Source organism: Lipophrys pholis (genome assembly GCF_963383615.2).
Source record: "Lipophrys pholis genome assembly, chromosome: 20".
Classification (NCBI taxonomy): domain Eukaryota; kingdom Metazoa; phylum Chordata; class Actinopteri; order Blenniiformes; family Blenniidae; genus Lipophrys; species Lipophrys pholis.
The window spans coordinates 5,738,684-5,810,772 of NC_137648.1; the positions used below are offsets into that span (position 1 = coordinate 5,738,684).

General features: G+C 41.5%; 2 protein-coding genes across 2 annotated transcripts; both read right to left on the bottom strand.

Annotated features, from left to right (window-relative positions):
- Positions 1-30,205: 30,205 nt before the first annotated feature.
- msc (musculin (activated B-cell factor-1)) lies at positions 30,206-31,549 on the bottom strand. Its single transcript, XM_080489752.1, has 2 exons — positions 30,966-31,549; positions 30,206-30,753 (listed from the first exon to the last, which is right to left on the bottom strand). The coding sequence occupies exons 1-2, from the start codon at positions 31,371-31,373 to the stop codon at positions 30,676-30,678; spliced, it is 486 nt and encodes a 161-aa protein (XP_080345878.1). The 5' UTR covers positions 31,374-31,549; the 3' UTR covers positions 30,206-30,675.
- Positions 31,550-34,107: 2,558 nt separating this feature from the next.
- Positions 34,108-54,186, bottom strand: trpa1b (transient receptor potential cation channel, subfamily A, member 1b; the record flags this gene model as incomplete). Its single annotated transcript, XM_080488994.1, has 27 exons — positions 34,108-35,616; positions 36,005-36,123; positions 36,238-36,339; positions 36,523-36,591; positions 36,773-36,955; positions 38,853-38,982; positions 39,060-39,229; positions 39,582-39,671; positions 40,209-40,365; positions 40,494-40,564; positions 42,678-42,770; positions 42,850-42,909; positions 43,057-43,147; positions 44,005-44,171; positions 44,415-44,529; positions 45,387-45,551; positions 46,412-46,587; positions 48,026-48,126; positions 48,235-48,334; positions 49,546-49,594; positions 50,542-50,678; positions 51,417-51,562; positions 52,035-52,143; positions 52,321-52,428; positions 52,999-53,174; positions 53,522-53,684; positions 54,091-54,186. 27 exons carry the CDS (start codon positions 54,184-54,186, stop codon positions 35,400-35,402), a joined length of 3,360 nt encoding a protein of 1,119 aa, XP_080345120.1. The 3' UTR covers positions 34,108-35,399.
- Positions 54,187-72,089: the final 17,903 nt, after the last annotated feature.

The window sequence follows — 72,089 nt, forward strand, 5'->3', positions numbered from 1 at the left end:
ATCGTCTCATGGAAGGAGGCACTGTGTTTTGGCAAATTGCACCAGATTCATCTGGCTATAGGCGTCCCCTTTCCTGCTCCCTCCTCGGGTTTCCTCCGGCCCATCACAGTGCGGGGGCCTTATCGTGCTGCCCACTCTCAATAGGCAGGGCCCACGCTAAGATTTCAGATGCTGGCCAGCCTCTCGGAGGGAACAGGTGTCCCCTCTGTCTGCCTGTGGTCCGGGTCCTGCAGTGGAAGCATGGGAAAGGGCAGCCACCGCAGAGGTTCTACCCCAGCGGACAGGTAACAGTGCGCCTTTCAACTCGGCCTGAATTCAGCTAAATTGGCATCCTTTTAGGAACCCTCGGGAAGCAGTTGGAAGCAGAAAATAAAGAGCGGAAATTCGCCCAACGATTCCCAGCTGACTCGAGGAGTATGGTGTTCCAACAATGGGAAAGAAGAGAAACTATTTTGATGTGTAAATGAGATAAGGGAAAGAAGATTTAGTCAGGGCTGCTAATTAGAAAGAGTGGGATCTGTATCAAAAGCATTCAAATAAATTAATAGAATCAGACAAATGTAAAAATTTGTTCTTGGACTTGTCCCTTTCTTTTTGATAATCACAACAAAGCCTTTTTTCCAGAGCGGGGGGGGGGGGGGGGGGGGGGGGGGGGGGGGGTTGTGATGAGAGATCAAAAGAGCAGCAGTGTCAGCCCTGGAGCATCCAGCTCATCGGCGTGACCTGTGATCAATGGTGCAGGTGTGGGTGAGACAACAGTCAAGCATTTAAACATATCTAGACCAGGGGTGTCAAACACATTTCAGTTCAGGGGCCGCATGCAGCCCAATTTAATCTCGAATGGGCCGGACTAGTAAAGTAGTGCCATAATAACCTTTAAACTTAAACTTTAGAGTTTTTCTTTGTTGTGCAGAGTACATATGATGAAAATATGTATATTTTTCACAAATCCAAACAACTACTACCAAAAATTACTAAGATGTCAGCATAAAGCTAATTTGAATGAAACCTTCAGGTGCAAAAGATTATGGTGCATTATGGGTATTTTTACAAACTCCCCCTGACAGCATGGCTTTGAGGCTCGTTTGATAGCAATGATGTAGCTATATTTCATGGCAGCATGACCGATATCTCAGCTTGTGTCTCGATGTTGTGTTGTGTCCACCACTCTTTGTAAAAATTGCTAATAAAACACTGATCTTTTTCGAACACATTTCCTATTTGCTGGTTTTGGATTCAGTATAAATCTATAAATACGAATTTAAAGCCATACGTTGGTTAGTGACGATGTGTCCTTTAACAATATATTCACTTACTTTGGCTCTGTCTCTGTGTAGATGCTACTTTTTGATACCGCTCACAATCCATCTGCATTTAGATTGCTGAAACACTGCTACTGCACAGGTACACCAAGGTTGTAGTAAATAGTTCTTCATGCATGAGTAGATGGACAATAACAACAATGTTTGCCTCCAGAGTGTCATGACTCCCAGTCCATATTCTCTTGGGACTTGGTCGTTTTAGAGTTGACGGTCACCCATAATCGTGGCCCAGCTTCGTCTGTCCATACGTTTATAGCATATTGTCAATTGCGGGTGTGTGTGTTGTTTCGTTGCAAAAACAAACGGCACCCATTAGTGGCCAAAGATGAAAACTATTCAGTCTTCAGCTTTTCTGTCGTTTCCGTGTAAATGTGCATCGTTTTCAAAACCTTGCCACGTTAACGCAAAACTTTTCTGAAATTAAAACACATTTTTACTTGAAACATCACGTAAACATGTCAAGATACTTCTGGTAACAAGTAAAAAAAAAAAAAACATCATAAAACACTGGCTCCCTACCACAGCCCTCTTTATCAGCTGCAAACTCTGGAACAAACATTTTACTCTATAAGAAAACAACAAGATCAAGGAGAAACGATGGAGAAAATGGTGTATATACTGTACCTAGTCACTGAAACAACTATTGCGCAGCCTTAATTCTTTTCATTCAGATAGTTTATCACAAACTAAAAGAAAGAAAAATAAATCCTGCTGGGACAAAGCTTGCCCCTGACCACACATTTATCGATTTTATTTATTTAACAACTGCCCCAAGCCCCTCTACATACATACAGTTTTGATCGATTTGACGTTTTACTTTGTGAAGCTTTCATACTTGATCGTTGGTCTGAGAAAGATGCTCAGAACATTTCATGCAATCAAGTTGAATCCTGCTGTTGGCAGTGCAATTAGATAATTTTCAGAACACGACTTTCACTTGTATCAGAGTACAACTGAAGCAATGCTGCAGTAGTTGTACACGTGTACTAACGTTCAGTACTTTTTCTACCTCTGCTGACAACGCGACTCACCCGCCATTCATAAAAGTAGGCTAACATAAACAGCTACATCATCAAAGTCAACCATAGCCTCCAGCAAACTCCGGGGTCGGAGGGAAAAATAAAAGACATTTGCAAATGTCATTTGACGACCTCTAGACTCGAATTCTGCAGGAGTGATAATATATCGATGGGAATGCCATTAAAAACAGTTTGAGGCTCCTCCTGGATTCATTTGCGCTGACCCAGAATGCAGTATTTTCTTAACACAAGCAGCAGGCTGCTTTGATGTTATCTCCCTGAGCAAACAGTGGAGGGCCGGCTGCCCCTGCCCCGCCTGTGGCCGCGGAGGACTTTGTCGATTAATCACAGTGAAGCCTGCAAGAGCGCGCTCATAAATCGCCCCGGTGCTCCTTAAACAGGAGAGTCCCTGGGCGCAGCGCCGTCATTTATCAACACTCTCCCCTCCGGATGAGGGGTAAATAAAACTCTGAATATGTAACGGATGGGGAGGGGGGGTTGGAGGTACCCTGGGATGTTGAGTATATTCAACATCTCAGTGGTGTGATGGTAAATAAAAAAAAAATGCCTAAAACCAGAGCTTTGAGCAGTCATCAGTTTATTTGGTTTCTTTATTGAAAGTATTCTCTTAATCATGCACATTGGGGTGCTTTAGTGTTGACTCTGTTAACTTTGCTCCATAAAGAGGGATAAACAGAGACTAATTGAGTCCCTACAGTCTGTTCCTTCTGGGATGAGATAAATAAAAAAACACTAATGAGACTGTGCCACTTTTAATGACTTTCTCGGGACTATTTAAAAGCTTCTTTTTTTTTTTTTTTAACCCAGACCTTGATTATAAACTCATATAGTATTCTGTGGCTGTAACATTTCACTTAAACTATGATATTTACTCAAATTCAATGCAGTAGATATGATTTAATTTACTCAACTAGATTGTGGGAGAAAATCTTAGAAATAGTATAAATTACCAACATTTCATCTTTTCAGTACAGTGATTTATAATCCCTGAAAGTTTTACATTTAGTGGTGCGTTGACATGATGTATTACTGAAGCTTTCGGTAGGTTTTTTGGTCATCAGATGGTATTTTATTCCATGCAGCCATGCAGAGAAACACATGACAGGCATAGCTGAATGATATTTCCTTGGAGTGGGTATTAAGATAAATGCATTTTTCTTCTGAAAGAGTACCTCACAGTATGTGTGTCTGCTGGACAATCACTTTAAGAGTTCATCATCTCAGTACAAGATAAATAGAACTTAGGTGATGATAATTGCAGCTATTTTAAAATTGTTTTCTAAAAACGTTAGAGAGCCATTCTGAAACAAAGGACTTGGGTTTTTAGGTTTTTTTTTGTTTCGGTAGGATACCAGGGCAAATCAGAAATACACTCACCCAATTCTGCAACCAACCCTGTAGCAGTAAAGGCAATTAAACCAATTATATTTTTTCCATTGTTACAATTAAAGTTCAACCACCATCTTTGGGACGAGTAGACGATCCTACTGAAGTGGCTCACTTGTTGTAGTCTGATTGTTCATTTTTCAATGACGATTCCATTTTTCACCTGGTCGTCTTACAGCATGACATCTTGTTCGAGTTGCAGGTTTGGGTGAACGGACACTTTATCTTCAGTAAAAGTTTTTGTACTAATCAAGCACGATGTGTCAGTTTTCCTTTGGTAGCCGACATTTTTGGTAAATATAACTGTTATACCAGTCATTTAAAAAAATAAATATATCCTGTAAACATTAGAAAGATGCTTTCAAGCACAATGCGGTGGTGACGGTGATTATCAAACCTGCTGACTCCACATTATATCAGTAAAGGCTCCATTTACACAACCTTTCACGTGAAAACATTTTGTTTTTGTGTGTTTGTTTTCAGGAAAGTTTTCAAGTTTAGATAGCAACATTTTGAAAACGATGTCCGTTTACATAAAAAAGGCCTAAATGCTGAAAACGGTGTCGTTTTCTTGTAGGGCCCCTCCCAAGTGTTGTTTTTATGAAATAAAAGCACCTATATATGCACGCACAGAATGGTACACTGTTAATGTTGAAGTTTTTTTAGTTGTCTTCAGTTGTTTTGGCTCATTAAAATGTTGATGATGGTGTTGTAAATGTACACTTCATTGGAGAAGTGCATTCATTGTTATGAATGAACGCCTGCTATTGATGCTCAAGCTGAATCTTTTCTGTTGAGAGAATAAGACATCCCCAAAGAGGCCCCAATGTATTTTAACTTACAGAAATGCTTTATTGACCAGTTTGTGCGGTAACTTTGGTTTTAGAAGGAACTGCTGGATTCAGGTAAAGGATCTATTCCTGACTGAAATGTAGCGTTTTTGTCCAGTTGCCCTATATGTGCATTACATAAATAAAACAAAAAACAATATGGTCCCATTATGTGCCTGCCTTTCGGGTGGCTCTATACTGTAGTGGTTATGGCATAATACTATTGGTACTGTAGAAGACTCCTGGAAGTGGTTTAATTCCCATCTACTAGGTTGATTTTCTATTTTGTAAACGGTACAAATGAAAAGAAACCCAAAAAAACAGGTTAAGTTAGTGTCACTTTAGACAAGTTCTTAGAACACATTTTCGGTAAATTCAGAGATAAACAGTGTAATTTGAAATTCCCTGAGCACAGGTAAATTAACACAGATGGTTACATAACCTAATTTCTACAAGTTTACTTAAATAAGTTAGGAATGAAAACTTGAATTAGGGCCTTTGGTTGCCTTGAATAGTTTTAGTTGAACAAACTCATCAGGTTTGAAGTGTTTAATCCAGAATGGTTAGAAAAATTACTTCACCACAACTTCTACTACATGAAGACAGATTTAGTATAATTGCAACTGTGTCCCACAACATTTCCATTCATTATTCAGCAGCCCCAGACAGCGGTTTGAAAAAGTGGACAAAAAAAAAAAGAAAAAAAAGAAGTTTTGAAGCCATGCACGAACAGCCCATTTGAGCTCGTTACAACACAAACATTTGGACTGGAAGACAACGACTGAAGCATTTTCCCAGGATTTTGTCTTTGGGACCGACTGGGGGTGTAAACATTGCTCCTTGTGTCCAGCAACACTGCGGTCCTGTGAGAGAAGCAGCAGAAAGCACTACCTCCATCATCGGTGCTCGCCGGGCCTGTCCTCGCACTGGCAACCCCACAAAGCCTGCCCGGAGACAGATGACAGCGCCACAAAGACAACACAGGTGGCTGGCTGCAGACCACCTGGAACAGAAAAGCCCTGCCACACTAAGTCCTCTGGGAGGGAGACACCATGGCCTGAGGATGGAGGGAGTGGGGAAAGAGCAGGAGACAAATAGGAAGACGGTGAGCAGACAGAGTGAACATGAAGAAACTGACAAAGGAGAGGAAGTTTCAACTGGTTCCTAGTCCAAAGTGTTTTGTGACAAAATGTGCCTACTCACTCAATCAAAGCCCACAATCATATATGTGAAATCTTGTTTTGTTTTAATTGTTTTATTTGTATTAAAACTGGATGATTAAAAAGTGAAAGTAGAATTTTCATGACAGCTGTGGCTCAAATACTCTTAAAGTTAAATCTTAAATCATTTCCATGTACTGTGCACCATTTACACGACAACTTTTTATTGTGTTTTTGGGATCTGTTCACATGACAAAGGTGCTCAGAGCCATTGAAAAGGCAACATTCTGAAAATGGCTCCCAGGGTGGAACTCAGTCGCTGCGTAACCGAGGAAAAACGCAGCCAATTAACTAAAAGTTACCTATATTGTTGTAACCTCTTGGAACCATAACTTCTCCTAAAGGTATAAGCTTGTTTATAGATGGAGGTGGAAGTTTGAACCCAGTGGGCAGATCCTATTTTCAAATGTTTTTATTTGAGTATCTGTGCTGAACTCAGGTAACCGAGCAAATGTTTTAGATTCAGCAGAGATAAGTGTGGATTCTGTTGGCCTATAATATCAGAGGAGGTCTATTAATATTCCAGCAAGACCAAATGAAAAACTAGGACTGCAGAGGGATACTTCACTTTTGCTCAGTATAAATGTCTCTCATAATAGAGACCAGTTTCTCACATGGTTTTTATAGGCTACTGTTTTAAAAGTTCTGCTTCTATTGTAATTCATCTGCTTTGTCGTTCAATGATGATTCATATGTTAATACCTCATTGGTCTGTTTCCCACAAGCTAAGCACAAGATTACCTTTGAGCATGATAAAACAAGTACTCAAATGTTGAGCTTGATACAAACTCCACATTGTGTATTACTCCACGTTTTTCACTATTAGCTCGCATCTTGTTGTTGGTTGTAGCCATCAATGACTTTTACAGGCACAAACTTTATACACTAAAAACAATCAAGCAGACCTGTGTTATCACATAGAGTAATTACCCTTTGATTCATTATTTCAGAATGACTTTCTGTGCCCAGGCCTTGCCTATATAACCAACCTCGAGAAATTGCACGTCTGCTTTTGGGAAATTTTTATATGACCCATAGTTCTGATTCAGTTTCTGATCATTGATAATGGCAGAAATAAACAATTTTAGAAACTCTATTGAAATAGTGCTGCTTTGGAAAAAGTGGTAGAAAGTAATATCAAGGGACGTAATTCTTAAAAAACCTCATTCCTATAACTGGCATCTACCACCATGCTATTATTCATATTGATGGATAAGCGCATCAAAGCTAAGCCCCGATCTATCACCAGCGGCAGCAAAGCACCCGTCTCGGATGTCACAATAAGGTGGCTTACATCAAATGTGACCCCTTTCTCCTATTTCCTTTAACAATACCATTTAATAACGATACGGTCCGTCACGCCCTATAGTGCAATTACATGCCCTGCTTTCAAGAGTTCTTTCTCCTAACCAAGATGAATCTCCGCTCAGGACTCACGTTCAGACGCACCTTTGAACTGGGGAAGATGCTTTAGTGGCACGACCTCGATTCATTCCCTTTTTCAGGAGAGCAGTGAACTTATATGCAGACACCACAATCCCCCCTCGGATCAAATTCTTCTGCAAGATGCAGAATTTCTGGAGCCACCAGGCCTTTAACTCAAAAATGGACTTCTGGAGAGCTGCTGTGACTTTTTCAGTTTGCCCAGACATATAGATCAAGTTTTCTGGCCAGTCTTTATGGAGATGAAAGAAAGGAGGAGAATAAAAAAGGGAAAGACGGTGTAAAAATAAGTCAGACAGAGCAGTGGTGCAGGACTGATTAGAAACCCAGAAGAAGCATGTACTCCCAGTATCCCAGCAGTGGGTAGGTTTCAGTTTTTGGCCTGCTGCTGTTGTCAGTGCTCCTAAATGGTGGTAATAACAGATATGACGTTACCTGCTGCTGGGAGAGGAGAATTGGAACATCATCACCTCAGAATAATAACTCAATTCTGCTCATGCATTGAAAGCCACCAGCAAGATTTCCTACTTATATACATGCCGTCAAAGGTTTGTTTTTCTTTTAGAATCCTTGTTAGCCTTGGAAAATAATTATTCCTTTTCAATTTGCCCTAATTCTTTCCACAATTCTTCTTTTTGCATGACCTCCCTTGTTTTCACCTTTCTTGTCAGCAGTTTTCTTCTCCACCTCTCGTCATCATTTCTCTTCCACCTCAGAGACTTCATTTCTCGACCACTTTATCCCTGCATTTCCCTTCCTTTAAGCCCCGGTCTCACCTCATCAGGAGTGCTTCCCTGTGTGCAGCCTCCTGTACATCTGCATGTCTTACATCTGGGTCCAGGCAGGCTTGGTGGGAGCCCTTCACCTCGAGTGCAAGGCCTGCCTGTCTGCAAGTCTCCTCAACAGCTGTCACGAAAACCAAACAGACACTCTTAATTGGTGTTCCAGACTCAAGGAAACTGGACTAAAATATTTGCATAATTTCACTGAGGACAGAGGAAATTGTTAAAACATGTGAACCAAGGCCCTGTTGCTGTAACCCTACCCCCCCCTAAGGCCAATGCGGCTCTTGGGTGCCACCCAGCGCCACCGGTGCCAGGAGTGAATGGAGGAGGGAATTGTCGGGGTGAGGGGAGGGCAGTAAAAGAAAGAGAGAAAAGGAGTGAAAAGGTCATTGAAGCTGATCCTATCAGGGCGTCTCGCCTTCTCACACTGCTCAGAGCCAGAGAGGACCTGACCCAGGCAGAGCCGAGCCAATAGTATCGTGTGAACGCAACACAGGGTGGTGTTCAAGAAAACTGCATTTGCCCCCCAAAACAGTTCTTGTTCCCATTGCAGGTATTTATGTGTGTTAATGTGCGTCTTTCTTTGACATTTTCCTCTTTTTCAAATCATTAAAGAAGGAGTTGGCGTGCCTTTGTTGTGCATTTGGTGGCAGTGTTGAGTCACTTCAGCTGCAGACTCTCCTTCTGGTTATCTAACAGTTGCTTCTTTGACTCCTCTTATTGATTGGTAAGTGACATATATGTGATTATCATATAGACTACACCACCATGTTGTATCCAAGAGCAGACATTGTTAATAACTACTGTTCCTGCTGATTCTTTGAGTGACTCACTGCACCATCTTGTGGGACAAACTTGTATTGCAGGACTAAACCTGAAATGAAGCCGGCTTCTAAATGATCTTTGAAATGATTTGTCCTTTCAATATTGTTGTGTGATAAATACGAATATTGCATTTTGTCCCTTTAAAGTAGCATATTTCTCTGTTGGCATTGTTGTTACCGCACATTCATAGACCAAGATGCACAACAAGTGTGTTCCCATTTATACTCAACACAATACAAGTATTCACCTGGTCAATCCAAACATCTGAATTTATCATTTAATATACTGAGAATACCTGCAGGGTGCATACCAGAGCTTTGAAAAAACTGATGCTGATAATTGATTAACTGAGGAAAACCAAAGTAATTATCAGAAAGTTTAAAATATAAAGGTTTAATAAATATATGATGAATATAATAACTTTTGTGGGAATTTTAACATTATATTAAGTTGGATGCACCCTGGAAAGGTCACTATTCCATTACAGGACAAACACACAGAGACAGACAACCAAACTCACTCACATTCACACTTGCAATTAATCTCACTACCCACACACACACGGGTAGAACATGCAACCTCCACACAAAAAGGATCTAATTCTAGTGAACCATGCTTCTTCAAAAATACATCTAAATCTCTTTATACAAACGTGTGTGCATTACTGTACGTGGATGAATATTCTGTCAGAAAAGCTTATAGCGTGTCATTGCTCTTAATTTTACAAGTCGGCACATTGATGTATTACTTACACTAATTCCAACATATTAGTTTTACACCGCTTTACCCCGGACCCTGTCCTCCTCCGTGCCGGTTCCCACATAGTGAGACAGAGTTGTGGGCGTTCAACAGTTCCAGCTGAGGCCGAGCAGGGTAATTAAACTAGTCTGGGCCATGTGGAAAAGACATAGAGATTTAAATGCCCTCGCTGGAGATAACATGAGCGCCATGCAGATAGATCACATGGGACCTCCCCATTTACTGGAGATGCCAGCTGCACTGAGACGCCGCGGCGGGCTTCGTCACCTTGTAAACCAAAGGGGACGGGGAGGGAAGTGCGATGTAGTCAGTGAGTGGAGCTCTCCTTTGTTGCTCGCCAGAGGCAGAAGGAGCAGGGAGGGGAACACAGGGTCTGAAATGGTAGGGTGCTTAATAAAAATGTGCAGGAGGTTAGTATGAGACGCATGAAGTAGCTCAAACAAGCATCAGGTGTCTCTGGGATTTCAAAGGAAATTTCATGCTGCAAAACTGTATTTTATGGTCCTCGGTGAGGAGAGATTGTGAAACTCAAGCCTATGATTGTTGACATTAGATATTATTTGGTTTTCTTTTCTTTTCTTTTTTTTTTTTTGCAATATAGATGCAAATGAGCCATCGCAGTTTCTACATTTCATCAGAGAGGAAAAGTCTCATTGGAAATTTCACTGGAGCGGCAACTAATTATTATCAAAAACAACTCTGCATCGCCGAGGTCTGATTAGATCTAATCAAGTGGAGATAAAGTGGATAAACAGATCATTAAACAGCTGCTTCTTATGAATACAACATAATTATTAAATGATTAGAGTGATTACACACCCACAAGGGTTTGTGGTGCGTCTTCATTATCATGCAGATTAATCAAAGCCACAGGCTGAAGGGCGCGCGCTGCTGGATGATTCACACGCTAAGAATCGGGTCAAAAACAATAGCGTGCACCACTGCCATCCCAACAGTCAAAAGAAACAGTGAGAAAAAATCTGGCATGGATGCTACGTATCCAATAATCCTCCAGGATGTTATGATATTTATATATATCTCAGGAGTATTTTCACTGTGAAGAGAGACTGCAAATCACAGCATGACCATGCAGCCCCACTTTCAGAAAATGTTCAACCATGGAAGGAACCCAAAGTACCCAGTAGAAGAAGAAAAAAAAACCAGCATGCTTGTGCAAAGAAAAGATGCAACCTGCATACAGTCAAAACTCAAACAGGGGGCATTCTCACTATGAGCCGCTAACATTTGCCATTAGTTCAGGTTTACTAAATGTAAATAATGCTTAGATTTTTCAGGATTAACAAAAGTTTACAAGTTAATGCCGCTCTCCTGCGGGAGAATGTATCTGCGAGTGCAGACCAGCTTCATTTTAATGCGTTTCCATTTTACAGTGTAGATTAATCAGTGTCAAGGACACAGACAGTGGGGAAAAAGAGATGATGGATGTAAAACGTCTGCATTGTAGCCGTGTGATGCAGGGAGAGGATGAGAGTCTGATGCAGTGTTAGAGGACGAGGGTGAGTTTCTCTTCTCTCTCTCTTTTTTTTTTTTTTTATGATATAAAAGTGATTCTGAAATTTGTGTCTGGAATAAATTAGGCTGCTTGTTCAGTATGCAACTTTATCCATACAACGAATGGTTATATTTTGTGGTGTTCAAATCTCCTATGCCTTCTAAACGCATCACAACAGAAACTGCATTGCGAACCTCTGACGGAAGCTGGACGTTGCTATTGGCTTAAAATGTTGAGTGACAGTATCATCAACCAATCATATTTTGATGTGTTATTGACGGAACGCCCGAGGGCAAGCGGAGTTTCTCGTGCTGTTCTTGTCGTGTCATTGAAATGAGCTTGACTGATTGGCCCATGAGCAGGTGCGTGATGACGCAGTCATTATCCGCTATTCTGGACGTGATGGCGGCTAATTTAACAGCAAAATCGGACGATATGATAGCTGACCTGCTTCGGAGACCTTTTTCAAGGCGCCTGTTTGCAGAAGAAATTGAAATTGTGAGTAGAGGAAGATCCAAAAGCTTTGTGCAGCATTTTACAGCGGGAAACTACCAACAGTAGGACTGTCTGACAGCTAGCTGGGAGCACAACAAGCTGTTCTGCCGGCCATGTCGACTCTTCAGTTCAGCTCCGGAACATGGAATAGCAGTGGTTTTAGCAGCCTCATAGAGCGAGTCATCAAAAAGGATCGCAGGACGGATTTCATCTACAAGTGATGGGTGAGTGCTGGTTTTTTTTCTTTCTTTCTGTCTCTGGATTGGATTGGCGTTGCTGTTGGCATTTGGTGCCGTTTTTGATTGTAAGGTGTTGTTTCCCATACTATCGTGGCGGCTGTCAAGATTAAATAAAAAAAAAAAAAAAGGTTCTGGTTTTGCTCTGTTCACGCATCTCCACTCTTTCTCCGTTATTGTCATTCACACAAGAGCACATGCATGACGTAGTGCGCGGGACTCGCATGGTCCGAACCCCCGGTCACACTTTACTCTTCACCCCTCCGGTGGAGTTATTTGAAGATACAGAGAATTTCAAAAGGGGTGTTGTGTCGATTTATTTTTTTTCTCTCAATAATCAAACACCGATCATCAAACATGTGAAAACTACAGAAGAAAAACAAAATGCCTTTCTGTAGTTCCACAAACAATACACTAATAATTGTTACACATATTACATGTACATATACACAACTAAATGATATTCTTAAATAAAATGGATAAATCAATTTAAAAAAATCCATCTGTAGCCGTTACCACGGCAACATCAACTGTTAGGCTCACTATTTACATAATCACTGTTCACTCCTTTGATGTTAATATATCAGGAACCAGTCATCATAGTCAACGATGTCACAAAGCAGAGTCTGCATATAAAACTGCTTGAACGAGCTCCATCGGTTTAAAGCGCTCCAGATTGTCTCACGGTCTGAACAGGAGTTACTTACTGTATGACCAAACCATTTCAATTACATTGGACAAGATATGGAGAGCACAAACGAACCAACTCAGCGCAAGCGCACCAGAGTGAGGAGACGGCGAAGGACTCACAATCCTTGTCCTGACATTGGTGAAGGGCAAGCTGTGAAAATGTCAGAGGTCCATCTGCCCCACACCAGTATGGGTGAGAAAAACAAGATGCTGGTGAATGAGAGGGAGGATTTAATGAGCCAGGTCAGAGCTCTGGAGCTCCAGACAGAACAACTGAACTCAGAGCTCCAACAGAAGGACCAGCGGCTGAGGGCCAAGGAGGTAGAGGTCCAGGCGCTTGAAAAACGTCTCCAGGAACAACAAGCAGACGCTGAGAGGAAGTCACAGGAGACGACCAACGAAATCCGTGAGCTGCAGCAGGTCTGGAGAAAACGTTGTGAAGAGTTCGAGGAGCGAGTTGCCGACTATGAGGCCAACAACAGCCTCCTCCGGGTCAATGTGAGGGACCTCACCAACGCTCTGGGCCTAAAGGAGGCAGAGACTGCAGGTCTCAAGATGGAACTCCAGGAAGTCTGCGTAGAGGCAACAACCCTCATGACTCACCTGCAGACTTCTAAGGCCGACCTGGAGAACGTGTTGGAGGAGGCATCCCATGAGAAAGCTGCAATGCAACAACAGAACAAGCAGAACCTCAGCCTGCTGGGTTCAGAGATCGCCACCCTAAAACAGGCTCTGCAGACCAGGGAGGCTGAGGTCAAACAACGCCAGACCCAGGCTGCTGATGAAAACAAAGTCCTTGGTGAGACTTTCACTTTTTCCCCCAAGTACATGTCCAGCAAAGTATCTGTACGTTTTACTCGAATATGACTTTCAACTACGACTAAACTGCTCCCATTGGAGAGACGGTGCCTCGCATGGCTGCAGCCTCCATTAGTGTATGAAAATGTGTGTGGGTGAATGTGATGAACCATGTAAGGCGCTATATAAGTGAAGTCCATTGACCATTTACTATTTACCTTTTCCAGTGCTAGAATGCAGCGCTCTGAAAAAGCAGCTGGAGAGCGAGACCATTGCAAAGGAGACCGCAGAGGAGCTTCTCACAAAGTCCCGACGGTCGGAGGAGGCCTGGATCGCACATGTGGGCGAATGGATGGAGGACAGGCACAAGGCAAACATGGACATCCAGCTACTTCTGGGGAGGATCAACACACTGGGCAGGGTCGCCTCCATGACCGACAAAGAAAAGGCCAAGATCAAGAAAGTGGAGAAGAAAGCCCGAAAGGAGGAGAAAAAGAGGGAGAGACAGAAAAAGTAATACACACAGAAAGAGGTGGAAGAGCGTCAAAGTGGAAATATGGACAGAGATGGAGCTCATGGGGAAAAAAAACCAAATCCCCCCATTTCTTATACTTTGAGACTTTAGTTTTCGAGTCCAGTATATGACCCTCGATCCATGTCCATATCCAGGTTTCCCATTTCCACATGAGCCTATGAATGCAGCGCAGTATTGCAGAGTACAGTGGCGTCCTGGCCAGCCAACCAGCTGGCGCCATTGTACTCGGCAATACTGCGCTGCTTTCATAGGCTTATGTGGAAATGGGAAACATGGTTTCTTTAAGTATGGATGTTAATTTTAACATCCATATTTAAAGAAGCCATGTTTTCCATTTCCACAAAGACTGTGAATGCAGCGCAGTATTGCAGAGTACAGTGGCGTCCTGGCCAGCCAACCAGCTGGCGCCATTGTACTCGGCAATACTGCGCTGCATTCACAGTCTTATGTGGAAATGGGAAACATGGCTTCTTTAAGCATGGATGTTAGAATTAACAATCTGTAATTTTTAACTGTTTTTCATATATTGACGCTTTTTCATTTCAAGTGTGTCAATAAAATGAACTTAAAGACCCAAAACTGAATGTTTGTGTGACTCAAGTGTTGTTGAGAACTTATGGGTAAGGTATATCCTTGAGACACATACACACACACACACACACACACACACACACACACACACACACACACACACACACACACATACATACATACATACATACATACATACATACATACATACATACATACATACATACATACATACATACATACATACATACATACACACACTCCGCTCTCAGCCAATCACAGGCCCACTCACTCTTCCGGTGAGGTTCCAGTAACAGAAAAGAACAGCAACCAACAGAACATTATTTAACCTAAACACTGAAACATGAAGGAATTCAAGCAATCATGACCGATGATGGAAGCAGCGGTGTGGTGGATCAATAACCTTGTAATCCACTGGTTTCCATGGTGACAAATGTGACGTTGGTGAAAATGTTGCTCCCTAGAAGAAGTTTCTAAAAAGTTCAGCGAGCATGAAGGAGTCTTTTGTCTGCATCTGAGGAAATTTCAGACCGTTTTCAACAACATCTTGCATTTGGCAGTTTTAACACCAATCCAATAAAAAGTAAAACGACAGATGATTGAAATATTTTCAGGAACGGGTTCAAACAAGTATGTTAATGGAATAGTTTTGAATATAAATAAATGGGAGTTCATGACAAATGCAAATCATTGCAGACCAACCGTTTAATGAAAATACATATTTTATTTCATAGTTCTACTACTTATAATACGTGGATCTTTTTTCCAGATAAATAAATACTGTTGGTAAAATGCAGTCCTTTCAATAAATCCTCAGATAAACAACAAACATTAAAAATTTTAGGAGATTGAGAGTTCCGGGAGATTGAGAGTTCCGACATGCGCAGTGAGTAATTCGAGTGTGACGTCATCGAGTGCAATCCAACATGGCGGCACCCTGCTTGTAGTACAAACTTTTCCGTCAGACAGAAGGAAAAAACAAAACAAAACAAAATAAAAGGAAAATTAAGATCACCCACAACGCTGGAAGAAGAAACCATCGAAGATCTTCAAGCTTACTTGGACGAGTGCTACAACCGTCTCGTCATGCCGAAGACACCTCAAGCTGCTTCATCTAAAAGAAGCCGTCCGGAGAGTTCTCCACCCATGAGTTCCTCGCCGTCCAACCAGTTCGAGGACATCCTGGACAGCATTAACACCAAGCTGTCCAGCTTCGATGCCCGGCTCGCCCTGGTCGAGGTGCTCCACCGCGAGATTCAGGCTCTCCGGGACTCGCTGGAATTCAGCCAGCGGCAGGTGGTGGAACTGACCACTGAGAACCAGGGACTTCGGGACGAGGTGAAGTCACTTAATAAAGGACTGACCGGGCTGACGCAGGACAACAAGAAGATGAAGGAGTCCATCCTCGATCTCCAGAGTCGGAGCATGCGGGACAACCTCGTCTTCGCGGGACTGCCTGAGCGGGCGGAAGAGGACGCCGAGACGTTGCTGCGGGACTTAATGCAGGTGAGCCTGAAGCTGCCAGCCGACACCGTGAGCAAGATCACCTTCGCCCGCGTCCACCGGCTGGGAGCAAGACGACAGGACAACCAGCACCCGCGGCCCATCGTCGCCAAGTTTGACCATTTCAAACAAAAAGAGCTGGTGAAGAGTCGCGGCAGGGAACTACGAGGGACGGACTACAGCGTCAACGACCAGTTCCCGAAGGAGATCCTGGACCGCCGCGCCTGCTTTTTCCGGTAAGAAAGAAGTTAATCGCTGAGGGATCCCGAGCCGTCATCACCGTGGACAGGCTCTATGTCAACGGCCAGCTGTTCCGAGACCCCACCGTCACTCCCTGGCTGTACTGATGGTCCTCACAAGCTGAGTATAACCACTCTAACACACACACTTCACAGGTTTACTCAGGTCCAGGTAAGTGTTTAACAGTAACTTCAGTGAACATCATGAACAACGTATATTAAAGCGAAGCTAATTAATATTACATCATTAATGTACACGATGTTTGCTATATTGCTGTAGTAATAATTATTATGGACTTGCACTGTCAGCACTGGGATATTAAAAAAAAAAAAAAAAAGGCACTGGGATATTAAAAAAAAAAAAGCACTCGTTACGTCACCGCTAAATGTCACCTATGGGTTTGAATTGGTTCTTTTTCTGTTTTTGGTTTCTCACTTTTCTTTTCTATTTCCACACCCCCTCCCTTGTTTTGATAACAATACATTTCCACTGTTTTCACCACATTAAAACCTCAACATCACAATCCAACTGTCACGATATCACACATTCATATATTGGCAGACACACACTCCTATGTTTGAATAGCCAGTCAGACTTAGGGATCCTAAGTACACACGCACAGATATATGCATCCACACACACTCACACACACACACACACACACACACACACACACACACACACACACACACACACACACACATGCGGACAGACACATACAAAGATGCACGCATGCACACAAACGCATGCACATAGTCGCGCACACATGCGGACACATTTACACGCACACACTCACGCATGCACACACACACACACACACACACACACACACACACACACACACACACACATACAAACACACCCGCACACGCACGCACGCGGACACACACACACACACACACACACACACACACACACACACACACACACACACACACACACACACACACACACACACACACACACACACACACACACACACACACACACACACACACACACACACACACACAGCATTAGAGAACCCACCTAGAAGATGAGTGTAGCAAGGAACACGCTCAGGTTTGTCAACTGGAATGTACGAGGAATGGGCACGCAAATAAAAAGACAAAAAGTTTTTGAATACTTAAACTACAGGCAGACATTGTCTTGTTACAAGAGACACACACACCTACAACAGGACATCACAAATTGATATCACCACAATTCCCTCACACATACTCAGCTTGTTTTAACTCCAAGCAGAGAGGCGTAGCTATATTAATCAACAATAAAATACAATTCTCTTGTCAAGACACAATCACAGATCCAGAGGGAAGATTTATAATTATTCACATCTCTCTGCAGAACATAGAGATGTGTATCGCAAACATCTATGGCCCAAATGTTGATGACCCCTCCTTCTATCATAATTTCTTCACCACCCTCTCAACACACTCTGATAAAACACTGATAGTGGGAGGAGACCTCAACATCACCCTCAATCCACAAGTAGACAGAGTTAGTAAAGCAGCAAACACCCGACACTGGGAATCTACAGACATAGTCCAGCAGTACATGAGTGACTATGGTCTTTGCGACGCCTGGCGCACCTCTCATCCCACCCTTAAAGAGTACACCTTCTACTCAGCAGTGCACCAATCCTATTCGCGCTTAGATTACTTTCTGGTGAGTAAATCAGTGATTAAAGACATCCTGGACACACAGATTCACCCCATTACTATCAGTGACCATGCACCTGTCACTATGACAGTTACTAATAGAACAATCACCCCTCCTATTAGACAGTGGAGATTTAACACGTCACTACTTAAGGATCCAGACTTCCGCACATTCTTTAAAAAACAATGGTCAATCTTTTTAGAAACAAATGACCTGCCTGGTGTCTCTCCCTGCGTCCTCTGGGAGACGGCTAAAGTTGTCATGAGAGGTAAAATCATTTCTTATTCCTCATACAAGACCAAAAGGGAAAAAATAAAGGAGAAAGAACTGGAAGATAAAATCAAAACCATGGAGACAGCTCATGCTGCCTGCAAAGACGACAGCCTATTAATGGAACTAAGAAAATTGAAAATAGAGTTAAACAAAATAATTCAACATAAAACACAATTTCAACTGCAGAGACTACGCTGGGAGAACTTTGAACATGGTAATAAATCCAGCAAACTTTTAGCCAATCAGTTAAAACGAAATAAAGAAAAATGTACGATCCCCTCAGTCCGCTCTGCTCTGGGCCGGGGTTGGGCCCGCTGGGGTGTGGTGGGGGGGCTGGGCGTCGGGCCCCGGCTGGGCTGTCGGCTGAGGGGGGTTGGGGGCGGGTCGTCCGGGCCCTGGGGGTGCGGGGCCTCCCCCTTTCCGGCGGGGGTGCCCGCTGCGGCGCTGGGGGTGGGAACTCCCTCTGGCCCCCTCCCCCGGTGGGGCGGGTCGGCCTCTGCTGCCGCGCTCCGGGTCTGCCTCGTTCCCGGATTGGGGGGAGCGGGGGACGGGGGGGCTCCGGGTTCTGGATGGACGGTTGACTGAGAGTGACCTCCAGGGCCTGATGTGTGTGTGTGTGTGTGTGTGTGTGTGTGTGTGTGTGTGTGTGTGTGTGTGTGTGTGTGTGTGTGTGTGTGTGTGTGTGTGTGTGTGTGTGTGTGTGTGTGTGTGTGTGTGTGTGTGTGTGTGTGTGTGGGCGGGCGAATGAGGGGGGGTGCCCTGACCACTGGCCTCCGGCTGGGCTCGCACTGGGCCCTGCGGGTCTCAGACTCTGCTGTCTGGCCGTTGGGTGGGGTGGGGGCTCCCTGCCCGGGTCCCCTTACGGCACCTTGTTGGGGGGGGTGTGGCTCCCCGGGTCCTAGGCCGGCCGCTCGGGGGTGGGGTGGGGCAGCGCGGGGGGTCCGGGGGTGCGGCGGGACTCGCCGCCGGGGTTGGGGGGGCTCTCGGCCCGCTCGGCCCGGGGGCCCTGCTCCGGCCTTTTCTCGGCTTGGCGGCTTGGGTCGGGGCCTGGGGCCCTGTGCCCTTTATCCTTCTCTTGTGGGCCCCTCTTGCCTGGGGGGGATTCCTCTCTGCATTCTCCGTCGGGTGCTTTTTGGGCGGGGGCGTGGCTCTCTGGGGTGGTTCGCTGGGGTCTCCCCGGGCCTGGGGGGCTTCCGTCTGCCGGGGTGGCGGTGTCCGGGCCCGATGGCCTCGGACCCCGGGGTGTCGCCACGGGTCCCCCCACAGCTGTTCCGGTCACACCCAGTGGACAAGCCACACACACACACACACACACACACACACACACACACACACACACACACACACACACACACACACACACTTCCACTCCTCACGAAAGGTGCTTCTCAAGTTGCTTGTTCTCTGTCATCATTTGCTCAAACTTTAAAAATCATGTTCCTCTTTTGTTGTCACCTCTTTGTTAATTCATGTTCCTACTTCACGTTACTGTCTAGATAGAGCTGCTCAGGCTGGTTCATCTAAGAAATCATTTTACTGTCTAGATAGAGCTGCTCAGGCTGGTTAATCTAAGAAATCATTTTACTGTCTAGATAGAGTTGCTCAGGCTGGTTTAATCCAAAAACAGTTGGAAAGTATTTGGATCAGTGTGATAACTGCAAATAATATATGTAGCACAACAAGGATATTGTATGTTATACCCCTACCCCCTCCCCCCTCCTCCCTCAACCTTTTTCTCTCTTTTCTCTTCTCTCTCTCTTTGAGCGTTCCCCCCCGGTCGTGTACGGCAGCCATGCCATCTTCTGACGGAGAAGGCAACAGGAGGAGACTCCAGGTCTCTCCCTGTTGCAAGACCAAAAACTGTTCTGACTCCGAAGGCTCTCAATCACATCATATTGTTGGCCCAAGCTGCCGAACAGGACAAGGGCAAAAAAATAAAAAATAAGAGGACGAGGGTGAGTCTTCCCAGAGAGGAACGAGACAGTTTGTGTGTGTTTTCAAGTGTGTGTGTGAGCATGTCTTTCTATGATGACAGAACAAACGACCTCCTCTGTCATGCATGGCCTTGAGAAACCTCAATGGATTTAGGGCTCCATCAGCCTGGAGGGAAGGGGGGGGGGGGCTTCTTTTGCCGTCCTTGAAGCTGCCTGTTTGTCTCTTTCCACACCAGCGACTAGCCAAACAGCAGGATCCTCCACCTCTCCCACGGGTCAGGTCCCTCTCAACCCCCGGCCAGCTTTGATCTGACCGACAGAAGAAGGGGGTCTGAGGAGGCTTTGGGAACTCTGAGCTCCATGTATGTGTGTGATGGGGAAGCAGGCTGAAAGCCAGGGGGAGGGTTGGGGTCAGGTGGGGTCAAAGGTTGCTGTCCATCTCGGCCGTCCTTGTGTTTGTTGGCCAGAGGACGGCTTCCACTTACAAACACATCAACAGTTGCATAGAGACATGCACAGTGAATTTCAAACTCCTGAAATTAATATTCCTACTTTATCCAAACAATGGATCCAATGACAATGTGTGAAGTTAAAGGTGTCACTCATGACGAAACCCCCAGAGGAAACACCTGACTGCTGAGTCCACTGCTAAAGGCAACTTCCAGCTCATTCTTACTGGTTCCTAACCCCTCTTTGAGGTGTTTATCTTTGGAAAAAAAAGAAACCAAAAAAAAATGATCACCAACCCAAGTGAATGCTAATGATGATGCAAGTGTGTCAACTGTGTGAATAGCCAAAATAAATGTATAAGAATAATAAATATGTGCCATCAAAATTGTTAATATTTTCTTTTGCCATCTTGCCTTGTTGATTTCAGTGACATTCTTTGAAAAATTCTGACATTTTAAAAGCAAATTCCACTAAATTAAAGAATTTAATGTATTATATTTCAAAGAAAAATACAAAAAGTCACAAAATTGGAAGAAAAATCCTTTTTTTTTTTTGTGGGGGACGCTTCAATTGTAAAAGCCTGATGGGTCACCCACCTGTGCACCAGCTTGCATATCTGTGCGCATGTACGTCCCCACATGTGCCCCTCATCCCCAGCAGCTTTTCCCCACGGGCACCCTCTCTGACCACCACACAGCCATCAGTCCCCTGCTCACTTCCACCCAGGACAGCCCCCTTTTGAAGCCAGAGTAATTAACGTGCCATCCGATACACCATCCGGCTATGGAGGCTCTCCTCGGGGGTGGAGGGAAGGGGGAGTGACACACACACACACACACACACACACACACACACACACACACACACACACACACACACACACACACACACACACACACACACACACACACACACACACACACACACACACACACACACACACACGCGCATTCACATAGACACATGTACATCTCTCTCACACACACTTCCAAGCTTACATGCACAGGTAATCCATCACACAGTGTTAACTGGCCGAGTGCTGCTGTCAGCTGCGTCTTTCGTATGATGGTGACCCGAAGGTTAGCCCAAAGAGACCATCATGGCTGTAATGACAAGCCCCACTCCAGCAATCTGGACGTGGCTGTATCATAAAACTAATCCGAAATGTTTGATTGAAGGTTTCCTGTAATTGCTCATTGTGAATCACTTATACCTTTTTCCAAAGAAAAAAAAAAAAAAAGTCAAAACTGATGAATATTTGCAAACGAATGTTGTGAAGATGAGAAATCTTTTATGAGAGGAATAGAAATACCCCCGATTGAAGAAACCCAGTGACGTCGCAGTCTTTTTTATTTACATTTTTTTCTGGATTGCACCTGTGCAAACTAAGCTGTCTTCACAGGCAATAAACAATAAACGATCACAATAAATTTCTCCCTTCCACTCTGATTTTTTTTTTTTTTTTTTAGGATGTCACGTTCAACATGATGACCATGAAATCACTTTGATTTTTGATGTGGTCACAAAAAGTTCAAGCCTCTTAAGAGAAAAGCGCACAAGAGAGAAAAGGTTGCATCTGGGATTCAGTTGCTGGGTTGAAGCAGCCGCCGACTCTTGACAGAACATTTTCTCCACGAGGTCAAAGGTGACGCCGGGATGTCAGAGTAAGACTGATGCTTTGGAAATGTAGCCATCCTGACATTTATACTGACCTGGAAAAACCAGCCAATACAGACATCAGTGGGACATTAGTTTGAGAAAGATGATGTCGTGAAAAAAAAATGAAAACTTGTTGTAGTTGTAGAATTCCTAGTAGCAGTAATAGTATATAATGATAACACTAGTAGATTTGGCCATTGGAGTGTTTATAGTTGTAGCTGCAGTTTGTTACTTTGGAAGTCGTAGTTGTAGAAATTGTCAGATTTTATTTTATAATTGTTGTCGTTTTTAGTTGTAGTAATAGTAGTTGTTGTTATTGTTGCTGCTGCTGTAGTAGTAATAGTCATAGTAGCAGATTTCGTAGTAGTAATAGTGGTAGAATTAGAATAAGTAGTTATGGCAGTAGTAGCATACATTGTAGCATTATAATAGCAGGAGAAGTAATGGTAGAAATAGAAGACGTAGAAGAAGTATTAGTACTAGAAATAGTAGTAGTTGTTGTAGATGAGCTTCGTGTAACAGTTGTATTAGTTGATTTTGTTTTTTGCTGTTAGTGCTGCTGTAGTAATAGTAGTTAGGGTTTTTTAAGATGTAGTAGTAGTAGTAGCTGTTGTTGAAATAATTGGTGTAGTTGTTGAAGTAGTCGTATAAGTTGTAGTGCTTGAAATAGTTTAAGATAGAGTTCTAGTGGTAGTCATGTACAGATGAAACTCTACAGAATCTATATGATTTCTGAAGATTTTCTATTTTATCTTGTTTTGGAATTTTTCTATTTTTCCTAGTGATATTCTACAAAATAAATATCAATAAATTTATTATAAACATAATTGATTTGTTTAAAAAAATAGTTTTGTTTTTCGACATCAAATGTCTTTGTGGTGTGTTCTGCACAGCCATAGGCAACGTGTTCGGAAGGAACGGGAGAGAAAAGGAGGAATGTGGGGGGGAAAAAAAGAAAAACTTCTAATCCAGAGTTGCAGGTGTGTTACACTTTTGTTGCCCAAGCAGAAGTTCACAACAGAGTTGATGACAAAGGACCGGGCCCCATGCGGCCTATTGTGGCCTGGAGAACAATATGGACGCTGTGAATAGCTAATCCCTCTGGACCGCTGACAGGTTGGGCCTTCAAGCAACCTGGGGACTCATTTCTCCACTGGGCTGGGCCGCCGTCTGACAGGGATGGGAAAACCCAGGCTACTTACTGAGCCTTTGCCCAGAGCAGAGACTGGGAGCCATTGTGAAGGAAAATATTATCTCCATTGTCAGGTTGTGGTCGTCTTTGTAATATCAGAAGATGAACTTGGGGAGAGTATGCCACCGGAGGGGAAACAGAGCAGCAATAGAAGACTGTGTGAAAGCCTTTCAGCCGTATTAGGAGATTTTCAGTCCGACACCGTGTCTCAAAACAAGGTCTTCTGACCTCATTACAACGACAGATAAACAAACCTGTCCTTTAAAAAGAATAGCTGCTACTTCTCTTCCCTTTTAATCAATCAGTTTTGACGCTTTAGTATTTTTTTGCTTGACCGCCCCAAAAAAGGCTTCACAAATGATGGATAAAATATATACGTGTGTGTATTTGTATGAATAACAATGGATGAGAAAACTATAAAATAAATGCTAATATATAAAGTATTTCTGAAACATGAAGTCATAAATAAATGTAAGCACATATATAAAAAAAAGAGGAAAGTCTTGAAAAAGTAAAATATACAAAAGACTTTAAAGTTCGGGACTTGTATAAGATTACAAAGCAAACAGCTAAACAAAAGTGAAATATTTTAGAGACAATAATTTAAACATATAATTCAAATATATGTATAAAAAGCTTGTTAAGATCATAATATTAATTCATTGTTTGAAGTTATAATTTTTTTCCCCACACATTGCATTGTTATTTCTTTAACCTTCAATTTAAAAATGCCAGAGCTCAGTGTGTGGCACACATTAAATACCCAGAAACCCAGAGACAATGGGGCAAATATGCAGCTAGTGTGTACGTAAAACAAGCCCAGTGAAAGAACCTGCTGGTGTAAATCTCTTTGTGAGAGAGACAGAGAGGCGAGGACAAGATAATAAGTCAGGGGTGCTCCACCCAGTGCTTGTAAACAAGGCCTGGATTGCTCCACATGCCCCGAGAGCAAATACTAAATATATGTTTCTTCTGGGTTCCCATTGGCAGCGGCACTGAAGCAGGTCTCAGTCATCAAGCGGGGGGGGGGGGGGGGGGGGGGGGGGGGGTGATGATATTCCCCTCCTGTCCCGTCACCCAATCAGGGGGACGAAAGTGGAGGATGCAGGGAAAAGGCCTGTTCACATTTTTAGCCTCTCTTCATCTTCTCTCCTTCACACATTTTCTCTCCTGTCTTCTTCTTCGTCCCCCCCCCCCTCTGTTTTGTCTCAGCCTTCCCTTTTTAGATTGTCCACCTCATCCTGCCACAAAGAGCCCCGATTCCCTCCTGAGAGGAGCCTACCAGTCCTGCGATGTAACCCAATCATCTGTCTAACAGAAGAGTGTGTCATCTCCACAGAGAAACAGGAAGTCTTAAACACAAGATAGATCTCCTTCTCGCTGCATCTGTCTCTCGGTCTCATTCACACCTACACACTGGCAGGCAAATGTACAAACACTATATTGTATGTTCTGCCGCATCTCAACATTGACTCACCGAACTAAGAAGTGAGCCACGGTTGCACATAATCCTGGTGATTTGTGAACTATAAACAAACACTTGCACACTTACACCCCTTAAATGAATAGTTTAACAGCATCCAAAAACACATATCAAATGGCTTGTGATTTATGAGTAAAGTAAAGGGTGTCACTCAAGATGAAATCCCCAGCGAAAAACTTAAGTTGAAGACATCCAACTATACTGTTGTTTGGCTTTCTCATTTTGTTCACATACATGAAAACTCTCAACCTCAAACTGGCCGAAGTTTAGTTATTTAATTTCTTATATGGTCAAAATTCAAACCAAAACTAAAAAGAGAGAGAGAGAAAGTCTTACCAGCCAATATATAAATGAGGACTTTGATAATAGTGATTAACCACAGCACCATGATAACACAATTATTTCCAATGCATTAATTATCTATGTTAAAAATCACAAGGCTTTGCAATATCATTGATTTAAAAAGGAGAATTTCCATAAATTAAATGACGTATCGACTATCGACCTAACAGTAGTTTTTGGGGAAAAAGAACATTTGCCAGACACAAACATGCATATTTATCCAGAACCTCTAAAGTGTTCAGGTGAAGGGAAAATGTTATCCCTCGGGTGTTGTTGAAGGATATTTTCAGACTATAACGTCCATAAAAAAAAGATACATCACAAGTCAGTTAAACTATCCTGTATCGTGGTCTTACAAAGTGGTGTAGAACTGGACAGAATCACTCACAGTTCACACACACACACAAAAACAACAACATCGAAATGGGCATCATTTTCTCTCAATGACTGCCTTGATGTGTCATAATTTGAAGAATAAAAGTGACTGGATAAATACATCTCAGTTACAGTTATTTTATGTTTGCAACACATATTTTTTAGCACAAATTTGTATTCTTTAGATAAATGCATCAATGAAGTACACTAAACAGGAAAGGGACGCATTGCTAAAGAAAAAAAGGACGAAAACACTAAGTTACCAAACGGTTGATGATTAAAGGGTTAAATGTCTATATCCCAAACTCACTGATGCATTTTCTCAATAAAACCTGCAGGTCAACTCAAACATTCAAACGTCAATGTTTTCACTGCAATCATCAATAACTGCAGCTACTTGAAGAAAACTGTTCAATTTCTTTAAATTCCCATCTCATTATGACGGTTATTGTATCAGAGGTCAGCGTTTTAATACCTGGAAAGAATGCCTTTTCTCAACAGAGCCTCGACACGGGAGAGTAACTAATCTCTACACCGGGAAGTGTATACATTAGGCAAAAATGATTGAAATATTTTGGGATTTACATATCCCTTTTCTCATTAGTGGTATTGAGTGACTGGATATTGAATAACAAACATGCTGAAAATGAGTTTGGAAAGCCCAAAGAGTCCAGACTGGATTCTAAAGTCTTTTGGGGCAGCTACAAAGGCAGCCTCATTGAACCGGCCGGTGTTGGCTTTGGACCTGCGGTTCCTTCCTGTTGCGGAAATTCTTCTACAAATGAAAAGTGTTTTAGTGCAGGAAGAAAAGGGGGATTGCACTGAGCATTAATGGCTGACGAAGCAATTTTATATCAAAACAATATGTTCGGCCTGAGTTAATTTGAAACATGATTATAATGATGAGAGTGAAATGTATGTATTTCACAGAGGAAAGCACACAGGAAGCAAAGAGCCAAATGCACCGTGTGTGCGCTTTTGATTGAATACATCCAGATATCTTAAAACTAATTTCATAATGAGCCTCCTCAAGCTGACAACTTGTTATACAGCTCAATGTATGTCGTGACATTGTCAGTGTGTTGTGAGAGCAGTGACCACTGTGAAGACATGCTGACCTCTGCTGGACACTTGGAGTCATGGCGCCCTCCGTTGGTCCAGCCATCCATCTTCTATGCTGGTTTATGAAGGTCTCAGGGGCTGGAGCCAAGCCCAGTTTAGACTGGGTGAAGGTAAGTAAACATCTAGTCCAGGAGATCCTCTCTTCTGGACTTGGGTTCGCTCTACACTTGATTGCAATGAGAGGCCGCGTATGGGGTTTAAGAGCTGGGAGATGATGTCGTTATTAGATTCAGGTGTGTTGAAGTAGGGTGGGGTCTAAAACATACAGGCTCCTGGACCAGGACTAGAGACCACAAACACAGAGACAGACCACCCCACACACACACATTCACGCTTAAAAGTAGTTTAAGAGAGTCTAAATCATCTCGAATGGACATTTTTAGACTGTGTGAGAAACTGGTACGCACAAGGAGAACATGAAAACTCCACAAAGAAAGAATCCCGACCCTGCTTCCGACTAACCACAAAACTATTGGGGGCATCGTGTTTTTATTTTTAATTTAATTGACGTCCCGTGTCGTCGTGTTACTGTTTTTCCATTTATGGATAAAGCTTTAGAAATGTTTGAACTTGTAACATAATCTGATAAGTTTTCAGCCATCGATCCTTCACTTTTCATGCAAACAAAATATCTTCTTTCCTTATCCTGATTTTTTTTCTGCCTATAATTACCCTAAGAAAGTTCACTCACAAATATCTATGGGCCTTTCCTCACACAAGACATTCTGTTGGGTCTCAGCAGACGTTATTTATAGCAAATTCCATTAAAAGTAGCTTTGCTATATTCACGTGTCCCAATAAGCCGTGGCAGTGTGTGAGCGAGTATAAAACAATGACAGCTCCCGGAATCTATAGCAGCTACATCCATAAATCATCAATTTTCTCATTTGGTGCACCTGTTCTACTTTGTCATTTGCGGATACACATAAGCATTTTTCCCCCTTACTTCATCCCTCGTCTCCATCTTGGATTCAGATGGATCTGAAGGATGGATGGTGTGAATGTCAGACTTCAACCTAATCTAACGCATATGATTTCATAAACATAATGAAATCTGAGGGAGCAATTTTGCGTCTCATTTGCACATGGCTTTATTTATGCCGTGTCACAGTTTTTGAGGATTACCTCTCTCGGTCTCTATAAAAACATTTAACTTTACTAAGCTGATCAGATCAACAGAGGCCAATTACGATGATGTAGTGCCAAAGTCGAACCTTTTTTTTTTTCTTAAGTCCTTCTCCGAGCAATTTCACAGACGTCTCTGTCCTCCATCCATCCTTTCATCTTTTATATTGCTCTATCTAATTGAGAGTTGCAGGGTTTGGAGCCATTCCCAGATGATTGGTGAAAACAGGATACATCCTGGACAGTCCATCATCGGCTCTCCAATCAGCCTGATATAAATCATTGATTCAACATCAAACAGTGTACAAAGCTTTAGAAGTGACGCATTCATTGAAATGTTGCTCCAGCGCCCTGTAAGCCAGCACAGGATAAAGCCGTATAGAAGGTAGTAAAACAGTGGCACAGGATCTGCTCATTGAGGTACATCTGATACTGCCGAATGAAGATTATACATGGATAGAATTTAAAATTCTTCTTTTAACTTAAAAAGCTCTTAACAATCAGGCTCCATCGTCTCTTAAAGAGCTGTCAGAGTGGTGTTGACCGGATGTTCCCAGGTTTTCCAGTTTCATTTCAGGCATACTGACTGCCTTTACTTTTAAGATTAGACTTAGAACTTTCCTATCTAATAAAACCTACATTTAGGTCTGATTTAGGCCATTTTCTAGTTAGGCTGCTATAGGTTTAGACTGCCGGGATACCTTTACCTCAATGTACTTCTCTCTTTTCTCACTCTCATATTCATATTTCACCATCACATGTAACCCATATTCTGTCTCTCAGTTGTTTTTTGGTTTTATTTACAGTTTTATCTGTAAAAGACTGTTGTGCTGTATAAATAAAATTGAATTGAATTGAACTTTAATGTCTTGTTTCTTCCAAACATATCAGTTTGATGAATGGATCATAAACATATGCAAGAAAACCGAATAACAAGCCAGTGAGGTACACAACAAAACCACATGGGAGGGTGGCCCTGATGTGCAGCAACGTCTCCTTCACGCTGGCTGGGCGTTGAGCTGTGTTCACTCAGATCACCACTAGATGCCACTCATTTAACATTTCCAACTGAAAGGTTCAACCAGAATTTTTCATACCAACAGTTACACCTCTCCAGCAGTGTCATCTATCATATCACATCCCGGATATAACAAATTGGCAGAAACAGTTTTGTTTGTGAAGAAGATGACTTATTTTCACTGCTCACAACTGGTACGCCAGTCTCAAACATAATTTTGTTGACATGCCATACGTTTATTATTAATGGCACCTCATTTTCAGAGCAGTGAAGTTGTACATCATTTCCAAGTTGCTTTCCCCTCGGTGGATGGTACGAGAACTGAGGCTCAGTGAGTGTGAGAAGACACCTCATTAGCTGCCTGAGTCCAGCACAGTGGCCAGTTTCTCCCATGAGAGCTGTTCGGGGTTCTGGGAAACTCACTAAAACGACAACAGCTGCAGCTCCACGTGAACCCGATGAAAAGTTTTTCTCTCCCCTCTCTGTCTCTTTCTTCATTTACACTGTTTCGTCAGTCTGCCCCGGCGGACGGCCCGGGTCTGGATCTCAATCCATCTGTACTCACTTCATTTGGGGGTTTAAAAGGATAAAAGAAGCTTGTGGATCAAGAGATCACCGCAGACCAAGTGTGAGTGTGTGTGAGCTGTGTACCCCTGGTTTGGGGGGCGGAGGGGCTCAACTGGTGACTTTTAGTTTTAATTTTTAGCCACAGTTTCTTTTCTTGAACCTAAAAAGCTGCCTTTCTGATGACTTTCCTGAAGTTATTCAAATACTAACTGACTAATAGGTCTCCTCATTAGGCATTTTGATTCAGAACCCATAAAACCCTAGTTGTTTTTTTTCTCCCATTTTCTATATGGAAATGGAAGGAAAAGTTGTTGGACTCTTTACATGTACGTATAGCTTCATTATTTGTTGTGTAAAGTTCATGACAAACATTAATGTCCGAGAAATCCAGACTACTTTCACTAATGTATTCTCAAAATGCATTAGTGAAATCTAAAGTTTCCCCTGCCTTTTCAGTGAAGAGTTCGGCAAATCACATCACATTTAGGATCTCCATATAAACGGAGCACATGAATGGAAATGATGGCTTGCTAATCTTTTCAAGACATATGACTATTTGTGTTTTAGAGTTTCCGAGCCCTAACACACCTGATTCAAATGAAATGTTTGCTACCAGGCTCCTGCACAGCTTGGCGTTGATACGTTCATTTGAATCATGTGTGTTGGGGCGATGAGAAACATTATGAGAAGGTTGATATTTGTTGAAAACGCTTCTTCACTCATTAAAAACCAGATGGCAATCTGCAATATAAAGAAATAATATATACAAATTTGTTTTAAGTGGTGACACTCTAACAGTGATACATTTTAAAAACATGTAAAAGTGAAATAATAAATAAATCTTTAATGCAGAGAAATTCATGCCCAGGCTGCTGTAATGTCGTTTCACAACCGATATCATGAGCATTTGGTGTTTCAGTAGAATTCACTAAAATGATACTAGAAATTGATACTCGTGTGTAAAAAGTTTGGTATTTTGTATAAAACTAAATCAGTGGTTACGTATAGTGCTTAACCACACTCATTGTACATATTAAAGAAGTTCACAAATGTAATCCAGCGTTTTTAAACCAAAATAATAGTAAAAATGTTACACTCAGTGTAAATAAGATATAATTCTCTTTTCAACAAACATGCACACAGCAAGACAATACAAATCAGAGTCCAAAGTCATTGTGGAAGACACAAGGGAAGAGAGAGAGAGGTCACACTGGATCATTTCTGTGTCCCCATCTCTTTTTCTTGTCCATGTCTTCAGAGTCCAGCAGTGCAGCTCACACTGCTTCGTGAAGAGATGTGACCTATGCTGTGGTTCCACAAAGTCTTACAGGGGATGTGAACTCCTCTTCTGACCTCCCTGTCATCAAGAACGGCCAAGTCTGGAAAAGCAAAACAGAACAGGGTTAATTTGGGCATAAACACACAAGCATGTAAATTGGGTTGGGAAGAAATTATGCAATTTGAATTATGTCATGAATAAAGCTCACAATAAAACTAATATCATCTAAGGGAAATTGGGGTTCAAATGAATCAAATTCATGCATTAGAGGGAATAGTGAACTTTGACAGAGTCAAAGTTGAAAGTTCCTACCAGATTGACTGGGTGCGCAAAGCTGTTTTCCAAGCGGTCGTCCTGCAGAAGCTGCCTGAGGTGAGAAATGTAGCTGGAGGCGAGACGGAGCGTGTCCAGTTTGGACAGTTTGGTGTCGGCAGGAACCCAGGGCAGGCTGGTTTTGAGTCTGGAGAAAGCTTTGCTCAGCACCCTCATCCTCGCCCTCTCCCGGGCGTTGGCCGCGTTCCTCTGGGACTGCCGCGCGTCCCTCTGGTGCGTCCTGGGGAGTCTGCGCTCCTGCTTCGTCCTCCCCTCCACACCGTCATCCTCCAGCTCCTCATCCGAGAACCGGCTGGGGTTGTAACAGACACTCTTCCTGGCGGTAGACCTTTTTCTGTGACACGTCTCCTCGTCCTCGGCATCACTCGCAGCAGAGCCGGTGGACATGGCTGTTCCACCTGCACTTTCTTTGGAGACAATGTAAAAAAAAAAAAAAATGCTCCTCAAGATTTTAGAGTTGCGAAACCGCCCTTGGCAATCCTTATTTCACTCGGAGGCCCTGAAGTGCTGCCACTTGACAGGTCTGCAGCAGGTTTCCGCAGCTCTCTCTAAAACTGAGCCATATCTCCCAGGAGCTATCCCTCTAATTTAAGTGTCCTAGACTTGGCATATGTACAGAGTTTCTACGGAATATTTCTCCTCCCCCTTTTTTCCAAGCCACCGTGACCTCAGTGAGACCACAGCTCTGTCCCTCTGCGTATACTGTTAAACACTTAGATTGCTCATCTGCAACTTGATAATGAAACTAAGCCCTATAAGTGAAAGGCTTATAACCGTAATTCCAGTGGAAGGTGTTTTGAACTTGGCAAATTACTGAACAGCTCTGGATTGATTTGACTAAATCAAGAAAATCTTTCAGGTATTACATATTCACAAGAGCAAAGCTTTCTTTATAATACACCCAACCTGTTGCAACATTGAAAGAAAAAAAAAAAAAAAAAAAGCACATATATTGTGAACATCTTTCTATTTTGTTGGTCCCACAGATGTGTTTTGGTAATAGAAATGTCTTGAGGACCTTATCAAAAGTGCCTAATCCTTTGCTGGTTTCACAGAGGGATTAGGTTTCTGCAGATGGAGCAGCCTTTCACACGCAGCCTGCGTCTACCAGCCCCAGCTGTTATCGGTTCCCATGACATCTGGAGCGTTGGCATGACAAGGGTGTGTCAGAGTCAAGGAGCCACTATCTTCATTCACATGGCATTAAAAACATTCCCTCTGCCATAACAGTGCATTTTAGTTTAGTTTACAAATCAAACAATTGGAGATCAACAACTAAAAGACAAAAAAATTTGATGCTGCAGGCCTGAGTACATGAATTTAAGATACATCTATGCTGGTCAGATGTACATGCTGGAAAGTTTTAGAAAAATGCTCCTGCAGTTTGTATCCAAAGAGTAAACATTACAATCACACTGCAAGGAAAGCTCCAAAATGCAATTAGACCACAAAGAACAGCGAAATTTGTTTGCCGGTGCAGGAGCAGGATTTCTTTCAATAAACTGGAAGTTTTCGGTCACAAGAAAATCCATCTTCTTTCAGAATATATTCCCAGAAGACCTCAGGTCGATGTGACTATTACACTTCCTAATACATGTGAAGATGTGAATTATTTTTTTAAGACACTTGCAGGACTCTGCCAAGGATGACCTAGCTCCAGCTGAGACGCACGCTTGATGTTTTTTGACGGCCATGCCGGGGATACCGGAGAGTATTGCAGTGGATTCAGTGCTTTGTGCAATGTGTTCCAGCAGTTTGCTTCAAATTTCAGTATTTTAAACTGTTGTGCATATTTTCATTTTTCTTCTTACCTGTTTTTAATGACGCTTGATTTATTAAAAAAAATTTTAAGTTAAAATCCATCACAAGTTCGCCACAAAGCCAATACAGGGCAATTTAGACAGAGAATGAAAGTGTACTTTTTGATCCCCTTAGTGGAATTACTTCTCTGTTTTAAACCCAATCATCACATAGTTAACCTTGATTGTACATGTTCGGAGCAGCAGGGCCAAGGGATACTGTTGTGACGTGTAAGTGGGAATCAAACCTGCAAACCTCCGGTCATGAATCTGCTTCTCTAACTTCTAGGCCACCGCTGCCCAAAGAAGTTCCCTGACCTGGTTAAATACTACTAATCGGTAGAGGGACTTTAGTGGGACTTTTGAGCTTAAATACATGTTTTTGGACTGTGAGACGAACCCGGACTACCCAAAGATAACACGCAGTCTTCATACAGAAAAGCGAAGCAAGAGCACTATCCACTACACCACTGTATATCTTTCAGGCTTTTCCACTGTTCAAACGTGCCACTTTGTAATACAAGGACACATTGCAAGGCTTCCCATAATCCTTCTTTTCCATGCAGTTTTCCCAAGACCTGGGTTCAGCTGGAGAACTGAGAGACCCCCTCCTCTCACCATGTGTATGGATTTGTCACGTTGTTGAAATATTGAGTTCCACTTGTGCTGGTGAGACAGCCAGAGCTTCAGGCATGCGGCCAGCTCATCTTCCTGTCACCGCATTCGTCAGCAAGGTGAATGGCTTGACTGACACTCGTGAAGGTGCAAGGACTCTGCTGCTGGATTTACTCCTCATTTGATAAGCTGTCTTCTTCTTCTTCTTCTATTTTTTTTTTTTTTACCCAACACGAAAAGGTATTGGCTATGTATTTCAACCTGCTTCTTCCTTCACTGTCAACACATGTTGAGATGAAACACCCGGCTCATTGCTCACTCTGTACATGTAGCTCCTGGAGTAAAAGCAGAAAATATCATCCACAACATCAGTGTAATTGATGGCTACATGGTTATTGTATTTGCCCTGGGAATAATTAAATTCAGTGCCAACTGTAATAAATATCACTTGAAGCTGGACTTGAACTGACTGCTAGCGTTTGTCAATCAGCAAAGACTTTCAGGGGTCTTGACCTCTAACGGGGCCTTTACAGAAGAAGCAAAGGGACAGGTGCAGACTTATGATGTCAGAAGCATTTCTGCCTTTCCCTCCGCAGCCTCTTATGATTCCCAGGATCGCCGCCGAAGCGGCTTGCAGCACATTAAGCTGCCGGGCGACATGGCCGTAGAAGCCAGCCAGGGCATAAACTCGAGGCAGGAATCCAATCAACCGCTGGGAGGTTTTTCTGGTTTATTTTTATGTCACACACTAAACAACAGAGCCAACAATATGTTTTCTCCTACAACATCAGGTTGTTATGCATTCATCTAAAACCCACATTTCAGACATGTTTATTCACGTCACAAAATATCACACCATACAGACAAAAGAAGAAAACGCACACAGAAGACATCAAGAATTGTGCAAAAGGCCAATAAGTGTAAACATAATAGGTGTTTTAACAGGGACAGTAAATCAGTGACACTTCCACGTCCAAAACAGGGTTGGGGTTAAATGGCTTTAAAGATCATCAGAAAAAAAAAAGCAAACTGGATCCTAAATTTAAGGGGAAGCCAGTGCCACTATAAGGATGGTCAAATTGGAGCGAGATTAAATCATTTGTTTGTGCAAACATTGGCGGCAGCAGTTCCAACAACTTCTGGGGATTCCAGTGAAGTTTTGTCAAGGCAGGTGAAATAATTTGCTACCATAGTCATCCGTCTTGCTATTGAAACATAAAGTCTGCAATTAGCCTTTATATAAATCCAATTTTCAATTGACGTGCTGATATTTTTCATCCGCACATGAGAAACTCTATTTTTAAGGTTTTTATTGCAGCAATAAATTGTCACTGAAATCTCAAGCAGGCAGATGATATTAGATAACTGATATATTTGGTCATTTCAAAACAACAATTCTCTTTGAGCCCTGTTTAATGACGGGCATATATACTGTATAAACAAAAACACTTTAAGTGAAAGATAAAAGAGCCTGCATTGCAGATGAAGACACTGAACAGCAGAGACTGACTAAAGTACTACGGCGTACACAACATCGAAAAACATCCATTTGTCAACAGGTCACTTGTGTAACTTGGCAGCTTACTACTGGATGAAATAAAAAAGTGCTATTGTTTCAATCTACAATGATTTGTTTCCAAAATACATTGAATGCCTCTAAGAATAAAGTTATATATGCAACCATATTCATGATTTAGCTTAATGACACGTTCACTGTAGTTGTAGTACTGCATATTCACCTGCTCCGGTTTACAGAGATCACCACAGCAAGTCATTTCAACACAAACTGTAAGATCAAACTAGTTTGCACACTGGTGCCCCTCCTGCTACAACAGGGATTTGAACCCTGGCCGTCCATATTTAGTAGTTATGAGTGATTCACCAACAAACAATAATGACATGACAACAGACTGTAAATAAAGGAGTCAAGTTTTAACACGAGTAAATCTATGTATACCTTTTTATGGTTTCAGAATTCATTTTGTGAAATGATGCCCTTTTATTTCCTCCTGGTCTCGATGGCCTTGATGAGCGGGCCCCAGCGGGACGTGGAGGTTCTTCTGGGTCTGACGTGGCTCACATTGGGCCACATGCTGCCTCCTCTGACGTTCACAGGGCCGTCGTTCTCGTCGGCCTCAGAGGTGATCTCCATCTTCTGAATGATGAGCTTCAGGAGGCCGTGCTGCTTCTCCAGCTGGTTCGACAACTCCTTCATTCTGCAGAGGAGAGCATCCGATTGTGAAGAGATTCACCCACTAAAGGGAAGCTTGTCATTAATATGACTTGAAAGGTAAAAAGTCCTCAAGGAGACTGACTGTACTTGTCTTAGAAATAGATAAAAGTCGCCACTAGGAGCTGCTCATGTAGCAAAAATGAGGAGATTAGTTTTCACCCTCGCGCACACACACACACACACACACACACACACACACACACACACACACACACACACACACACACACACACACACACACACACACACACACACACACTATAGTGCAGTCAAATTATTTACTCTACATTATCAGGCACACATTCTTAAAAGGTTGTAGTGAATATAAAATAAACATTTCTGGTTATTGGGTCCATCCTCACAAACATTACCTGAACTTCTGCTTCCTGAGCTCAGTTTGTAGAACTGTGCAGGGCCTTGATTTGGCCTGTGCACGACTCCACACTTCAGTTTGTTCTTCTTCACCAGAGAACATTTGCTCCAGGTAGTGCTGAAAAAAAATAAAAAAAATAAAAATGAGATATATACAGTATATACATGTATGAAATTTTTGCCTGACTGACTTGTTGTAGAGTATCTGATTTCAAACAAGCATTTAACAAACCCTGGAGCATTTGCGATTGGGGTAGACGGTGACAAAGGGTTTGTCGACTCGTTTCATGAACCAGTAGGGGAGCTTGTCTTCCAGGGCAGTGTGGAGGTCAATCTGGAGATCAGAAAGAAGCGCAAGCGTGGAGAGAAAATATTCAATTCTCCAGGTAAAAATTACACTTTGGTTTTATAGTTTGAATGATAAGCGTGATATTTACACATCCATGAAGCATGCAGTGACTTGTGCTTTTAAAAAAGACTAAATAGAAAGAAAATATGAAAATAAGTTCATACAAACCTGCATGGCGATTCTTTTTAGGGATGCATTTCTTTGAACTTCAGCAATGTCGCCAACAGCCAAACCAATCTTCCACAAAAAAAAAAAAAAAAGTTTCTATGTCATGAGTTGATAATCCATATATATATATATAAAATCTTATAGATCAAGTGAACACATTAAAAACTATATTAAAAATACACTATATTCTTTAGATATTATGGCTAGAAAACAAAATGTGTAGCTGATGTGATTTTTAGAATAAACCCACCATCAGATTCACCAGCAGTATCGGCATCAAGATGACAAAATATACAAAAATGATATAGGTCAGGGAACTGAAAGGAAGCTGGTCACTCAGGTAGGCGTCCAGAAAGTTGTTCTCGTAGTTCAGCTCCCCAACCATCATCACAAATGTTTGCATCACGGCGAGTGGCACAGTGTTGAACTCTCGCTAACAATGAAACACAAGGAAGAAAAGCTGAAATAACAAGATACAATGATAGGCTTGATAAACCACACACACAGGCATTGTTGTGATTCACCAATCCTTCCCCATGTCTCGCTTCATTTTAGAAATGTTGATAGTATTTGTGGTTTTGGTGATTTTGCTGATTATTATCAACACAAGGGCTGATGGGAATGCCATTAACTTGGTTTATATTTACCTTGAATAAAAGAACTTGTCTTGGCCGGATTTTTGTGGAAAAAAATCCGGCTAAGACAAGTTCTGGGGTTGATGAGACCCCAGCAGCGTTTGACCACGGATAATGCTCTCGAGATCTCTTTCTCTTCGGCTACAGTTGCCTGATAGCCTTCCTCTTTGTTTCTCCGTACAGGTCCAGCACTGCGAATATTTTGCTGAATAACCACTCTTGAAATCCTCTGCAGCCCACTTCCAGAGGTTCACGATGTGTTTTCCAGCTTTGCCTACTCATCCACCAGCTCCTGGCACTTGGCATGCTTTCCCCTCGCTTTCTTCATCTCTGCACTTTTCCCAGGGCACAGCGAGTCCCCGAATGATCAACAGCTTGGTGGAATCTGACCAGATGATCATGTCTGGTCAATTCCGTGCTCGTGTTCGGCTGGCTGAGAACTTCAGCTATTTGCCAAAATCCACTTCCAGCTCAGTGGAGGAAGCGAAGCCAGACTTGAAGTTTTCTGCTGGGATTCTCTCTCTTGCCTCTGTGGAATATGATGGTCTTTGGCTAGTGGTGGCCCTTGATGGTGTTGATGCCAGTAGCTATGCTGTCAGCAGTGCTCTAGGCACCTAGTAGTGCCACCAGCAATAGTGTCTCTCTCCAAGGGCTTTTGGGCAGCTGCTACCCAACCTGGACACTAAGGACAACATGGTCCATCGGTTCTGTCCCAGATCCCGAGGTTGACTTGACTTGGTAGGACACTATTAACAGTCCGGACTACAAACTTGATGCAGCGGAAGTCTGCTTCTCAGATGTTGGACCAGGTAATTGTACACTGCAGAACATCGTTCTAGTTAGTCCATTCTTCCTGAACCTCTTTCATTTCTTCATTTTCTATGCATTCATTTGTCACCAATGCACGTCACAATCTTTCATGTAGTCTTTCCACTCTCATTTATTTTTTTAAATCTGGAATTTTGTGATCAATGCCTCCTCCAACAAGTCGAACAAATTAAATTACTTGTGCTCTATCTCTGTCTTAAACGTTTGCTCTTTTGGTGTCATCCAGCCCCACGAGTGACAGTACAATGATACCGCCTCTAAGTATGGATCTGTTAAGTTTTTGTATTTGAGGTTTTTTCTTTTCTTTTCTGTTTGTAATTGTATTGTCTTTGTATTATGACAAGACCAACACAAGCTTGGGAAGAACGTGCAAAGTTAAGTCAGAAAGACCCCCAAGCCTGGAAAAAAAATATATGAACCTCCTGCCTAAAGTTCTAACCTCTCAATCACCATGTAACCAAAGTACAGCCAGAGTCATTTCTTCCAAGGCTGTTAGTTCTACTCTCGGGAAAATAGTCATCCACATTCCAATGCTTTGTGCACAATAATCAAGAATATATATATATATATATATATATATATATAGAGAGAGAGAGAGAGAGAGAGAGAGCGCGAGAGAGAGGTATATTCACAGAGCGTTTGTTTATATTTGATTAACTATTTACACTGGGCTGCATTGAATCCTGCATCAAGAGCAATGTTTTACAACTTTAGGCTGACTAAATAAAAGAATCTGACTTGAAAATGATTAAACGTCCATGCTAAGCACAGAAGGTGAAGTCATCCCTGACCTTGCATCGTTACCGTTAATAATCAAAGAGGCGTCAGACAATAAAACTCCTTTTTAGGAGTTAGTTTCATTCCTACCTGGTTGAGCATCAGGGCATGAAATGTCAAACTGAATGAAAAGAGCAAGAACATGAACAGGATGGTAACGCGTATCAGTGTCTTCATGATTTCTCCAAACATCACGACATAAATGCCAATGCCTTCGAACCTGAGGAAACAGAAGGTAATCAGTTAGGGGCGTCAACGTACTTAACCGGAGCTTAGAAAACAAGGAGTAACAAGTACCTCTGGAGATAAAGTAGAAATCCAATCCAGGAGTGAAAAACAGCAATTGCACCTGCTTGCCAGTGCAAAGACCCTTCTACATTCAACATGAGGGGGATGATGAACAGAAGAGAGAAGATGGCTGAAAACCAGTCACTCTGGTTGGAATAATCCTTGATGTAGTTCCAGCGCTTTCCGGTGACAAGGATAGACAGAAAGAAATGTCAGAACTAATAAGGCTTTGCTGGTTAGTTTTGTCTAAGTGTCCAGTGGTGTAATTCACTCATAAATAATCATGCCTGATAACATTTCAATCATATGATACTGAACACATGATGCAATGTGATGAGGGAGTGTCTTTATGATGACTAAAGTGTGGAGGCAAAGTCCCACCATGGCCATGCAGTGATCCTACAAATCTAAGTCAGAGGACAGTCATCGATCACACATGATGGCTGGTGTGTCTGCACAGCGCTGGTGCCGGACAGATTTATGGACCCATGTTTTATATGAGGTAATGACACTTGTGTAACAGCCCAGTACCTGCTGCCATATCTGTATCAACTCCTTCAGTATCGAGTAGATGTTCATTACAAAGACCATCATCATGCAGAAGGATAAGAAGATGCTTTGCTGTGGAATGAAAAACAATGTTGAGAAGATTCAGTTGATTCTAAATAAACCTGTATGGATATTAAAATATTCAATAAATGTAAGCTTGTCTAAAAAAAAAGAAGCATTTTTTTCAAAGGGACACAGACATAGGATTATAAATTGAGATTAGTGACGCTCATGTGGAAACTGTTTTAACTTAAGTCTCAGCCCAGCTGAAACCATTGCTGTTCAAGAGCGGTGTGTCATTAATCTGATCTACTATTGGAATATGGTTGAAAGACTGTCTCCAGGTAGAATAGATCTCAAACAACTCACAATTTGTCAAGGACTGACAGCAAATTCTGCCCGAAAATAATGTACATGGAAAGATCTGCAGATAGTTTTTGTAATTGCTCCGTGTGGGCAATAGTGTATGAACACATTGCTAAGCAACGCTTTAGATAGGATGAAATATTTGACGTTGTTAAATCATCAAGTCATTAAATATGTCATCAAAACTAATTCATTGAGGTGTTTTTGCTTCTACACAACTGTTTGCTAACATGTCATTTTTACCTTGGGGAAACAGACGGGCACCATGATAATATCGTGCGTGCCTGTTTCTGTGATGTTCACAGACGGCCTCAAAGTCAACACCACATGAGTTAAGGGCAGCAGCCCTAACATGTACATAAACATGTTAACCAGATGAGCTTTGCTCCCATAAGCAATCCTGGGGAAGAGGAGAAGAGGCAGGGTTTCAGCATTCAGAGCAAGAGTTTCATTCGATCTTTGGAAAAGAGTAAACTTCTTGTTTTGTCTGGCTGGACTGGACAGCGAAAGATCTTCTAAAATCCTCACCATTTCATTGCCAGGTACTTTTTGCAGACAGGATGGTTGAGGAGCTCAATGCGGTTGTACTCCACCATTGCCTGCAGAGAATATAACAAGAGAAAAACACTTCCTTCAATAATACATTTTTCCACAAATCAGCAGGGGTGCCAAAAATGCTTACATTTTTCACACAGTACAAGTACAGATAGCACTCGGGTAAAATCAAAAGGACATAGACAACTCCTTCACTTGAACATATGTAATCGAAGTACAAATGCAGATGAATGTTTCAATATGAATTTGAATAACTGATATTTTCATGACTGCTGCTCATCATAAAAGTGCTCTAAATGAATCAGGATTTTCAAACCCAGTGGAAATAGTTACTGCTTTTCTTCTGTGTTGTTAGTTTATCCATCAATTTGACATCTGCAGACATTTAAACAAATAACAAACCAATATCCAAGATATAGAAAGTACAGGTACTTGTGTTAAAATGTTGGAAAGTAAAAAATAAAAAGTTGTCTAAGGAGTAAATACTGAATGTCCTGGCAATGTCTGGCAGACCTCTCATTTATTTGGCTTGGCAGTTAGCGCCTGGTTCAGAAGTACCTGAAGTTTAGTAAACACTACAAGCATGCATGTGCAATGTTTCTGATGTTGTAAACAAGTGCAACCATGCGAATAAGATATGGGTCATTTGATACGGTTTGTATAGTATAACCACACGGTCAAAACAATCAGATTTCAGCTTCAAAGACGATTTTGGCATCAAGACTTGCAGTGTGAATGTGGCTTCTGGCTTTCATTTCAGGCTCCTTGACTTCCCCTCCTTGTGTGTGACTACTGTTCCCCGCCCTGATGTGTTTCACCTGCGCCTGAGTGTGTGATTGTCTGCACCTGATGGCTGTGGTATATAGTGGACATCCTCTGTGTGTTCCGGTTGCTGATTCGTCTGTGTTTCTGTGTGGGCAGTACTCTTATGTCTCAGTCTGTGTTGCTGTGTCCTGCTTTCCAGTGCCTCAGTAATTATCTCCTGTGATTTCAAGGACTTTGTTTGATCATTTGGATTTTGGGGTTAAGTTCCTGTTCCACCTATGGTGGTGTCTTGAGTCTTCCTCTGAACCAAACCTAACAGGCAGAGGCCGTTTTGGGGTTTCGCACATTTGGCTGCATACCGAGCCTCCAAACATTCTTAACTCATTTGACAGTGTAACAAGAAACAAATGTACTCAATGAAACAAGCCTGATAGGTCATTTAATCAGATCTGTCTCTACAGTTAAAAGCTGTCACATCCACTCTGTGTAGTTCTGCATAATTTATTTCTGTTTACACTTAGTTTTTCACTGTCTTAGTTTCCCCAGCGTCAGATTCTCATTCTTATCTTCTGTCGTTGCTGTCTGATGTTTAGTTATAGGTTCCTGTGTTATTTACTGTTACCATGTCATATAACAGAATGTTTAACTTCAAAATGTCGGTCCCTTTCTGACTCTTGACTTGAGCCTGGGCCCTGAACCTTCAGACACTGATGCATGTGAAGTATCAGAAATGTCAGTTCACTATACGTGTAACGGTAAAATGCAATTCCTGACTTGTGAAGCAGCCTGATCTCGCAGTTTATTCCCTTAAATCCTTTTGTTGTTGTCAAGAAGGCTGGTTCGATAACACAGACCCATTTGTACTAAGCAGTTGGCCTTCCCCAGCATTTTCTTATCTATTTACATCCAACCTGAACTATAAGTTCTATTGTCAAAGTTACCTGTTCATCCTTCAATACTTTGAGATTGCTTCCTGTCTGCTCTGTGCCCTTATCTCTAGCCACGATGGTGAGAGTTGTAATTTGTCAAGACAGCTGAAGAAGTGAGAATCCAAGGGCACCCTGAAGTTTAAACTTTGCTTTAACAAACCATTGGCAAGATGTCATCTTTATATCAATCATCAGACGTAAAACAAAGGCTGCAATGTCAGATGTTTCATCATCCTGCACAGGGAAAGTTAAATCTTTTATGACAGCAGAGTGAAGAGCAGAAAAAGTGGATGGAGAAACATTCCACCACTGACCCTCGAGGACAGATAGAAAAATCCTGATCAAATGAGCCAATGGAGGTGAGTGGCTAATGAATAATAGAAAATAATGCATAGCTAAATACTTAATACATATATTTGCGTTTGACTAGACAAAAAAATTATGCAACATGAAAGATACGTACATTGAGGGCAATCAGCGGCTTAAACTTCAGGTTCTCATCTGTTGATTTCTTTACTGAGAGTGGAGGCTGCAGCCACCTGAAGTCATATTCAATCTGTAACACAAAAAGACTTTACTTCCCTGAACTGGTGCCCTATACTGTAAAGAGTTGATTGTTTTGTCCAATGAATTACATGATAGTCGGGACTGTTGTAGTCGTCATCAGATTCCCTCACACAACTGTCCAATAGATGCTGTTGAAGACAGATGCAAAGCCGTTAATCTTGGCTCAGCGTTCAATTAGAACAGGTTACATAAGAGAAGGCTGCACAAGGAGATGACTTATGGTGCCTGTGTACACAGATTTATGGTATGAATGTTTTACTTTGACTGGTGCAAACCTTGTAGCTCTCAGGCAGACACTCAATCATGTCGAGTATGGGACATCGCTGGTTACTGCCAGGTCTGAACATTTTCAGTGCCTCACTACATCTGGAAGAAGATAAGCAAGAATAACTCTTTAAGATAATAATAATGACATTGGCGTGCAAAAATTCAGAATTTGGTATTCAACAGTTGATGGTGTGGTAACAAATATCACACCATACACTGTGGCTTTCTTTAAAAAATATATCTGCAAGAATTCACATTCAAGATGAGCATCAGTTAGGAATATCTGGAAGAAATACATATAAAATCAATTCTGGGCAGACGTCCACCCTGCCTTCACCTATAGCTGGGACTGGCTCCAGTGCCCCCCAACCATCTCCTTTATCATCCATTCAGCCGTCTTTTCCCGTTAAACTACTGTGGCCAGAAATTCCTGATTTGTTGGTTGGTATGTAAGTATGATACCAACTTTTCAGAAATACTGTCAACTGGAATTGCATGTAACTTTTCAGGGATGATTGGTCTTTATCCAAGGATTGTTCCACTTAATTTTGAGAGCGATTGGGTCAAAGGTCCAGGTCTAGGTCACGAAACGGTCCAAAAAATATTGTCGTCATAACGTGGTCAGTTTTGATCTGATTTATGTCAAACCAATGCCAAAATGTTCCATTTTCAATTTACTATCCTCTCATATGCCACATGCATGCAGTGACGTCATTACCCTGGTTAGCGGTTTGGGGGTCAAAGGTCCGGCATGTGGAAATAGTCAAATGTGTGTACATCTGAATATTGAAACTCCTCACAGAAAGGCCTTGGTGATTCCTTTTGCCAAACAATATACCACTGCCTTTCATGCGAGAATGATTAAAACTCGACCTGATCGAGATGCCTGTTCGATTTTTACTGCGATAGATCAAAAAACAAACATCTTGAGGGTTCCCATTGTATCAGCACCATACCTCTCACTGTCAATTACAGTAATCACCACGTCTTTTCTCCCATTTTGCAGAGCTTCATGGAGAAATGAGGTGTTGTTCTTGTTTAGGATGATATCTGCCCCCCGAGCCAGCATGAGCTTGACTGCAGCTGTATGTCCCGCTTTAGCTGCCACGTGTAGCGCAGTGTTCTGGAGGTACAACAGGGAGACAGTACACTGCATTTATACAAGAAGAAAAATGACTGTATTATTCAGTGTTGCTGTTTGCTACAGTTCAAGCGTGCAGATGTTGGCAAACAAGCGTGCTTAATGTTTTAATTGTTTTTTTTCCTTTTTTTTTTTTTTTTTTACTAATCTGTGAACAAGTCTTGAATATTGTTTGTCTCCCAGGGCTGAAGTGCACGAAGTGTTTTAAATTGATGCAGTTTATACCCCATCTTCATCTGTTTTATCCAGTAACTTTAAATTGGCTGACAGGAGAATGTCCATAGTTTGTGTGTATCCTTCAGCAGCAGCATGGTGAAGACAAGTCCAGCCCTTGTAATCACTGGAAACAACACAAATGAGACAGTCACATCCAGGGGTGTTCCTGGACTGTAGCATGTACATTAGAGATGCACACAATTAGTCGGATAAGCGATTCATTGTGTTCCCTCGCTATCCAGAACCACAACTACAAGTCATGTAATCTAATTAGTGGTTAAGGTCCTGCTTACGCGACAACATTTTTTAAGTGAAATCTGAAAAGTTTTGTTGCGTTTTGACAGTCCATTTACATGACAGCGGTGCTTGGAGCCACTGAAAATGCAACTTTTTGAAAACAACTCTCCACGCTCCATCTCCGTCTCCATGGAAAAAGGGAAAACAACTTTTCTGAAACACTGCGACTGCGCATGCTCACCACCTCCATGGTAAAAAGTTCTTGGACAACAGATGGACAATAACAACGATGGCGGCCTCCTGAGGGCCATGATTCCCAGTCCATATTCTCCTGGGACTTGATCGTTTTAGAGTTGAGAGGCACCCATATAAGCAATACAACTTGACGGCCTATACGAATGTTTGTGTACCATCCATTGTTTATGTTTATAGGGAATTGCTTTCTGCACGCATGTGTCTGCACTCTCATTAAAAAACAAAACAACCAACAGCCACTTGTGGCCCTACATGACAAATACATGTTTTTTTGTGCTTCTGCTGTTTCTGTCTGAATGGACACCATTTTTAAAATGCTGCCGTGAAAGCGGGAATCTTTTCTGAAACAAAAACATTTTCACTTAAAATGTTGTCGTGGAAACGGGGCTTCACTCATGTACAAGGCCACCTCATGTCATGCAGCAGTCATCAGAGAAAACAACTTCCTTTGTGAAGGTTATTGTTTGTATTGATATTTATGTGATTTACCTGTGAAAGAGAGCTCCTTTACGCAGCAGCAGCTGCACTACTTTGGTGTGCCCCTCCTTTGAGGCCAAATGCAGAGGCGTCAGGCCTCGCTCATCGCCTTCATTTAAGACACGAGAGTCTGTGATGGTCTCCAGCAGACGCTGACATGTGTTAATGCGCCCATATCTAAAAGAGAAACACAATGAAAATTGGTATTACAGAACTTTAAACTTCTTTTCTGAAGTTACTGTAACACATTTGGTCGGTGACTCCTAGAGCTGGGAGCTCTCAGGACATATAAGCAGAGGTTATATATTGACTTATGCACTAATCTTTCTTTGTCTTTGAACTGTTTGCCAAGGTTGTGTCCACACTGTGGACCAGGGTGGAAAAGCAATGAGCTTTCTATGAGACTTAGCATGATGTCATAGCATGGCTTTCATTTGCCCTCGAGCACTAATGAAATGAGTATACACGAGAGATAAAAAAAGAAAGAAAAAAATCAATGACAAAAATGTTGAATGTTCACTTGGTTCACACATTCAATAACATTTCCTCACATGTGCTCGGCTAATTGAATCCTATTCTTGTGGCGGTACTTTTGGGTCACTGTGTAATAGGGATGTCACTGCAATTCATCTTGAAAAAAACACTTTTCAGGACTGAAATCTGTCACAAGATTAGCAGGACAGGGAGGCACCATATTGAAATAGAGTTGAGTTGTTCATTTTTCATCTTCCTGTTGTTTAATCACACATGTCCAATAAAACGGTTGGCTTTTCTGAGACGACTCATAAATCTTAAAGAGACATTTTTTAAATGTTTTTTTTTAATGATCTAGTGTTCTCATTATTTTAATTTATTGATCAGATGCCAAACTATATATATATGTGTTATTTGTTTGGTGTTTTGCACATGCAGGTTTTTCATTGCACTCTGGTCTACAGCGTCTTTTTAAGTTACTTTGTGTGAAAATCAGGTCAGATAAGTATTGTTTGGATCAATGGTATGGAAAAGCCTTGCCCTTGAGGGCCGGTCAAACTTACTGAGCAGCAAAGTGCAGGGCAGACTTCTTGTCCTTGGACTTGCACGCGAGACCGGTTTGCCCCGAGAGGCCCAGCATGTTCTTTACCGATTCATGGATGCCAAGTCTGCAAGCGTAGTGGAGTGGTGTGCAGCCCTCATTATCCTCACAGCTCACCAGAGCCTTCACTCTGTCATCCTAAAGTCAGACACATCACAAACATGTTTAACATGAGCTTTTTCCAGCCCATAAGCAGAGAGAAAGCAAGAACAATGGCTGACTTTTCACTGACGTTCAAATTATTCATGTGCGGATGGTTACAATTATAGTGACGATAGATCCAATAGCATGTCAGAAAATAGGTTTTGATAGGAAATTTAGCTAAACATATATATTTTACTATACTGTTTACGGCACCTATTCATCACAAATTGGCAGGAACCTTCCTCTTCCTGTCGTAGTAATGTAAACAAGTGATATTTATACCCCACAAAAGTGCATTAAGCTCATTTAATCAGTGACTCTGGGCTATTTTGAAGATGGCAGTTGAAGTATATAAAGAATAAATAGTCTGTGTTTTTTCACGCTTTTAACAGATTTTGTACCTAGTTTTTTGTTACTATCTCTGCATCTGTTCATTAGTGCATTAGTTTTAATAAAAATGTTTTAGTGATCTAAAGAGTTATTGTTTATGCTGTGAAATAAAAAAAATAAAAAAATAATTGAAATGTATTAATATAAGGACCAATTAAATGAAATCTTTTAATTATCATTGCTATAATCTTTTAATTAGTTATATCTCAAATACATCTTTCTCAATGTTGAACACAAATGTATTACTGTTACCATGACAATGAAGGTCGAGTGTGTTTCGTGTAAAAGTGGCCAATTCATTTCTCACGTGGATGCCCTATAGGCTTTCAATTTTTACGATGAGCTGATAATTTTCAGAGTAACTAGTTATATTTGAAAGCTAAGTTCGTGAAAATTATTTTAGGTTTCCACAACACATTTGGAAAAAAACCCTAAAAGCGAAGGCAGTCGTACTACTTGCACCAAGTATGCCAATATTCATTTGACAAGCAAAGGGCAGAATGTGCTGCTGTAGAAGGCGTTTTAAATGTCTTTGTATTCTGTGTTGATTAATGAAGAAGTAATGTAATCGCCATACTGCCATCAGGAAGTATTGATTTGTAAGTGATGCTGTTCACCTGATTATCTTTAAAAGTTTTGAAATCTTCAACTGCCTAAATAAACATTATACAGTATTTAATGTGCACACGCACAAGCACACGCACACGCACACGCACACGCACGCACACACACACACACACACACACACACACACACACACACACACACACACACACACACGCACACACACACACACACACACACCCTCTGACGCTCATTTAGGAAGTTGTCAATGTTCCTAGCCTTCCATAAAGTGAAGTGTTTAAAGGACTCCGGAAGCCTATAATGAAGTTCATCAACTTGCCTGAAATGCATTCACCTGCTGAAGGCTCAAGTACATTGATCAAGGGCCGTATTGTAATGAGATTCCAATCTGCTAATCGCCCTATTGACATTTTCATCTGAGGTTTGATAGAGTACGGGGTTCACTGAGTGAGGGTACCTGCAGCACTTCTTCAGGGAGATTTTTCAAGCCCTTGGGTTGCAGGAGTGCCAGGTGAAGGAAGTTACAACCCGATTTGTCTTTTACACTGACATTCGCCCCTGAAAAGACATAAAATACATGCATATGGAGCTGACTGACTGTATTTTCAGGCATCTCACAAGTTATACGAGCACTTTTTCGAAATGAAGTGCAGAGTCGCTGGCCACCTTTCGACAGCAGCAAAGTCACAGTTTTCCACGCTCCGCAGCTTGTCGCCTGCAGCAAAGGAGTATTTCCCTTACAGTCGACGCTGTTTAAGTCTGCGCCCTAGAGAGAGGAAAGAACAACACATCACCTCCATTAATTTCAACACACATTATTGTAATTACTGCAAACTAATATGTTTACCCTATTGTAGCTCTGCAGTTTTAATTAGTCCTGGCAGGTCTGTCAAGCCTGGACTTTGCCCACATTTTGAAGCAGTACACATGGGGTGTGCAGAAGGAACAATTTTAACCCTTTTATTGTAAGAGTGTATAACGTGAGCGAAAAACAATAAAAATTGTTTTGTGAGAGGGATTGATTCCACAATATTTACATAACGTGTTTAGGCTTTTGTAAAAGCCACAATGTTTACTCCCTACAACAGAAACTGACTGGACTTCCAAGGCAATAAAGCACAACATTATTTATATACATTAGGCACTGGGACTAAATAGCTTCTACTGAAATATTTTACACGAATCATCAGCTGTGAGGATGCTGGCTATTTACCAAGAGCAAAGCTTGGTATGGTAACACATTGTTTTATATAGCCGTAAAAAGAATGCTTAGGTCTTTTTCACAGGACCTGCATTTAGTTGAAGGCCACAGGGTAGAAACGAGAAGCTGTTCTTTTACGTATTTGTATTTGAATTAGTCAAAATTTGCCTGTAGTTCCAACAACAGCATGAAAATCATACAAATTCACCAGCATATGACAACAGGTTTTGACAAAAGGTAAATGCAAATTAATACATTTTAAAGCCCAAATCTTTGCATGAGAAGACCTGAAGTTACCTGCCAGGTGATTTCACTCTACACGACCCAGTGTTTTATAGTTTATGGCAATAACTTTATATTGCGTGTCATTGTTTGCTGACAAAATGAGCTGACATGAAATAAACTTGAACTCTGTCTTCTGAGCGACACAGCTTGGTTCTGTGAGGAGCGACAGATGGTCACAGATGGTTTGCAAGCACTTTAATAAAAGACTCTTTAATATTAACACAAGCGAGTGGTGTATTGGAAATTGGAAATAGTATTTAATGGTGTCACTGGGAACAAAAATAGATCAAATCCATCCGGCTATGAAGTTAATTTCCTGAAGAAGAGCTAAAGTGTCACATATCTAACACAGAAATAAAAAGGCTGGTTTTACTCAGGTTGAAGGAATGTCTCGCTCGTGAGGCAAAAGATGAATAACACGGTCCCCCGTCATTAACCTTTAGATGCCTTGTGCGTAACAGCTGTGTGGTGCGTTCCCGTGTCGTATTTACCAAAGAAATAAGGTACTCCACCAGCTCTGTGTGATCAAATATTGTAGCCCTGGAAAAGTAAACACAATTGTTGTAAAACAGCAATATCACACAAGACACTGTGAGTCGAGGGCTTACTCATTTCATTTCGAACACTGGTCAGTTATCGTCTAATTCTAATTCTGCTTTGTCACAGTATGATATAACCACCAGATTGTTGTTTTATCTCAGAAATTGTAATGACTCATTAGGGTGAGGCACACTAATGATTCATTTCCAGTAAATGGCGGATACTCTGCATTAGGAGACAGACACTTCCACAACAAAATGACATTCTGAAGATACTGACGATCAATACGTCTGCGGTTGTCACATGTGGGAAGAAACAGAAGCTGTTGTTGTTGTTTTTTTAATGTCCTTGTTGAGACATTGTTAATCAATGATGGCTAATTTATAGTACATAATGGAAAAAATGATCACAACAAAAAAGACAATTTGAGGACCTTTGTCCGGTTGTAGAAAAATTCCACATGAGGACCATGTCCTTATTTTGTAATTAAACACTTATCGTTTTAACTAATTAAAGATTTGTATCTGTTCCTTTTGTTTGCTACACTGTTACGATGTAATAATGTTGACGCAATAAAAATGGATTCATCTTAACTCAACGTAACTGAGCAGACAGATAGTCGGTGCCACTATTACATGTTAGTAAAGTGAGTTAGATTCTAAACCATATTAGAACTTTTATCCAAACTACAGTAAATGAAAAATTATAAAATGTAAATTTCTGTGGTTTGTTTTGAACTTCCTTGTAAATCCCAACTGAATAGACAGCTATGGGTAAAACATTTTAAAATGTAGATAATGGACATGGTCAAATATAAATCAAGTTACTTTCTGAATTCTTTGGGCCTTTGATGAAAACTTTTGTCTCTATTTGTGTTGCCGCTTAGACAAACAACAACTGTATGTGACTATATTTGTATTTTTAGTGGAAGGAAATTAGTAACTCACCGGTGTAGGGGGGTCTGCTGAGCCCCATCAGTGAGGTTGATAACATCTTCCACTTGGTCGATAGAGGAGAGCATCAATTTGACAACTTCGGTTGCACCCTGGGTGCAGGCCAAATGAAGCGGCGTGGACTTGTCATTCTGAACAGACACAACATGGCTGGTTTTATGACAAATGATGAGAAATGAATGAATGAAATAGAAACAAGTTGCTCAAACGTGAACATGTCAACTCCATTCAGTTGAATAAAGCAGGAACCCAAATGTACACGGACGGATTCATATACATGTGAGCTATTGTACACTTGCCCAGTGTAACATTAGCAAAGTATCTCCAGGACCTGATGGGTGAACACTGGGGGGGGGGGGCTGTAATACAAGCCTTCAATGAGGTAACCAGGACTGGCAGGAGGAGGCCAGTGATCGCTGCACTCAGCTTCACAGTGAAAGTGGAGGTAATTTGTATCAATTTAGCCAACCAAAGCTATTACTGTACTCGCTACTCCTGTTGAAGCTCTGGCCACTAGCCCAGGGCTAGACACACCGATTACTCCCAGATGGGCATGATAAGACTGACATGCTCCACCGGGACAAAGACCGAGACCCTCTGCCCGGAAAACACTTTCAAGGTGTAGGCAAATAAGACGGAGATTCAAACAATCTCACAATGCATCCAATGGAGAGATGGAAAATTAACAATAACATGTGTGATCTGTAGCTGCCGGCTGACGATAGGTTATAGCTGCATCACGCTGAGTGGTTTAAAAACAAAACAGTGGTGACAAGTGAATTATTATCTGCCCTACCATATAGACAACCCGGAAGGGGTATGAAACTGTAGATTAATGCAGGTGTTGAGCCAGTGCAGAATGTAGGTACCTGTTGTTGGTCAATTTTGCCTCCAGTGTCGATGCAGAGACTGATGGTGTCGATATTCCCACCACGTACAGCCAGATGGAGGGGGCTGCTGTTGGACTTGTCTAAATAGTTGATGTGGCCGAGGGTTGTGTGGCCCACCTCCTCTCCTACTAGCAGAAAATTAAATAAGATTTTTTTTTAAACTTCAGCTTGATCATGTACGGACATTAAATGGAGCAATTATTTCCATTTAAGTGCATACTCATTGTGGCCTTTCAGTGTTCACAAAGTACAAATGTAATTATTTAATGGTCTTGTTTAGCAATTTCAGAAACAAGAGTAAATATTTGGTGTCCTGACTAAACTTTATGCAAAAACAGCAGATTTTACCACGCAGACCTCCCACTGGTGATAAACACACTGTTAGATTACGTCATTCAATCTTAAGTACAAAGTTCCAAGGCTATTTTCTCCTTACTGCCTCTCGGGGCCGGGGGGAGGGGGGGGGGGGGGGGGGGGGGGGGGGGGGGGGGGGGGGTTGTTATTATCTATCAGCTGCATGTCCTGCTTCTCCTTGTGAGAAATGTTTTATTGTCAGCACTTTCAGTTTTTAATGATGTGTTTGTCCCTTTGTCATACCAGACTTCAGAATCACTTCCATAGCTTTTCTTGCACCTGCGAAGGCAGCAGCGTGGATGGCGAAATGGCCCAGCTTGTTCTGCTGGCAGAGTTTGGCTCCATGCTTTATCTTTGAGAAAGAAAACATGGATGAAGAGGAAGACAGAGACAATGCTTTGTCAGATTTAAAGCTGCTCTGGGCTGGCTGTCAATGTATGGGAGATACAAAATGCTTTCTCTGCAGGCGAGGAGTTATCTGTTATCAGCCGCTGCAGGTACGCAGTACGACTGAATGCCTTGTACATACCAATGTGCTGAGGGCTTCACAGTTATTAATGGAGCAGGCCAGCATCACAGGGGTGTTCCCCAGGTCTCCCCGTAGATTGCAATCTGTAGCACTGTGGGATAACAGCAGCTGTGGGGGGGGGGGGGGGGGGGGCAGAAATATAAACAGTGAGCTCTGTGCAGTCTATACTGTCCTCACTTCATATGCCTGCGACCGCAGTCTCCATCATACTGCAGGTGTCAGTTTGTGGACCAGGGCCAAACCGTATCGCTGTGACGTGACAAGGTCTTTTCAAGTAGACTTTAAAGTTAAGGGTTGCCAGATAAATAAACACTGGTCAGGGACTTTGAGATGCAATTTGTATTGAGAGTAAATGAAGGATAGAAATGTGTGAGGGAGGGTTCTTTAATTACAGAAGAGCCCTAATTACCTGCCAACCTGGTGACCTATGAAAAGGTGACATCTCCATGTTCTGTCTAGTAAGATGCATCCATATGTGCGTCCTTGTTGAATACTCTTTTTCTAGAAGGAATCTAAAGTCAAAGAGATGCTGTAACATCACTAACATACAAAGCACTACTTAAACACCCAGTCATGAATCTAAATGCCCCTGTTTACTTTATAATGAGCATATTTGTGTCAGGGTTTCCTCAGTCTTGACAAACTGTTACATCAGCTGGGAAATGTCAGCATCCTCACCCCCACCAGGTTGTTGTGGCTGAGGCTGATGGCCAGGTGCAGGGGGGACAGCAGGGCCAGGTTGAGGATGTTGGGGTCGGCCCCCAGATCCAAAAGAGCCCTGCAGCTCTCCTCCTTGTTCCTCTCCGCTGCCCAGTGCAGGGGCACATTGCCCTGATCATCACAGCTGTTCAGCGCTGGGAAACAATATGAGAACACATGCAAATACACACACACACACACACACACACACACACACACACACACACACACACACACACACACACACACACACACACACACACACACACACACACACACACACACACACACACACACACACACACACACACACACACCAGAAAATGCAAATGCATGAACATGCAAGCAGATGCAGACACCACCTCTCTGTACCCCAATGGAAAATGTGAAAATGAAATACACTCTTTCCTCCCCCTTGAAGATGGACTTGTGGTGAATAAAAAAAATAAAATAAAAAACATGCAGCAGTGCATCTTATGATCAATGACTGAGGCATGCATACCCTGTGCGTCTATGACAGTGATGATGAATTGGATGAGGGTGACATGGCCCCCTGCGGCGGCATGATGAAGGGGAATGGCTCCACATTCATCTTTCTCACTCAGGACCTCTGGGTTCTTCCTGACTAGGTTCTCCAGGAGAGCCAGGTCACCCTTTTCTGCCAACTGGACGGTCATGTTAAATGTAGTGTGAAAGAGGAGGACAGAAAAGAAGATGAAAAAGTCTGTGAATACATGTCTATGCTTTTGTTACACATTGTAGTGAAAATACTCCTTAAAAATGGGGAATAGCTCTTTGTGTTTTTCAATTTAATCAAACATCACGGCTGTTATCTTCTACTTTTCAGAACACTGGACATGAAGATTGTAAATACAATTTGTTTAATGCTGTTATATAATACTGGAATAGTCCTGGACTATTCAGCTCCTTGCAGTTATTTAAGGTGAAACAATTCTGGGATTAAAGATGCTCTGTTACATAAACACTGATATTGTAGAAGAGCTGAATCACTTTCTGAAAAGCATTGTTTTTCACATGTGGTTCTTTTTTTCTCGTATAGTTTCCCATCACCTCAAATATGTTCAGACTTGCCAGGGCTGGATCCTCATCCTCTATCACGTATGTATAACAACTGGTCTGCCGGGCCACATCCCTGCTGAAGTTCATCCCTCAGCGCAACCTCTGCAGAGACAAACATGCCCACATCATGTCACAGACAACAACAATAAACCCCCCAAAAAACTCATCCAGAGGTTCAATTGAGCAATATAAGTGAGCATACAGTGGAAAACCTGCATAACAAACATGTTCTGTGACACAGAGGGCAGATAATGCCTGAAGCTATAGGCTTCTGTTGCCACAAGGGGGAAATGGGCACAGATGACTTTGTCTTTACCCGGAAGGGCATTCAGATCCGCCGAGTGTTTGGGGGTTGAAACCCTTGAGTTGAAGAAAGCAATTATGTTCTTCACAGCTGGGGGGCAGCTAGTTTGAGCCAGTCCCAGGTGTCCTTGCGTGATCCTGGGTGAGCGAGATTGAGAAAGGCCTTGTAATTGTTCTGCACGCAGCCTTCAGTCACATCAAAAGGCCACACTACAAATGGCATTTTATGTGTGAATTACTACGGAGAATTTCCTTCGGAAAAACCTCCTTGACCTATAGCAAGATCCTTCCTCTGGTGTATACTGAAGTTGTTTTTTCCGGTCAAAACAGAAGCAAGGTTTCACCCTGTGTGGATCAGGATTATTATGTTCTGCTACTACTTTATTTTATACCGCAATTCTGCACAGTCAGTGGCAATTTACTGAACATGTCTTAGCAATATGGCATGGATCGGTGCCCTCAAACATTACTTTTTAACATTGCTGTAGTGGATCCATTAACTTAAACAGAAATATTGTAAAAATGTATTATTTTGTACCCTAAATCACATCAAACATGCAAGCGCCAGCCAGCGAAAGGCTCCGATCATCCCATGGGACAACATTTAAAAAACAAAACACAGGGGCAGAAAGAATCTTTACTGTCTTTTATGTTCAGCATACGAGGAAGTTGTTTTGGGGCCATTTTGGGCACAATTATTCAAAAACAAGAACATTTAAAGAGATTTCCACTTCAATATAATCACGTTACATTCAGATTTACACAGACGTGCATATAGCCAATATAACACGATATAACACCCTGATCACAGCCGAAATAACAGTCACTTAACATTAAGGTAAGCAACTTCAATCACTGAGGAGCGTTAGCAATAAAGCCAAAGTGTGAGGTTGAGTTTGTGAAAACATGCAGGCTAAAAGCTGCAGAACTTGTGTACTCAACATTAATTTGAAGAGAAACCATTTGGCCGACAGGATTATAGATCTTTCAGCAGATTTACCAAATGAAGCACAAAGTTTAGCCACTTGATCCATTTTGAGAAGCAACAGAATTAAAAGAGAAAATAGGATTTGCAGATGGAGACCAGGGGTTTTGGGGACATTACACAGACTTTTGCGTCAGTTAAATATGATGCCGTGTTGAAATTGCTCATTGAGGGTTGTAAAATGTTATTTCGTCAAATAACCCTTTTCATGATGTACTCATAACTTTTTGCACATAAACCATAGGAGATAGTTCAGTTCTTGGAATTTACAGGTTAATATCCCATCATTTTACTAATCGTGACCACTCAGGATAAGTTTAGGAAGTATGTGACCACTGCACTAAAATCAGTTTGACAACAATGCCCTATGGTGTTATTTTCGATGACCATTTTGAGCCATTTATGAAATAACTGTATGCAGGTATAACATCCTTTACAACAGGGATTCTAAACTTTACATGGGAAGTGGCATGTTGTCAAATAAACATGGAAAAATTGATCATTACACAATCTAATCTTTCCTCAGTTTTCCACAAAACACAAAAATAACTTTTTTTTTTGCCTTTTTTTGTTTTATAGTTCAGCACAATTTGAAAATAAAACATAAAAAAATGTGTAAATTATGGCAATGCAGGTGAATGAATAGAAGTGAAAACATTGAAAAAGTATCCAAAATTAAACTAATATATTAGATTGCATGATGTCTGACTGAACACAGATTCGGATTCAGATTCTTAATCTGATTCAGAGAAGAAAAGCTTTACTCACAAATATAGATTGACACGAAAAAGTGAATCGAGCCCAAAATGACACAGTTTCTTCCTCTCAGGCTTCAAAAATACTCTGGGTGGATGTTTGACAACAGAAATTTCTGTTTGTGTATTGATCAGGCTGTCTCTATCTTTTAATATTTTTTTTAAGTTGAAAGCATCAACGGGGTACAATGGTGCAGTATTCATTTCAATGTGACATCACACATAATCCACAGCTACTTGGTATTTAATCACAATTATTTAGTGTAAAATGTCCTTATACTTGTTGATTTGGAAAATGTGAAGAAAATTCAAAGTTATCACTTGCCCTATACATGATTAAAATTGTATTGTAGGCTAAAGAAGCATTCCAAATTTATGTATTTGTCTTTTAATGTACCAGTAAATTCTATAAGCAAAAAGACTCATAATGTTTCGCTTTAATAGGCCAATGATGTGCAAAAGGTGACCTCCTGGAATTCTTCCAGTAATGCCAAGAGATGAAATGTACATAATATTAATTTGATAAGCCTATTTTAATGGAGCATAATGGAAATATTTAATCAGGTGTCTACAAAATGTCTCTTAAGTCTCGACCCCAATGTAAATCTTTGATCGATAACTTAAAAACCAGTGTCTCCACGCGTCTCATTTTATTACTCCATGTCACTTGCTGAAACATTCCATACAGTTGAAGCCACAGACAAATTTCGTGTAATTTTGTTGAATTTGATAATAAATCCACAGTGTGGCGTGCCACCCCCCGCTCCTCCGGCCATTTCCTGGGCTGATGCAGAAGATAATTGTCGTTTGGTTTTGTAATTGAGCCTACCACACATCTGTTTGCTGAGGCCAACTGTCCAGGAAGTTCAATAATTGACACTGGTAAACACATTTGCTGAACAATACTTATATAAGTGAGTGGGTGTAACTAAATTTAACCAGATTCACACATGCAAGAGATTCGCCTGTGGACTTACTGAAGATCTTAACTGGATGTTCTTGTATTCACCTATTATCACAGTGTGTAGACATTTTATCTCTTTAGAAAATGTGAAATATCCAGGCAGGGTCTAGTAATAGCTGAATTCTTATTCATGAAGAGGTATTTTAGTAATATACATAAGGTTGCTTTAAATGTTAAAGCAGAAAAGTGCTTAAAAATCATGAAATTTTCAATGAAATATCAATACTTTACGTATTTACGAAGAAGGATTATTTCTGTGCTCACTGTTAACACCTGTTTGATTTACTGTACCTCCTACTAAAGAAGCAATAACACAAATTTATTTAGGCATTTTGTATAATGTGTAAATTAGTCTAAAAAATCCAAATCCAAATTATTTAAGGTTTAACCCTCACGATCATTATAGAATAGCCAGAGCAGAAAATCTTGGATATAGGAGAGACAATGAGGTACTTACTGTATTTGAGTGATGTTGCTCCTGTGCTGACCGGTCTGGATGTTCTCCTCACCGCTGCTCAAGGGCTTTAAATAGTGTTGGGAGCAAGCGGTTTCCCTGTCTATCTCCTAATGGAGGCAAGACGCTGCCCCTTGTGACCAAATGACTCATTATGTTTTCACAGAGAAGGAGACAGCCTACATTGTAATGTGATAGGATATTTGACTGGAAGCAATACTTTAAGCGGCACACATGATATGCCTCTCTCTATCATAAAGTTTTACTGAATGCGTCAGGATAGTGCAGGCTATTGGTGAGTTCTATCAGCTTAGAAATTCTGGTAAAAATACAGGATTTTATTTTTCATTTTATGGGAGCACACATTCACCTGAATAAGGTTTTTCCATCTTGTTTTTTTTTTTTTTCCAAGTTTGAGGGGCTGTCTCTTCTGTTAGTGTTTGAAAATGGAGCGCACCCTGCATCTTTAGACAAACCGCCCAGCTGCACATACACACCATTGATCAAACTGTTGCTTTGGAAAGAAAACAATTTCCTTGAGGATCCAGGCTGGTGCCCGTTCTGCTGCTTTTCCTCTTGAAGCCAGTGAATCCTGACAATGCAGAAAGAAGATGACCTCTGAGACCTGCTTGTTGACAGTGAGGATTAAGGAATATTCCGAGGAGAATATCAAGCAGGATTATCAGATAAGGTATATCATTAACTAAGGATTATACTTTCTACCAGCACTGTTATCAAGAGAATAACTATCATGTCAGATTGTTGATTTCCCCGGGACTATACACAACGTGAGCTCTGGCTGCAGAGATACTGAATTTGCAGCCATATAGGAATTATGTTACGGAAGAAAATGTGAATTTAACACCATCCTGCCCAAAAACTGTTTGGATGAATGGAACTGGAGTTCATTTTCAGCTCTAAGAAGAGAAATGTTCACCATTTGGTTGTATTACCACAGTCCAGACTGACAAGGACAAGAAAGTATGGCTTTAAAGATGCATTAGTAAAACAGAAAGCAGGAGGTAGGGAAACCTAAGAAGGGAATATGAGCAAAACTTTACCAATCAGATCAGAAAAAGCTGCTGTTCTCTACGTCTTAGTCCACAACAAACCAGCTTTGTCCCACAGGGAAGCTGTTCTGTGGCCAAACTTTCAAACTTTAAATTTTCTTTGAGAACCTTGAACTCTGTTACCTGCAGGCTGATCCTTTCCCAAACAAAACATTTGACGCATCATAAAACAGACGTAAAGTCGTCCCTGGACTGTCGAGTGGCTCAAATGCTGCAAAAGAGAAGAATGAGTCGACTTTTCCCACTCAGACTGCCGCCGTGGTTTCCTGATTGGCAGAGGGGAGACCGATGGACTGTGGCGTTCACAGCCAGGTTGCATTAGCATAATGTAGCCACATAGAGCAGCGACAGATAATTATCTGAGTGGAACATTGAATATGGACAAGAGGATCATCTTTGGATTTACTGTCACAAACTTGCAGCAATTCTTAGTTGAATGGAAGACTTTCTGTCTGTCTACATACACTCGCACATCTTTTACAAGACATTCTCTTCTGAAGTTTTTGAATAATAAATATTCATGAATGTTGTCCTCCACTTAATCCTTTGCTTATAGTGATTTCTCCTGAAAAATGACACCAACCCCCTTCAGTGGAACCCTGACATTTAAAATGAGCTATTTTTCACTGAATAGTAATGAGTAATGAGAACTTTTTCTCTCAAACAAAAGCTTTCAGCGTTTATTTATCAAACCGTTTCATGCACTTGTTGATATATTAACATCAGTGCAAATATTTCTGCACCGCTTATGTTGAGTTGTAATCAAATGAAACGCCCTGAACTCATATTTTAGTTTGTCCGATATAAATGCAAGTAAAATTGATGACAGTCCAACCATCCTCTGCAGAACTTTCTGTTTTTGTGCTCGGGGTATTAATAGAGCTAAATACACCGCCACCACCAGGCAGCCATTCGGCCAGTTTACTCCTGTCATTACTCGTGCTGCAACAGTGAAAAAAAAAACTAAAATAAAAAAAATCCCCTGCAGTCCAAAAAGTATTTTCCCCATCTGCCACTATAAAAGAGGCGTCTGTAAAGCTGTTGGCAGGTCATATTCAGCCACAAATATTACCTTTTATATTGTGGATTTTTAAACCACGGTTTTAAAACCACCCAGAGCCAAATCTGGGAAAACAAGGACAGAGCCAGAGGGAGCGTGTACCTGTCGAGTGGGCCGCAGGATGAAACACATAAACCTGGAAGTCATTAAATTGTTTTGGGTTTTTTTTTTTGGGGGGGGGGGGGGGGGGGGGGGGGGGGGGGTTGGGCTTGTGTCGATCAGCACATTTCATGCAGACCAAATTATTCCTAGGATGGTGAAAATGAGTGGTGAATAAGAGCAGGCATGTTTTTAGGAGAATGAATGGGCTGGATGTAGTTATATAGAAGTTCAGTCTATTAATTAATCCAATTTCTGAAGGGTAATACCATTCTGCTTGCCCCCCAAAAATCAACTCTACATGCAGTACAAGAATAAAAGAAAAAAAACATTAAAAAGGTTTAATATGAATATTTATGAAGATTAAGTAAAAAAAAAAAAACTGAAGTAAAAATATCTTTAGTGATATAAACAAATAAATACTCTGTACAAACAATTTGTTTCATACAGTTAAGTATCCAAACACAAAGTTACAAACAATTAACACGGCGCCGCTAAAGTTGATCAAACAAAAGTCTTTAAAATAGCTTGTTAAAATACAATAAAGTACTAAAACAAGAACAATAAAATGCATGAAATGTTTATTTCTTGTTTTAATTCAAAAGCTAACACTCCAGCATGGCTGAGCAGTTGTTGTTTTTGAAGAATTTGTGTCTTTAAAACGTTGCAAATATATTAAAAAATTTAAAAATAAATCTTGCAGATAATTGGCGAAGGACGTGACCTATTGAGTGACACACTTAAAATGGGTCACCAACATTTACTTGATTTATAGGTGTCATATGATAACTAATGAGCCAATAAAGTATGACCAAACAGTTCTTCTAATTTCATTAAAGATCTGCAGAGTTCATTTTGCCATCAGACAACAAAATAAAAGCCACCACAATAACTGTCACCATGTTTTACACACATCTCGAGTTCCCTGATCTGCCATAGCACAGAACTAATATTTGCCCGGTTATTGTTCCTACAGCTTATCACAGAGACGTGCCATTGACCGAGCAATCTTTGTGAAAAGAGCCACACACGCAGCAGATGTGAAGCGAGTGTGACAAAGCGTGCATTATCTCTTCAGCTGAGCTTGATAAATTACCAGAATCAGATTGTGGGGCTATTGCATAAATAAACATGATGCAGAACAATATGGCTGTGTTTGTCTTGGAAAAATTTTCCTGGGCACTCTGTGTGTGTGTGTGTGTGTGTGTGTGTGTGTGTGTGTGTGTGTGTGTGTGTGTGTGTGTGTGTGTGTGTGTGTGTGTGTGTGTGTGTGTGTGTGCGCGCACACGCTTTGACTACATTTGGATGAGGGATTGAGTTCACCAGTCCTCCTGTGGACGCAATGATCATGTAATGACCATTTGATTTAAATATCCCGCCGTTCAAACGGAGGCCATGTATGTTTAGCTGTGAGATGACGCCTATGACACAATGCTCGGCGCCACCAGTCAAATGACTCTGCTGAACAGTCAGAAACTGTGCTCCAGAGAGGCAGCTGTGGACTAAATTATACATCTACATCCTACATGTGATGTACCATCCAGCCATTTCCTCTGCTTTTTTTTTTTTAATCCTCCTGACGTGCACACCAATGTATTTTTTTGCCTTATAATCATCCAGAGTTTAGGTTACATGGTGCTCGAAACAGTTTTTATTTGATGGCAATAATATTATGGTTCATGTTTAGTTTTATTTTGAGATTCTGACCCTTCTTTTTGTTTGAAGATCCTTGACTTTCTCGCCTTGTGTCTTATTGCTGCTCCCTGCCCTGATGTGTTTCACCTTTGCCTGAGTGTGTGATTGTCTGCACCTGGTGGCTGCGGTATATATTGGGTTTTTTTGTGTGTGTGTCATGTTTGCTGGTTGATCTGTGTTCCAGCATTAGTTATGTTCCTGAGATTTCTTCCTTCCTTGTGCTCCTAACTTTTCCCTGTGTTTGGTTTTTTGGACTTTTTTTGGACTTTTGGGATTTTTGTCTTGACAACATGGCTTTTGCTCCACCTCCCTTTTCCCCAGTGCTTCAAATAAAGCAAGCTCCTGTAACTTATATGGCCTAATGAGTCCTCCCACCTTCAGCAATCCTTGACAGATAAATACAGCCAATAATGACCTGTAGATTATTGTACATTTAGGAGGGCTGTGCAGGAATGTGTGTGTGTGTGTGTGTGTGTGTGTGTGTGTGTGTGTGTGTGTGTGTGTGTGTGTGTGTGTGTGTGTGTGTGTGTGTGTGTGTGTGTGTGTGTGTGTGTGTGTGTGTGTGTGTGTGTGTGTGTGTGTGTGTGTGTGTGTGTGTGTGTGCATATGCTTGTTTTGAATGTTTTTACCTTGTTTTTTGTTTTAAACCCCTTTTCCAGGTTGTCATTATAAATAAGAACGACTTACCTGGCTAAATACAAAATAAAAATAAAAACCTGATTTTCTTGCTCTGAGGCAAAGGCCAATCCTCCTCCAGTGCAACCAAACCATTGACGTGTTCAAAAACGTCAGCCTGATTTCTGTGCTTTTTAGCCAACATTGCAGCATAAACTACCTGTGACATGTGAACTATTTAAAGTGCTTTGCTTGCAGAAGAAAAACCTCTTATTGGATTTTCAAAGTGTAAAAAGTGACAAGTTAACATGTTGCTGCAACACAAAAGTGGCTGAGAACAGCTATATGCAGAGTGCATTAACTGCAGAGCTGTCAATCACAAGTTCAAACTGGACTAAGTGTCGCCTGTGCGTGTGTGTGTGTGTGTGTGTGTGTGTGTGTGTGTGTGTGTGTGTGTGTGTGTGTGTGTGTGTGTGTGTGTGTGTGTGTGTGTGTGTGTGTGTGTGTGTGTGTGTGTGTGTCCGTGGCCCTCATAACATGTGCCACTGCGTTGGTGTTCCATCACTTATAAATGAGGTTACCTCTTAAGAGTGCTGCTGTCCTTGGGGGCTGTGAAGCTGGCCTGGCTGCCAGACTCCTTTTTGACACTTTATCTGTCCCCTACTGAAAAGCAACTCAGCATGTTTGACGCTTCACATGTACGCCCGGTGAATTACAAGAGAAACAAAAAGTAATTTTCCCATCAATCAAATAAACGTGGACAACCGAAGCGTTCTCCAAAGACTGCCGCGTTTCGGTTGATTTTCTGATGTGACAGCGACGAGGCTGTCAGACGTTGCAAATCACACTGAAATGAGGATGCAAATTTCAGTATAAATATGTTTGCCTCGGAAATCTCTTTAGTCATACTGAGGATTATCTCCTCTCGAAGCATGTAATTAACAGCTCGGGGGCATGCTTTTCAGGCTTTACTTATGCCAGAAACACAGCTTTTGGTAGAAACAAATAAGTGGTGCTTATGGAGTCATTAGCCATCTTAAATAGGTACAATTTACAACCGCTATTAAGGTTCAAGGAAGAATACTCTTGCAACAAACAGAATATAATACAATACAATTCTAGTTTTTAAGTGTGGATAAAGCCCATGCTGAAGGATTTCAAACCACATTGTGACCTCCCAATCTTGGACCACACGTGTTTTGTCTCATGCATGCTTTTAGTGTTCCTACTATAAATGACTTTTTTTTTTTAAATCTTTTTTTACTTAAGATACAATATAAACATTGTTCTTAATGGGCTCAATATTAAGTAAATAACATATTGAGATGCTTCTGAACCAAGGGTGTCAAAAAATATTTTAGTTCAAGCTTAATTTCATCTAGAGTAGGCCGGACCAGCATACTAATGTCATACTAACCTTTAACTTTAAACATTAAATTGTTTCTTTGTTGTGGTGCAGAAAGTCTCACAAAACAAAACAATTACTACGACAAATGACGATCATCTACATAAAGTCAATTTTAAGTAAACCTTCTGTTGCAAAATACAGTGAAATATCCCAAATAACCCCACCCATTATGGGTGTTTTTTCAAACTCACCTTGACAGCATGGCTTTGAGGCGAGTTGCCGGTTTCTTTGTTGTGTTATGTTTGTTTCTCTTGTTAAAAAAAAAAGAATCTATGTTTTCTTTGCTTGGTGATTTATTGGGCTGGATTTGTTTGTTTGTTTGTTTTGGCCCACGGGCCTTATGTTTGACTCCCTGCTTTAAACTAAAGGATCTGGTGACACTTTGTATAGTCTGCAACTGTCATAATTGTTCCACTGATGGTTTAGTACCTGTGCTTATTTTATTAATATAGTCTTCATATCATGTCTCTTCCCAAAGAATCCAAATTCAATAATTAATAGTTTCACCAACCAATGATTTGGTTTTAATCTGAATTTTACCCCAAAATTAAAAAAACAAACAAAAAAAAAAAAAACATCTCAAATGAGAAAAGGCATCCACTTGACCACTTGGCTCTGATTTTAAAACCTTTCCGAAGCTTTTTGAATGACTCCTCCTCACAATTTAAAAATGGGGATATAAAAAGGATTCATTGACATTGAATTGAACAGTGAAATAATATTTAGCAGCTATGTTCAGGCAGTACAAAGTAGAAAACATGACAAAGAGTGCAACTATATTACTTGACTTGTGAATGACTACATGGTTTATTCTAAGGTCTGCATTATATTCAGTTGGACACACCTCATGGACTGGCGACTGAGTCTATGTGCAATGAATGAATTGATTTTAATGGCTGGACTTTTTCTGATGCTGTGACTTTAAACTGAGTTCCTCACTCCAGGTGATTTAAAAGTTCAGCAGTTTCTTTCTCTCTCTCATTCCCTCCATTTTCTCGTTTGTGTCTCTTCAACTCCCAGCTGGTCTGAGTTAAGCTGAGGCGAGCTCAACTGCATTGTCTTGAGACTACCGCGAGCATTATGACTGCTCGGGCCCCCCTCCTCCCCTGAGGTCTAAATCCTTGATCCGGGTGCCTGCGATTATCTGTGTGGATTCACACCGGTCAAATTGGAGGAGGAAAAAAGAAAGAAAGAAAAAAACAAAAACAATCATGAGTTACACAGGCTGCTGCTGCTGCTTGTCGCAGGCAGTATCATTTTTATTCCATCCAGCTACACCATCTGCTCTTTGTAAGGCTGTGCCCTCATACTCTGGAATGGACCACTGGTTTGTCATTATTCCTTTTTGTTGTGGTTTGTGGTTGATTTATTTATTTTTTCTTAGATTGTGGCCATTCATCATGTTATTTATTTATTTATATATTTATTTATTTATTTATTTATTTATTTATTTATTTATTTATTTATTTATTTATTTTACAAAGAGACATATTCCAAGAGAAGTTACTTGATATCTTAACAGGATATAATAAACCGCCTGCAACACAACAAAATGAATTTCCATCACGAAGAAAAGAAAGCTGTCTTCTCCGGCTGCTTCCCTGCGACATCCCCATCGTACCTGAAGGACCACTTCTCCTGGGTCGACCTTTAATCCTCTTTAACATCATTCTCCAATCTGTCAGCGCTCCGTCCTGTGCAGGTTGTTAACATTGAATTCACACGTCCGAGGATCAGAAAAGAGATACTTCAGATTTTCCCTTCACAATCACAAGGAGCTGAACTACACTGCATCGCATTGCATCAATTCATACACGTTTTTTGTGGACAGTAGGTAACATTGTCCAACCTGTAACAACAGTGTAATTTTGACTATCTTGATGTTTCACGTGTCTAAATGGGCCATATAGTACAGTTTTGCTAGAAGTCTACTGTTGTTATTTGAACATGTTTCAAATTAAAATGTAGATCAGATCCACCACTTTATTAGAGGAGGGTATGTAAAGGGAATGTTGGCCTTGCATTGGCTTGAAAACTTGATCGCATAAATGGCTCCACAAGCAGAGCAAAGAGCAAGCAGAGTCTGTGTTTGATGGTGGTTGGATGCCGGATCATCATTGGAGCCGTTGTTTTTTGTCTCCTGTGAAGCAAGTTGACAACACTGTTCATGTGAATAATTCAAGACACATTTAGAGGGTTTCATGTTCAGTAAAGCAGCAATAAATCAGTTTTCTTAGTTCTAACATCAAGCGAAAACTGTGTAATCAATCAGGGAATTAAATTTGAATGATTTGAATTAATCTGAAGCCTCAAAATCATGAAAAATTAAACATATTTTCTGCCCTAAGAAGATGAAGGCGAGGCTGCTCACTGGAATTGACTGTGAAAGTGCAATTCCTCAAGGTCAACAGCAATCAAAAAATGGAATAGCAAATTTATTATGACGATGATTAGAATATGGGCACACACAATAACTTAGATTAGCTGGTGGTGTACGATGTTGCCAGGATGAAATGAGAGAAATAGTTGGTCCGGCTCCATTTAGCACAAACTATTTAAAATTCCTCTCTGAAGAAGGTTAGTAAAACTTCATGGAGGGATATAATAATCAATACTTTAGAAAAACACTGGCAAAGGGAGGAATAAATAGCACTAAAACCCAGACATGATGCTATAAAAAGAGTATAAAATACCAGAGCAAAAGTTACAGTGCAACATAAAATAGGTGATTGCTTTAATAAAATGAGGAAGAAAACGGCCTCCTAAATAGATCTCAAGGTTTTAGTAGTGCTGCACTGACCAGGGAAGCATGTTCAAAATTGCGTGGATCCAAATTCCGCACGCTCAGTTAGATTTGATCTAGATCATGTGAAAGGTCTGGGAGGGTTCGGAAGTGAGTGATTCTACCGCCTCATATCCCGATCCACATGAATCCAACTCCTATCTCAACATTTTGAGAAAACTCAACTGAGGTGTTTTACTTTGTTTTCAGTTCGTCCTGTTTTTGAAGTGTGATTGGAACATGAGCTTTTGAATGAATCGCATCCTGGTGTAGTGGTTTGCAACAAACTCCTTTCCGCATAGTCTTCATATTCCTCCTGTCCTGTGGGTTTTCTTCAGGTAATCCAGTAACATGTATTTAGGTTACCTGATGACTCCAAATTTCCCATAGGTGTGAATGTGAGTGTGTGTGATTGTCTGTCTCTGTGTGTTTGCTCTGTGATGGACTGTGATGGTGACCTGTCAAGGGTGTATCCTGCCCTGTAGTAACCTTGGATTGGCTCCAGCTCCCCCCATGGCTCAGCTTCAGATGCATCGGTACAGAAGATTGATGAATTGATTAAAGCTGGCAAAGTTTATACGACCATGTAGACTAAACGGTTATCATCGGCACTACAAATGGTGGTTGTGGATCCGAAAGCTGATCGTGAGTCATGGTTAGGTCCCCTTTGGTTGACCCAGACAAAGCTTGTTATCCCTGACACCGAGGGAGCGGCAGTTGAGTAAAATCAGTCACAGTCAGAGTTGATCACCGGGGCAATGTGTCACCAGGGACTAAAGAGGGTTACAATAATCGCATTGTGTAAGCACTCATTATTTGCTTTTTCACACTGTGGGGAATTACAAGTTCAGAATATCAATAGGTGATTGATTCCTGATTTTCTTTTTTCTGTCTTTCATTGTTAAACCCCCTTTGTTGCAAGAGCACAAGTGGAGTTTGTTCATGAATGACAATGAAAGGCAGGAAGAGACAGAGGAAGAGATGAGAGGAGAAGACTCAGCGAATCGAGGAAGAGACAGTTGGAGAGAGCGAGATGAGAGTCAGCCCTCCACTCGGAGGTTGCCCTGTTTTCTTGGCCTTATTTTGTGATTGAGGATGTCTGAGCTTGTGGACTGGCAGGCTTTGTGGGTAATGAACTGTCTCCACACCACTGCACTACACAACTATTATTCTGAAGGTCAATGGACGGGTCAAGGCAGCGAGATACCCTCCAAATTGTGGTAATGAGTGGCTGGCTCCACTGCCTCACTTTACTCTACCGCTCATGGCCATAAAATGGTTTTGTACAGTCACACTTGGCACTTCACACTGCAGGATTACAAGGGTTTTACAGGCTGCCATGTCAACAATAAAGCACATGCATATTGATGGGAATCAATCCAAACTTTTTTCTTTTTCCATGTAGATGTGGCTATGGGACAAATAGTGTCAACTACACTAGAACATCGGCACAGACTCAGACAAGCTGTGAAGATGAGCTGCAGCGTTCAGCTAATGAGCATGACACCACCTTGTGGAGACAATAGAGATTTCTAACTACAACACACACCATGAGAGAGGACTCTTCTATTTCATACAGCCCCATCATAAACACCATGCTGCAGTCTGATAGGCATGCTGATTCATTTTTAAATTGAAGAAGAAATGCTTACCTGACAAATGTGAATATGTTCTTGCATAGCACAGCATCAACTTGAAAACTTAAGCACTTTTAACAGTTTTTTTTCCCTTGCGGGCCTATTCTATCCCTTTTTTTTTTTTGAACTGTATTAGTTTTGAAATGTGCTCCAAATTGATATTTAGGGGTTACAGCAAATCAAACAGAGCCCCGACAAAACCTGATGACTGTTGAGAGGAGAGGAGAGGAGAGGAGAGGAGAGGAGAGGAGAGGAGAGGAGAGGAGAGGAGAGGAGAGGAGAAGGGTGAAGCTACAGTGGCAGATTTATGACTTCGTGTTTCGAGCATACTGCTGAAACAGACTCATAAATGTTTTTGATGGTTTGCAAATAAATTACTTTCAGCACGTCCTCTCAACACACAATAAATATTCCTGAAAAGTTTAATCATTCTCAATCCTTCACATATCTTTTGGAAATATCTATATGAGCCCATACTGGCAGAGATCTATAATATCTTTCCGTCTTACTTCATGTGTAACCTTCAAATCCGTGAGAATGGTGTGCCAGCTATATTATGAGAACCCAACACCGAAAACCCTTTTTCTTTTTTCTTTTTTGTTACCGCAGTTAAAATTCTATTGGCTGCCTCCCCTGTGCAGTAATTTCAGTGTGTTTGCTGAGAGCTGTGTTCACCCTTGAACCTCCTCCTCTTCCACGGCAAACAGCTTCCCACATGCACAGGTCAAGAGACTCACTGTAAAGGTGCCCTCTGTATAACTCGCTACTCATTATTAAGCTTTGGGAAGAGTGAGAGAGTGACAAAACGATGCATGTGGGGTGCATGTGCATGTGCAGGTGTGAGTGCCGGCTATCATAAAGATGGATTTATGTGTGTAGAGAGAAAGATTTGCACTGATGCACTGATGTTGGTGGGGTGCCTGTGATTGACCAGTGAGTAGGACTCCATCTTTGTGTGTGAGTGAGGGACTTTCATATGTGTTGGTGTGTGAGCTCATGTGAGTTGGCGGAGGTTTCCCTGGAGAAGCAGAGCAACAGAGCTGACCGTGCAGTAAAAAAAACAATAATTTATTCATTGCCATTGTACAAATTTCTCTCCTTCTCCTATTTAAGTGCTCAGCTCTTATCACAGCTGGTTTAAAGTGTCCTTTCCTGCACCAAACAGATTATTGATTCGCTCCAAACAATCTTTAGTTTAGGACAAGATTGAGTTGATAATTCATGATCGTATCAACGTGCTTTCAGTAACTTCTCGTTCAGAATTTGGATTCGGTTTTATACCTTGTATGGTTCCATTCCTACCCACCCTGCGTCATTGTGTGTGTGTGTGTGTGTGTGTGTGTGTGTGTGTGTGTGTGTGTGTGTGTGTGTGTGTGTGTGTGTGTGTGTGTGTGTGTGTGTGTGTGTGTGTGTGTGTGTGTGTGTGTGTGTGTGTGTGTGTGTGTGTGTGTTTTTTCTTCTTTTAATAAAAACCTATAGCTTAACCTCGTAAAAATGTCTCTTATCGGACAGGGTCCAGCTGGCAATGTCAAAGAGATGGCTTCATACCCTCTAGGGTTTCCATTCAGAATAAATTAGTTCAATAAAATACCAAGGGGGCTCTTAGAGAGCAGACAATTAAACACCTTGCATAGAAGGCAGTCCAGTTGTATTTCAAATGACTGAGAGCTTCTACTGATGAATGCAGTCATTAAAAAAGACAGCACTCAATACCATTTCAATGGACAGTAAACACACGGTCAACCTTGCAGCAGAATGGGCTGCGACAGGTTCAGGTATCCTCAAGATTAAACCGTGCATTACTTACCACTGAGAGGAAGTGGCAATGTTCACTTTTGATTTAAATTATTCATCCTGTGACATGTTGAAAGCTCTCAATTAGTGCGTATATTGCCTGAGTGAAAGATGTGTCAGTTTTCTTGACAGGGTAGTCACTGTGCTGTATAAACACTTAAATCGAGTATAGTAATAGGACCCATCTCGTCGCAGCGTGAGGGATGTTGGCTTTTAAATTGCTTTGTTCAAATCAAGCAGCCACAGTTATACTGAGATTAATTTAAAAATGGCAGAAAATGGGGATAAGCATCTTTTTTTTTAATGCTATTCTAATAACTTTTGGTTTTAATTTTTAAAAATGTATATATTTTCTGGATGAATGATCAGATCACTCCTGTCAGGTATAAGTGGGCAAACCACTGATAGTTATCCACTGGTCTTCATGAGCAGTGCTCGGTGGTGCCAGTAACCAGGGATAATAATGAAACATTCATTGAATCCTACTCAATATAATTAAACTGTATTAACTTAATTACTCTTGCCTCCGTCACGGTAATCAAATAGATAGGGTTCAGCTGTGCACTAACCTTTCCCTCAGGTGTGAGTTACAAAGCACCCGAGGGATAGCATTACCATCCCAGCCAAAGGCCTGCCTGTCATTCCTTTTGAGGGCTTTATTCCTTTTCTGTCTGCCTGCCAGGCCCAGAAGGGTTTTTCCGCCACAGGGAGCTCCTGAACATAGGTGCCCTCCAAAATAATAAATTTATAAATAAATAAATAACACACTGAAACAATATTCTTAGAACAATGAATGACCCCACTCCCTTGTGAAAGTAAGCTTGCGGCTGATCTCTCCACAGGAAGGTTAACGTGGCCGCAATGATCCAAGGACCGCCATCTGTTCTCAGGGGTTCTCCTTTATGGTGACAGCAATAGCTCATTTTGATACTTCTCATCATGACTCCACTTTTGGACAAGGGCTCAGGCCAGCGTACTGGGCAGAGGGCATGTTGTGCTGTGCAGAACAGCCATGCTAACTGTTTAACGGATGAGGGAATGGTAGTTTCAGCATTGAGGTTTCCTTGTCAGGGGGGATTTGTACGTCCATGACCTGTGTCCAATTTTTAAGCAGAGTAAGAATCAATCAGGGTGCTCCCCACCCCCCCCAAATTGATCTCTAAGGCTTAGGGGATCTTACCCTTTACTTCAAATAGGACCGAGATCATGTTTATTTCAAGAGGATTTAGGTTTTTTTTTTCCGAAAAAGGAACTAGTTCTTTACCTTTGATAAACTTCTGCAGTCACATCCAGAAAATATAAAAAAGATTCAGACTCAGTTCTGAGGAATCTACACATCAGGGAAGCGATCAAGCATCTGAAAGTAAAAAGCTCAGGATAGGGTAAGATAAAAGGAATTGGTTAGATTGAAAGCAACTGAGGTAGCCTGCCTTAGATTTACAGAGGCAAGAAAAAAGCCTTATTGACTCTTCCTGATGGCTAAGTATATTGAGGAACAGGGCAGTAAACAACAGTGTGTAAAACTCATGACGTGCACCACACAAGGAGACCACACCAATAATAAACCACTCTCGGAAAAACATTTTAAGTGGGACTAAAGACAAATGGACCGGCATTATATAGCATTAAAGAGGTATTCTGAACCCTCACCCAAGAACACTTATCTTGTGTTTTTACAAGTTACTTTTTAAGAGACATAAACAGAGTTTTCATTAGATCATAGGACTCTATTGCAGTTGTTCCTGACCAGGGTGGTGGGGCACTCTCGGCAGGGGTCTCCCTAGATCACTGGGGGGGCCTGAGGCGTTCACCACTCTGATGTCAAAGATCATAGGATGCTTTCTAGCACTGAGAGAAAAACCTGGGAAACCATAAGAGTGGTGTGTCATCCCTGTGTATGGCTTTACTGTCATGTTTTAGCTAATTAAAGACTGGAAAGGAGGTCTGCAGCCTTTTTTAGACGCAACCTGGAAGGTGCTTCATGGAGAAAAGGAAGGGGGACCACTTATCAGCTGTTTCAAAGGCAACTGTTGAATTCGAATTAAACTAGTTGTTTGTTTTGTTTATCCCCAAAAAAACTACGTTGTTAATGGCGCTCAAAAATATCATAGGGGAATATTGCATTGAACTAACCAATTAACTAACCTGGACATCTTTAGTTTTTTAGTTTTTTGTTTAGTTTGCATCAAGAGGAGGAATGGAAACACATAAAGAGGTGAGGTGCAGCGTATCTAATCCATGCAATTGGGCAGAAACAAGCCGAATGTGTAAAGGCATGAAGATGACTATGGCGGACTTTTTCTCTGAGGCGCTTATCTGAGAAGAATATTTTCTTCACAAGGCATCGTTTCACAGCCATCTTTTACATC

Excerpts from the sequence above, each read along its gene's own strand:
- msc (XM_080489752.1), bottom strand. The coding sequence starts at position 31,373 with ATGTCCACCGGCTCTGCTGCGAGTGATGCCGAGGACGAGGAGACGTGT. Across the intron at positions 30,754-30,965 it reads TTGCGCACCCAGTCAATCTG|ACTTGGCCGTTCTTGATGAC; the intron begins GTAGGAACTTTC and ends TTGCTTTTCCAG.